Genomic DNA, 71493 nt, shown 5'->3' with positions numbered 1-71493 from the left:
AGTGAGTCCGCTCCAGAGCCCGCTCCAGTCAGGGAGTCCGCTCCAGAGCCCGCTCCAGTCAGGGAGTCCACTCCAGTCAGTGAGCCCACTCCAGCCAGTGAATCCGTCCCAGATCCCGCTCCAGCCAGTGAGTCCGCTCCAGCCAGTGAGTCCGCTCCAGCCAGTGAGTCCGCTCCAGCCAGTGAGTCCGCTCCAGCCAGTGAGTCCGCTCCAGCCAGTGAGCCCACTCCAGCCAGTGAATCCGTCCCAGATCCCGCTCCAGCCAGTGAGTCCGCTCCAGCCAGTGAGTCCGCTCCAGCCAGTGAGTCCGCTCCAGCCAGTGAGTCCGCTCCAGAGCCCGCTCCAGCCAGTGAGTCCGCTCCAGAGCCCGCTCCAGCCAGTGAGTCCGCTCCAGAGCCCGCTCCAGCCAGTGAGTCCGCTCCAGCCAGTGAGTCCGCTCCAGCCAGTGAGTCCGCTCCAGCCAGTGAGTCCGCTCCAGCCAGTGAGTCCGCTCCAGCCAGTGAGTCCGCTCCAGCCAGTGAGTCCGCTCCAGCCAGTGAGTCCGCTCCAGCCAGTGAGTCCGCTCCAGCCAGTGAGTCCGCTCCAGCCAGTGAGTCCGCTCCAGCCAGTGAGTCCGCTCCAGCCAGTGAGTCCGCTCCAGCCAGTGAGTCCGCTCCAGCCAGTGAGTCCGCTCCAGCCAGTGAGTCCGCTCCAGCCAGTGAGTCCGCTCCAGCCAGTGAGTCCGCTCCAGCCAGTGAGTCCGCTCCAGCCAGTGAGTCCGCTCCAGCCAGTGAGTCCGCTCCAGCCAGTGAGTCCGCTCCAGCCAGTGAGTCCGCTCCAGCCAGTGAGTCCGCTCCAGCCAGTGAGTCCGCTCCAGCCAGTGAGTCCGCTCCAGCCAGTGAGTCCGCTCCAGCCAGTGAGTCCGCTCCAGCCAGTGAGTCCGCTCCAGCCAGTGAGTCCGCTCCAGCCAGTGAGTCCGCTCCAGCCAGTGAGTCCGCTCCAGCCAGTGAGTCCGCTCCAGCCAGTGAGTCCGCTCCAGCCAGTGAGTCCGCTCCAGCCAGTGAGTCCGCTCCAGCCAGTGAGTCCGCTCCAGCCAGTGAGTCCGCTCCAGCCAGTGAGTCCGCTCCAGCCAGTGAGTCCGCTCCAGCCAGTGAGTCCGCTCCAGCCAGTGAGTCCGCTCCAGCCAGTGAGTCCGCTCCAGCCAGTGAGTCCGCTCCAGCCAGTGAGTCCGCTCCAGCCAGTGAGTCCGCTCCAGCCAGTGAGTCCGCTCCAGCCAGTGAGTCCGCTCCAGCCAGTGAGTCCGCTCCAGCCAGTGAGTCCGCTCCAGCCAGTGAGTCCGCTCCAGCCAGTGAGTCCGCTCCAGCCAGTGAGTCCGCTCCAGCCAGTGAGTCCGCTCCAGCCAGTGAGTCCGCTCCAGCCAGTGAGTCCGCTCCAGCCAGTGAGTCCGCTCCAGCCAGTGAGTCCGCTCCAGCCAGTGAGTCCGCTCCAGCCAGTGAGTCCGCTCCAGCCAGTGAGTCCGCTCCAGCCAGTGAGTCCGCTCCAGCCAGTGAGTCCGCTCCAGCCAGTGAGTCCGCTCCAGCCAGTGAGTCCGCTCCAGCCAGTGAGTCCGCTCCAGCCAGTGAGTCCGCTCCAGCCAGTGAGTCCGCTCCAGCCAGTGAGTCCGCTCCAGCCAGTGAGTCCGCTCCAGCCAGTGAGTCCGCTCCAGCCAGTGAGTCCGCTCCAGCCAGTGAGTCCCCTCCAGAGCCCGCTCCAGCCAGTGAGTCCGCTCCAGCCAGTGCGTCCGCGCCAGCCAGCCCGCTCCAGCCAGTGAGTCCGCTCCAGCCAGCCCGCTCCAGCCAGTGAGTCCACTCCAGAGCCCGCTCCAGCCAGTGAGTCCGCCCCAGCCAGAGAGGCATCCCCAGAGCCCGCTCCAGCCAGTGAGTCCACTCCAGAGCCCGCTCCAGCCAGTGAGTCCGCTCCAGCCAGTGAGTCCGCTCCAGAGCCCGCTCCAGCCAGTGAGTCCACTCCAGAGCCCGCTCCAGCCAGTGAGTCCACTCCAGAGCCCGCTCCAGCCAGTGAGTCCGCTCCAGCCAGTGAGTCCACTCCAGAGCCCGCTCCAGCCAGTGAGTCCACTCCAGAGCCCGCTCCAGCCAGTGAGTCCGCTCCAGCCAGTGAGTCCGCTCCAGCCAGTGAGTCCGCTCCAGCCAGTGAGTCCGCTCCAGCCAGTGAGTCCACTCCAGAGCCCGCTCCAGCCAGTGAGTCCGCTCCAGCCAGTGAGTCCGCTCCAGAGCCCGCTCCAGCCAGTGAGTCCACTCCAGAGCCCGCTCCAGCCAGTGAGTCCACTCCAGAGCCCGCTCCAGCCAGTGAGTCCGCTCCAGCCAGTGAGTCCACTCCAGAGCCCGCTCCAGCCAGTGAGTCCACTCCAGAGCCCGCTCCAGCCAGTGAGTCCGCTCCAGCCAGTGAGTCCGCTCCAGCCAGTGAGTCCACTCCAGAGCCCGCTCCAGCCAGTGAGTCCGCTCCAGCCAGTGAGTCCGCTCCAGCCAGTGAGTCCGCTCCAGCCAGTGAGTCCGCTCCAGCCAGTGAGTCCACTCCAGAGCCCGCTCCAGCCAGTGAGTCCGCTCCAGCCAGTGAGTCCGCTCCAGAGCCCGCTCCAGCCAGTGAGTCCACTCCAGAGCCCGCTCCAGCCAGTGAGTCCACTCCAGAGCCCGCTCCAGCCAGTGAGTCCGCTCCAGCCAGTGAGTCCACTCCAGAGCCCGCTCCAGCCAGTGAGTCCACTCCAGAGCCCGCTCCAGCCAGTGAGTCCGCTCCAGCCAGTGAGTCCGCTCCAGCCAGTGAGTCCGCTCCAGCCAGTGAGTCCGCTCCAGCCAGTGAGTCCACTCCAGAGCCCGCTCCAGCCAGTGAGTCCGCTCCAGCCAGTGAGTCCGCTCCAGAGCCCGCTCCAGCCAGTGAGTCCACTCCAGAGCCCGCTCCAGCCAGTGAGTCCACTCCAGAGCCCGCTCCAGCCAGTGAGTCCGCTCCAGCCAGTGAGTCCACTCCAGAGCCCGCTCCAGCCAGTGAGTCCACTCCAGAGCCCGCTCCAGCCAGTGAGTCCGCTCCAGCCAGTGAGTCCGCTCCAGCCAGTGAGTCCACTCCAGAGCCCGCTCCAGCCAGTGAGTCCGCTCCAGCCAGTGAGTCCGCTCCAGCCAGTGAGTCCGCTCCAGCCAGTGAGTCCGCTCCAGCCAGTGAGTCCGCTCCAGCCAGTGAGTCCGCTCCAGCCAGTGAGTCCGCTCCAGCCAGTGAGTCCGCTCCAGCCAGTGAGTCCGCTCCAGCCAGTGAGTCCGCTCCAGCCAGTGAGTCCGCTCCAGCCAGTGAGTCCGCTCCAGCCAGTGAGTCCGCTCCAGCCAGTGAGTCCGCTCCAGCCAGTGAGTCCGCTCCAGCCAGTGAGTCCGCTCCAGCCAGTGAGTCCGCTCCAGCCAGTGAGTCCGCTCCAGCCAGTGAGTCCGCTCCAGCCAGTGAGTCCACTCCAGAGCCCGCTCCAGCCAGTGAGTCCACTCCAGAGCCCGCTCCAGCCAGTGAGTCCGCTCCAGCCAGTGAGTCCGCTCCAGCCAGTGAGTCCCCTCCAGAGCCCGCTCCAGCCAGTGAGTCCGCTCCAGCCAGTGAGTCCGCTCCAGCCAGTGAGTCCACTCCAGAGCCCGCTCCAGCCAGTGAGTCCGCTCCAGCCAGTGAGTCCGCTCCAGCCAGTGAGTCCGCTCCAGCCAGTGAGTCCGCTCCAGCCAGTGAGTCCGCTCCAGCCAGTGAGTCCGCTCCAGCCAGTGAGTCCGCTCCAGCCAGTGAGCCCGCTCCAGCCAGTGAGCCCGCTCCAGCCAGTGAGTCCGCTCCAGCCAGTGAGTCCGCTCCAGCCAGTGAGTCCACTCCAGAGCCCGCTCCAGCCAGTGAGTCCTCTCCAGAGCCCGCTCCAGCCAGTGAGTCCGCTCCAGCCAGTGAGTCCGCTCCAGCCAGTGAGTCCACTCCAGAGCCCGCTCCAGCCAGTGAGTCCGCTCCAGCCAGTGAGTCCGCTCCAGCCAGTGAGTCCACTCCAGAGCCCGCTCCAGCCAGTGAGTCCGCTCCAGCCAGTGAGTCCGCTCCAGCCAGTGAGTCCGCTCCAGCCAGTGAGTCCGCTCCAGCCAGTGAGTCCGCTCCAGCCAGTGAGTCCGCTCCAGCCAGTGAGCCCGCTCCAGCCAGTGAGCCCGCTCCAGCCAGTGAGTCCGCTCCAGCCAGTGAGTCCGCTCCAGCCAGTGAGTCCGCTCCAGCCAGTGAGTCCACTCCAGAGCCCGCTCCAGCCAGTGAGTCCGCTCCAGCCAGTGAGTCCGCTCCAGCCAGTGAGTCCGCTCCAGCCAGTGAGTCCGCTCCAGCCAGTGAGTCCGCTCCAGCCAGTGAGCCCGCTCCAGCCAGTGAGCCCGCTCCAGCCAGTGAGCCCGCTCCAGCCAGTGAGTCCACTCCAGAGCCCGCTCCAGCCAGTGAGTCCACTCCAGAGCCCGCTCCAGCCAGTGAGTCCGCTCCAGCCAGTGAGTCCGCTCCAGCCAGTGAGTCCGCTCCAGCCAGTGAGTCCGCTCCAGCCAGTGAGTCCGCTCCAGCCAGTGAGTCCGCTCCAGCCAGTGAGTCCGCTCCAGCCAGTGAGTCCACTCCAGAGTCCGCTCCAGCCAGTGAGTCCACTCCAGAGCCCGCTCCAGCCAGTGAGTCCGCTCCAGCCAGTGAGTCCGCTCCAGCCAGTGAGTCCGCTCCAGCCAGTGAGTCCGCTCCAGCCAGTGAGTCCGCTCCAGCCAGTGAGTCCGCTCCAGAGCCCGCTCCAGCCAGTGAGTCCGCTCCAGCCAGTGAGTCCGCTCCAGCCAGTGAGTCCGCTCCAGCCAGTGAGTCCACTCCAGAGCCCGCTCCAGCCAGTGAGTCCACTCCAGAGCCCGCTCCAGCCAGTGAGTCCGCTCCAGCCAGTGAGTCTGGCCAGTGAGTCCACTCCAGAGCCCGCTCCAGCCAGTGAGTCCGCTCCAGCCAGTGAGTCCGCTCCAGCCAGTGAGTCCGCTCCAGCCAGTGAGTCCGCTCCAGCCAGTGAGTCCGCTCCAGAGCCCGCTCCAGCCAGTGAGTCCGCTCCAGAGCCCGCTCCAGCCAGTGAGTCCGCTCCAGAGCCCGCTCCAGCCAGTGAGTCCGCTCCAGAGCCCGCTCCAGCCAGTGAGTCCGCTCCAGAGCCCGCTCCAGCCAGTGAGTCCGCTCCAGAGCCCGCTCCAGCCAGTGAGTCCGCTCCAGAGCCCGCTCCAGCCAGTGAGTCCGCTCCAGAGCCCGCTCCAGCCAGTGAGTCCGCTCCAGAGCCCGCTCCAGCCAGTGAGTCCGCTCCAGAGCCCGCTCCAGCCAGTGAGTCCGCTCCAGAGCCCGCTCCAGCCAGTGAGTCCGCTCCAGAGCCCGCTCCAGCCAGTGAGTCCGCTCCAGAGCCCGCTCCAGCCAGTGAGTCCGCTCCAGAGCCCGCTCCAGCCAGTGAGTCCGCTCCAGAGCCCGCTCCAGCCAGTGAGTCCGCTCCAGAGCCCGCTCCAGCCAGTGAGTCCGCTCCAGAGCCCGCTCCAGCCAGTGAGTCCGCTACAGAGCCCGCTCCAGGCAGTGAGTCCGCTCCAGAGCCCGCTCCAGCCAGTGAGTCCGCTCCAGCCAGTGAGTCCGCTCCAGAGCCCGCTCCAGCCAGTGAGTCCGCTCCAGAGCCCGCTCCAGCCAGTGAGTCCGCTCCAGAGCCCGCTCCAGCCAGTGAGTCCGCTCCAGAGCCCGCTCCAGCCAGTGAGTCCGCTACAGAGCCCGCTCCAGGCAGTGAGTCCGCTCCAGAGCCCGCTCCAGCCAGTGAGTCCGCTCCAGCCAGTGAGTCCGCTCCAGAGCCCGCTCCAGCCAGTGAGTCCGCTCCAGAGCCCGCTCCAGCCAGTGAGTCCGCTCCAGAGCCCGCTCCAGCCAGTGAGTCCGCTCCAGAGCCCGCTCCAGCCAGTGAGTCCGCTCCAGAGCCCGCTCCAGCCAGTGAGTCCGCTCCAGAGCCCGCTCCAGCCAGTGAGTCCGCTCCAGAGCCCGCTCCAGCCAGTGAGTCCGCTCCAGAGCCCGCTCCAGCCAGTGAGTCCGCTCCAGAGCCCGCTCCAGCCAGTGAGTCCGCTCCAGAGCCCGCTCCAGCCAGTGAGTCCGCTTAGGTGCCTATAGATGAGGTAGGCACAGAGCCACCGCCTCACCCTCATAAGAGGAGGAAAGGGAGGAGAAGGGCTGCCTCCATCCTTCAAGGCCTGGAGACCACTCTAGAGGTGGTTCCTTGTTTTCCCAAGCGCCCTGCCCTGCCCTGCCGGCGCCGCCAGAGCAGCCCGAGCCCGCTGCCGTCCCAGAGCAGCCCGAGCCCGCTGCCGTCCCAGAGCAGCCCGAGCCCGCTGCCGTCCCAGAGCAGCCCGAGCCCGCTGCCGTCCCAGAGCAGCCCGAGCCCGCTGCCCTTGATACGACCACGGAGGCCGTCACCAAGCTGCCCGCTCTCCCTGATACGGCCACAGAGCACCATTGGTCTGTCCTGCCGCTGCCCAGGCCGTCTGCCCTTTCGCCGCCGCTCAGGCCGCCAGCCCTGCCACCGCCAGCCCTGCGGCCACCGCCATCCAAGCCTTCTGTCCTGCCGCTGCCATCCAAGCCTTCTACCCTGCTGCCACTACCCAGGCTGTTTGAACCGTTGAAACCCGCCTGGTCAGTTCCTCCAGCGCCGCCCTGGCATTCAGCCAGGACCCTGACCTTCAGGGAGCCCCCGTGGTCTGTTCCTCCGGCTCCCCCCTGGCCTTCAGTTGGGGACTCTGGACCTGGCCCGCCATCCCTCCCCCTGATCCTCCTCCTGTCCACCTCCCTCCTGAGCTTTTTGTGTTTTTTTTTTTTTTTTTTTTTGTCTGGTGGAGCGTCTGGTAGCTGCTCCTTTTGAGGGGGGGTAATGTCATGATCACTAGTGAGAGTGCCCTATCAGCCATTAGAGGGCACTCCATCCCAGACTCTTGTTTTCACCCCTTGGACTTCATTACCCATAACACACTTCCCAGACAATTATCCCATGTCATTACACCCAGCTGTTTTGTGTTTCCTCATCAGTGTCTGTCTATTTATACCCTGTTTGTTTCTGTTTTAGTCATGGAGTTTTCAGTTCAGATCACCGGTTTCATTGTGTGTTTTCTTGTTTTTCTTGTGCTTGTTTTGTATGGACTGCTTTACTGGATTTTGACCCTTGCCTGTTTTTGGACTCACGATTTTAGATTACCCATTTAAAAACAACCCCTTGCACTTGGATCTGTCTCTTGTCTCCGTGTCTGCAACGTGACACCAAGTGCAGTTTATTTATGGAAAACATGGCTTCAAAAACATGGACTTACCAAACAGTGGTTACACTGACAATACTTAAACAGGAACAAGGCAAACATGAGGGCTGAAATACACAAGAACTAATGACTAAACAAGACACACCTGTGGACAATCAAACCAAAGACAACATCACACATGAGACTAGAGAAGCACATGACATGATCACATCACTCTTACTTCAAAACTCCAAACTGATCACACCTGTAACACAGCTATTCATTCTTTCAGAACCTGCTTTCATTCTACATATTTTCATTCTTCATAATCACTGTTTCAAACACAAGATCATTGTGCAATGAGAACATTTGGTTTAACCACTGAAACACAACAGTGTGATCTTCTTTCAGTTTAGTACTTTTAACAATCAGTTCATTCAATAGCAAGATACATGTTTCAGATCAGCCTTGAAGCTGAAATAATTATCATGATCATAATTATCACAGGCTACAGATGCCACATTAGAAAATACACTTACATTACCTAAATTACTTAACTGACATAAAATCCATGTTTGTAATAGTATCTATTCAGTGTGTTATCAAATGTTATGTCATAACTGAATCTATACTGTAGTTGACCTTTACAGTAAGTGTAATTTACATGTGATTTACATGGACTTTGCTTCCTCATTTGGACTGGTGTGTGTGTGTGTGTGTGTGTGTGTGTGTGTGTGTGTGTGTGTGTGTGTGTGTGTGTGTGTGTGTGTGCTCCAGCAAACTTTAAGCCTGTAAAGCCTGACAAATGAAATTGTATTGTAATTATACTGTAGATAGGAAGAAAAAATATTTTCTATCTTTTTTTTAAAAATTTTTAACAGTTTAAGAAATTGTTTGCATGTGTATTTTTTGTTGATCAGACTTTTATGGCTCATATAATCTGATATAGTGAGAATATGCTTATTTAAATGCTTATATTTATGATCAAAGCTCTGTATTTTTTTAAAAAACATAATGCAATACAATGATGATTGAGAGCAAATGAACAAATAAACCTTCCTTAAAAGTCTGATGATCATATTTGAGACTCATGATTTTTCTAAAAACTGATGTCTGGATAATCAAGTAAACTTATGTTGCTAAAAGTTAGGTAATACTTTATTTTGATTGTTTACTTTAGACATTCTACTATAGGCCTATATACACCGATCAGGCATAACATTATGAGCACTGACAGGTGAAGTGAATAACACTGATCATCTCTTCATCACGGCACCTGTTAGTGGGTGGATATATTAGGCAGCAAGTGAACATTTTGTCCTCAAAGTTGATGTTAAAAGCAGGAAAAATGGGCAAGCGTAAGGATTTGAGCAAGTTTGACAAGGACCAAATTGTGATGGCTAGATGATTGGGTCAGAGCATCTCCAAAACTGCAGCTCTTGTGGGGTGTTCCCAGTCTGCAGTGGTCAGTATCTATCAAAAGTGTCCAAGGAAGGAACAGTGGTGAACAGGGTCAAGGGTGGACAAGACTCAGTGAAGGCTGGGCCGTGTGGTCCGATCCAACAGATGAGCTACTGTAGCTCAAACTGCTCAAGAAGTTAATGCTGGTTCTGATAGAAAGGTGTCAGAATACACAGTGCATCAGTTTGTTGTGTATGGAGCTGCATAGCTGCAGACCAATCAGGGTGCCCATGCTGACCCCTGTCCACCGCTGAAAGAGCCAACAGTGACACGTGAGCATCAGAACTGGAGATGAAAGCTCTAGCGTTCTAAGTTCTGTCGGGAAGACTCTAATGATACATCACTTATTAGTTTAGATCTAACCAAACATTATTTAACACTTGGGGTATAAAAGATCGGTACTTGCACATGTCTGAGTTCGCAGATGCTGACGCCAACCTCCACCTCCATCCTCCCCACCACCACCAGGATGTTTCCTGTCCATACCTCCCAGGGGGTCGGCTACGCCCCTGCCTTTTGTCTCCAGGCAGGATCTGCAGAGCCTACGACCCTCAGGATGTGTGCTACGGACGGGGCCTACGCCAAATAACTTTATCTCATATTTATCTTACTGATTGTTAATTAAATTGTTACGTTATCTTGCCTCCACAGTCTTTCTGGTAGAACTGGGCTTTATTCCTGCTTGACAAAACTAACTCCTAACAAAAGGGCCTGTCACACGTCTATTTATAGCCTCTGATGTGCACATTCCAATGACATAATCAGAGGTTATTTAGGCCAAAATCTTGGCGTGTTTGCCAAAGTTGTTTTCAAAGATGTTTTCCGATAGCTCTAAATCAGCACAGCACTTTTAAAGGGAACATATTTCCAGTCTTACAGTGGTCTGCAAAGGCTAAATGCAAATGTGGATGAAATGGCCTACTAAAGAATCAAAACTAAATTTTGTATCCTCGAGTTAAAATGTAAAGAATTACATTCTAAAACACACAACATTAAAACCACCTGCTTAGAAAACACATTGAGCTCTTTGTTGTGTTGCTCACACTATTCCTGAAACTTTTTTTCGAAGATTGTAAAGTATGTTTTATAGACAGCAAATAAAGTTTTTCTTCAAATGTGACACATGTGAATTTTTTTTTGTTTTTTTTGTTTTGTTATTTTCTCGGATTGAAATATATGGAGGGCAAGATATATTTTTAAATGAATATGTATATTATATATAGTTTAAAAAATATAAAATAAGTGGCCAAAATATATTTATATATTTATGTAAACACATAGTAAATATATTTTTTGGCCATTTTTGGTATATTTTGAAATAAATGTATAATAATATATATATAATATATGAATAATATGTTTAAAAATATATTTGCAAAATAAAAATTTAAATTTTCAAAAGCAGGTTTATTACAAAAAAATGTCTGTATTTCTGTTTTGTTTTTCCCCTTATTCCTTCTTCAATTTCTAAGTACACACACACACACACACACACACACACACACACACACGCTCACATTTTATGTAAGCAGAGCAATGTAAAGAGATGCTGACTAAAGACATTACAAAAGAGGCAGACTGTGCGATAATGAAGAACATTTTATTTGTATATTCAACAGAAACAGAATATTTCTGACTCAGCTCAGATAATAGTTAGCTCAAATAAGGATCCCCAAAACTGTGCCCACAGCGGCCCCTGCAGCACCCACCACTGCCTGACCCACAAATGGGATTCCAGCCGCACCTAAAGACAAAACACTTTCAGAGCCCAAAAGGAGTGTTTGTGCAAAGTTATGAAAATGAAATATCAACTGCATATTTCTTCCTATTGACTTTATTGTATGTCATATCTTCCACAATCGTGACATCTGCATTACCAGCGGCTTGAAGAACTGCAACCATTGATCCAGCTGCGACCCCCCCTCCATTCGCCACAGCGGCAGCTGACATCATTGATGCAGCGTAAGAACCTACGGCGATCCCGGCGCTGGTGAAACCCACAGTCGCCAGAACAACTGGAGCAGCAGCGACTGCACCGGCTGAAACGCAGTGTAAACTAACTGGTGAACATTGTTGTAAAGATCATTAAAGCTATCCATCTCATGAACACTTGACAAACACGGATCACACAACACTATAATACATTATTTACTTAAAACACTTATTTATATTTCTAATTTGCACACATCATAAATGTACATACAAATTGTCTGTATTATATATTGTTTTTTGCTTTTTTTGTCTATCTTGTATATTTGTATATTATTCTTTTATTCTTTTTATTATCTGTGTCTTGTCTTGTCGCTGTCACTCTGTTGCACTGTGGAGCTTCTGTCACTAAAACAAATTCCTAGTATGTGTAAACATACCTGGCAATAAAGCTCTTTCTTCCTGATAAATACCTCTAAAAATTATTTTGACAAGTATGACTTTGACTATTTCAGTATTTTTAATTTTAGATTATTAAATTACAGTTGTTTGTTTGGTGATTTTGTTAGATTTTACCTGCTCCAGCACCGGCTACGATCAGTGTCACTAATATAAAAGAGAAAATAATGGTAAGATTCCTGTTAATGCTGATAAACCAACATTAAGATCCTGCAGTTAAATGATAAGGTACTTACAGAGACCCATCTTCTCTTGAATTGAGCCCTTGTGTATGTGTGAGTCTGAGTTAAGCTCTGTGGGTGGAGGCTTTTTGAGAAATGAAACTTGGGAGATGTTACTCACTGCAGAGCCATGGGTGGAGTATAACCTCCAGCTCCCCCTCTCTGGAGCTGCATGCTCCAACCACACAATATCTCCACCCATTAAACAGGTTAAGCTCCACCCTTGAGCTCCAGAGAGGTGGAGCTGGAGGTCATTTGGCCCTGCAGCAAGATGGAAACTTAGTGGGTGTATTTGGCTTTAAAGAGATAGTTCACTCAAAAATAATAGTTCTTTCATCATTTACTCACCCTCATGCTATCACCGATGCATATGACTTTCTTTTGTTCAGATAACACAAAATGTTTTTTTTAGGAAAATAATCCATCGCTTTGAGTCCATATAATGGCACTGGATGGGTGCCGCACATTTGATTCTTAAAAAACAGCAATTGTGAGGGTAATGACATTTCAAATAAAGATTCTATAAAATACTCCATTGCACCAGTAGGGGGTGAGAAATGACTGTTAAAAATTTATTTGTCATTGAATTGTTAATTCAAAAGTTTCTTTCAAAAAAAAAAAAAAAAGTAAAATCTTTTAAATGTTTTAAATAGACTGCAGAAATTAACATTTTGTCAGAACCTCTAGTAAACTGCATGATGTTTTGTTTAGTTGTCTATACAGAATTGTGGGAGAATACTGATCTCTATTTTTTTCTCTGTAACTTAAAATACAGTATTAAAGTTTCTAGTTTATGTTTTAAATTTTAGAAATTACTGTATTTTATTTTAAATTTAAAACACTACTACTGTAAATAAAAATACACTATTTGGAATTTACTGTGTTTTATTTTACAGTGAGAACACTATTACCATAGGCCAATAGGCAGTACTTGCAAATTAGAGTTTTACTTTACCGTTTAATTGTTTGCTACTGTAAATGAAAATAAGGTTATTCATTCATACCAAGAACTTTCCGAGCATCTTAATGCATTGTGGTTACTACGAGAAACTAACATAAATTTGGCCTTTGAACCCTAGTAGGCTATGTGTCATTTATCATTATTATTGTGTGTAAGTGTTGGGGTGGGCTAGCAAAGCAATTCATTCTGGGGTAATCTTAATTTTTAAGTAGTTTATACTTACATTTTTTGAGTATAAAATCAACAGTCTTGTCCAAAGGCAAGATCCTAGCAGCTGTCCGACGTCTCCTCTGTGCAGACATTGCTAACACTGAGGAAAACTGTACTAGGTAGGGTTGTGGAGTTACTGGTGCTGTGAGGTGTTAGTGCACCTGTTGCTCAAATCTTTATTTTTATTGCAGGACCTATAATTACATACAATATCAGGGAAAATGCCATGGTTGTATTTTTAACAATGAACAATAATTATGACAAAAAAAATTTCATTGAGGGTACCATGAATGTATTCCAATATGATAACGACCCAAAACACACCTCAAAGATGACTGCTGCCTTGCTAAAGAAGCTGGGGGTAAAGGTAATGGACTGGCCAAGCATGTCTCCAGACCTAAACCCTATTGAGCATCTGTGGGGCATCCTCAAACGGAAGGTGGAGGAGCGCAAGGTCTCTAACATCCACCAGCTCCGTGATGTCGTCATGGAGGAGTGGAAGAGGACTCCAGTGGCAACCTGTGAAGCTCTGGTGAACTACATGGCCAAGAGGGTTAAGGCAGTGCTGGAAAATAATGGTAGCCACACAAAATATTGACACTTTGGGCCCAATTTGGACATTTTCACTTAGGGGTGTACTCACTTTTGTGGCCAGTGGTTTAGACATTAATGGCTGTGTGTTGAGTTATTTTGAAGGGACAGCAAATTTACACTGTTATACAAGCTGTACACTCACTACATTACATTGTAGCAAAGTGTCATTTCTTCAGTGTTGTCACATGAAAAGATAAAATAAAATATTTACAAAAATGTGAGGGATGTACTCACTTATGTGAGATACTGTATATAGTTTTGATAAAACTTAAAAACATGAGAAGACATCAAACAAGTGTCATTAGTCAAATGTATAAAGAAGAAATTCTTATGTTTCTTCTCTAGGCCAAAAAATATGCAAAATTCTCTCCAAACTCAAGCTATTTTGCTCTCAACCTGATAAAAGCAACCTTTTTTTCTAGATAAAAATCATTCAGTCTAAAGAGACTCCTTGTAGGGCTGTACGGTTAACCAAAATTAAAGCAAAATCGTTTGCGGATCTTGCGGAAGGTCTTGTGGAAGTATTTAAAATGTGTGTTACAAATAACCCTGTGTTGAGAGAGGTAATCTGATTATACATATACTATACATAGTTCACCCATATACATAATCTAAGAAAAACTATACAAGTACTTTACATAAATACTGTACACTCTCCTGTGTGTAACACACTCAGAATTGCATATAAAAAAATGTTTTCATGTGGTGTGGTGAGGTTGGTGAGATGTTCCTGGTTTCGGGAGGTAGGGTCATGGATGAGGTTTCAGAGAGGGGTGGGGTGACTGGAGTTGAGGGCTCTCACAGCCTCACAGCCTGGGGGGAAAAGCTGCTGAGCAGTCTGACAGAGCTGGCTTTGATACTCTGGTACCGTCTTCCTGATGGCAGGAGCTGGAAGAGACTGTGGGATGAATGAGTGGGGTCCTTCACGATACTGGTGGCTTTGCTGGAGCTTCGTGCAAGGAAAATGTCCAGGATAGAGGAGAGAGGGGCAACGATGATCTTTGCAGCTGTGTTCACTGACCACTTTAGGGTCTTGCGGTCTACGGCACTGCAGTTCCCATACCAGACAGTGATGCAGCTGGTCAGCACACTCTCACTCTGCCCCTGTAGAATTTCACGAGTTCACACTTACAAATAATCAGATAGAAAATAGTATGCGTAGTAGTATGCGTATTTGGCGTGCTGTCCGAGGAGAGGGCTCCGAGCTCGGTATTTTGGCCCGAACCCAGATTACTCCCCCCATTCTGGTTAGTATTCTGGAAAGTAACCAGTGCAGGTGTGAGGAGACGGGGTGGTGGAGGGATGCTGTCAAACTGTCGAGGAATATGGGTGAGTCGACCGTGTCTAATATATATGCTTTCACTCATGCTGATTGGGTAGATATGTTGATTACTGATTGCTGACAGCTGGCCGAGATGACGTGATGATTAGTCAGATTATTTGAACGTTGCTCCTCCCGAATTTTGTTAATAAAACATCATCATTTCACGAGTTCACACTTACAAATAATCAGATAGAAAATAGTATGCGTAGTAGTATGCGTATTTGGCGTGCTGTCCGAGGAGAGGGCTCCGAGCTCGGTATTTTGGCCCGAACCCAGATTACTCCCCCCAAAAATTGCAAACCAATGCAAAATTGCCTTGCTTAGGCTGAATGTGCTGCTAGGAGGGTTAGTAAAGGACCGGTAGAGTTATCGTCATATGGATGAAGACATTGGACAGCGTTGAGCTCCTGCGGGAGCCGAGGCGACATTACTGCTGCGGCAGTGGAGGAATTAGCCAGAACTGAGCTCCTGCGGGAGCCGAGGCGACATCACTGCTGCGGCAGTGGGGGAAATAGCCAGAAGAACTGAGCTCCTGCGGGAGCCGAGGCGACATCACTGCTGCGGCAGTGGAGGAATTAGCCAGAACTGAGCTCCTGCGGGAGCTGAGGCGACATCACTGCTGCGGCAGTGGAGAAATTGGCCTGAAGAACTGAGCTCCTGAGGGAGCCAAGGTGACAACAGCTTGAATTTCTAAGAGGATCTGATGTTGTTGGCAACATGGTTTGGTTCCAGGGCTGTAGCATTTGGTGGGATGGGCATCAGTGTAGTAGACAGGGTGAACTGCGTTTGCTTGTGGGACAGAGCGAGGAGGAAGAAAGGCCGGGACCGAGGCCGTTAGCGGAGGTAGCCTCACGCTCGGGGAGGGATGAGGAGGTTAGAAAAGAGGGAAACTGAGAAAGGGAAATTGCGGCATCTGGGCCTGCACCGTTAGCGGAGGCAGCTTCACGCTCGGGTTTGCCCCTGGAGCCTGGGAAGGAACAGGGTGGTTAGAAAAGGAAGGAAGGGAAAGTAGGACGTCTAGGCCTGTGCCGATAGCGGAGGCAGCCTCACGCTCGGTCGGCCCCTGGAGCCAGGGGAGGGATGAGGAGGTTAGAAAAGAGGGAAACTGAGAAAGGGAAATTGCGGCATCTGGGCCTGCACCGTTAGCGGAGGCAGCTTCACGCTCGGGTTTGCCCCTGGAGCCTGGGAAGGAACAGGGTGGTTAGAAAAGGAAGGAAGGGAAAGTAGGACGTCTAGGCCTGTGCCGATAGCGGAGGCAGCCTCACGCTAGGGTCCGTAGTTGAACTGTAGACCAAAGATAAAAGAGGTAGGGTGAAAGATGGCGGGATGAAATGGTTGAGACAGCTGAGCTTGCTTCACTAGTAGAGGCATCCTCATGTTTGGAGTGAAGGCGTTCACCAAGAGGGGCAGGCATCTTTGGATGGAGTGCGGCGCCGGTGAAAGCCGCAATGTGTGGCTAAGCAGAGGGAGGAAAGTAGGGAATCTGGGGCACGGTCCAGGCTTGCTGCTGCTGCGGCCTGACGCTTGTTTCTAGCACATGAATTGAAGATACAAGAGTGAGGAGATGTAAGATGAAAGAGTGGCCTTGTGGAATTACTCACATCATGAGGTTTAAGTAGCTGATCGAAGATAGTAATTCCTGTTTAGAACAGTTTGGACTGTTTAGGAAGGTGGAAGCGAACAAATATCCTATTGATTCCTTATGCCGTGAGGCCTGGATATTAGCTGTATTCTAGTTAAGGCCCAGAAATTCAATGGACGTGGCTGGACCCATCGTTTTATCTGGGGCGATTGGAAACCTGAGCTCAGTGAAACTGTGCAGGGAAGAGAGAGAAGTTATTAAATTTTGTACATATTCTTATTTTCTCGAAAAAGGCCTGAAATCCTTTAAACCTGCATATATTCACCTCTGACACAATGGTTTGATACTGTAAAAGACAGTACTGTTGAACTGTCATTGTTCGATGTTGAAAGATCATCAAACAGCAAAGTACAATATGATTTAGATGATCCTTTGTTCTTTAACTGTTGCTGGTCTGTCACAAGCACATTTATTTAGTAAAGATCAAAAGAGAATCATTTGTAAAAGACAGAGCTTTGCATAATAAGAATGTGCACCTTGAATTTATTTTAATTGTGTTCAACAATCACTAAAATTTTACCATGAACACACTGCTTGTATAACATTGTTCATTTATATTTATTTATGTTGGTTTCTTTTCTATCCAGACCTGGAAATTACTCAAATTCCATACTTCCAAACTGCAACGTAATAGTTTATTCATTGGTTATCTGTCTGGTTTGTTAAGTTACTTACAAATTATGCTCGTTATAAAACAGATACAGATGAAAAGGGAACGGTAAGATTTATTTAAATGCATCAAAATAATGATTTGAAAATAATTTTTCCTACCAGTCTCTGCGTCTCCAATATTGAAGCAGTGGTTATACTTAAACAGAAATACATATTATGACTAAGTTTCTAAGCGATTTTGTTGATAAATCGCTGGACAGCGAGGACAATAAGTTCAGAGTTTCAATGATTCTGTATGCATGTAATATTAACGTCATACGTGCATCAGCTGATTGCGTGTTTAAACCACAATCGTGCCGTAATTTAGAACGGCAAACTTTACAGAAAAGTTTAAAACGTGGATTCCCTCGATCAACATTGATACAGATGGCATAACTGTGGAAATTAATTCAGTGGCAGAAAACGAGAAGGATTTTAACTGTGCTTTTGCTGGGTTGAGCCGATGGGGTGGAAAGTGTCAGCTGGCTTGGACTGATATCTGTGCTGTGGCGCGGCTTTGCTGAAAGGCCTGCTGAGGCGGCCTGATGCTGGAGGAAGGCCCGTTTCTTCACGGGAAGAGGCGAAATTGCCCGAGACTCGAGCTTGGTGCTCGACTGCCTTGTTGTCCATTTCTTTATGGCAGGAAAGATAGACTGGGCAGAACTAGGAAAATACACGGAAGGAAATCACGGATGTTTCGACCGCAGTGACGAAAGTCGGCCTCGGCGTCTTGGCATGCGGGGACCGTTTTGTTTGGGCTGAAGTGCCCCCGAGATGAATCGGCGGCGGTGTAATTGCTCCTAGTAAGGCCAGAGGATTGTGGCAAAGATACCTTGTGGACGAAAGATTCTTCATCGGACACACAGAGATTAATTTCGGACACGGTGGGAACTTAGGGCGGGTCAGATGCTGTCAAACTGTCGAGGAATATGGGTGAGTCGACCGTGTCTAATATATATGCTTTCACTCATGCTGATTGGGTAGATATGTTGATTACTGATTGCTGACAGCTGGCCGAGATGACGTGATGATTAGTCAAGATTATTTGAACGTTGCTCCTCCCGAATTTTGTTAATAAAACATCATGTGGTGAGGATGGGTGGAAGAAATTGTAGGCGCTTTTGAGACTTCTTGGAGAGTGACGTGGTTTTGGTGGTCCAGGTGAGATTCTCTGTGATGTGCACTCCTAGAAATTTAGTGCTGCTGACTCTCTCCACTGTCGAGCTGCTGATCATCAGTGGAGGTGTTTCTCCTGAAGTCTATCACAACCTCCTTTGTCTTCCCCACATTGAGGGACAGGTTGTTTGAACCACTCCATTCAACCAGCTGTGCCACTACCTCACTGTAGTGTGATTTGTCATTGTTACTGATGAGGTCTACCACAGTTGTGTCATCCACAAACTTGATGTGGTTGGAGCTGAACTTGGAAGTACAGTCATGGGACAGCAAGTGTGAAGAGCAGCGGGGTGAGCACACAGCCCTGTAGGGCCCCTGTGCTCAGTGTTGTAGTGCTTGAGGTATTGCGACAGACATGGACTGCCTGAGGTCTTCTTGTTAAAAAGTCCAGGATTCAGTTACAGAGGGACGAGTTGAGGCCCAGCAAGTCAAAACTGTTGATAAGCTGCTGATGGATTATTGTGTTGAATGCTGAGCTGAAGTCGATGAACAGCATTCTTACATAAGTGTCTTTCTGTTCTAGGTGGGTGTTACGTGCTGTGTGTTTTTGGGAATGTTTTTTTTTTTTGTTTCTGCCCTCTGTTCTCTGGCTTGTGCTGTCTTGCTCGCAGGTCCACGCTGATTGGAGCAGGTGACTGTCACTCTTCATTACGGTGTCGTCTCTGCAGCCAATCAAGTGCCGCCCTGGAAGTTTAAAAGTCTCCCGGCGTGTCTTGTTCAGCAGTGCAGTTTGTGTGTGTGTCAGGCGTTTTAGTTAGAGCCCGTCATACTTTGTATGTCTTTGTTCCTTTGGCGTGTGAGTCCAACACTTGACTTTGTATAATGTTAAAATGTTAAGAGTAACTGATTACCTTCTGGGGAAACAGTGAACAGGTAAGCAGGTCGCGCAACATACATATTGCCCGCAGTTATCAAGTGTTAGAAACACCAGGTAAGAGGTGAGCGCCCTTCTTGTATTTTGGTTTTTATTAAAGGGTAGGTATAGTTATGGCGTCGGATGCGCCGAAGATCTCGTTTTTTTTTTTTCACATTTTTCTTTGGATAGCAAGTTTAGAGGGTTTGAGAATTTAGTTTATGAATTGTTTTGTTTTATTCTTTTCTTTAATTTGGCACCACCCTAGTTCCTTTTCCCCATTAGTTAATTGTAAATTTCTTTATCCATTCTTCTATACAAATGCATTGTATTATAGCGCACTCACACTGATTAGTGGCTTCGGCTTGATGTACCAACAATAAACAAATTGATTGTACTTGCTTTTGTGTGCCTGGTCTTTTCTGCTGCCCGCTCCATTACAGCAATGTTAAAAACTAAATGTTGCGTTCTACCCTAGACCTTTAAAAGTTCGTAACATTTAATGGGGGCTCGTCCGTGATAAATATTTCCCGTGATATTAAATATTGCTGGAGTGGGAAGTAGAATGGCCATGGCTCTTTTGTAATTTGTTTGTAGGGCGTGACTAGTTAACCGGGTTTGTTTCGGCGTGGCAATGGCCGATTTTGATTTAGATAATTTCGTTAAAATGCCGTCTGTTGAGCAGCTTAACAAGTGCCGAAAAGATGATTTGCTATGCATCGCTGCTCATTATAAAATTGCGGTTACGAAGCAACAGCTTAAGAGGGATATTAAGAGCATTATCATACAAAGGTTGGTGGAACTGGGTGTTTTGGTTTTGCCTGCTGGAGCAGACGAAGACTCTCTTGGCACCGACGTTTACTTAAGTGTGTCTGGTGATGAGGAGCAGGGTGGAACGGCTGATGTGGAGGGGTCTGAGACCAAGGCTGTTCTGCCGCCCTTTGAACCTTTTTCTCCGATATCTGTTGGGTCTGGAGGTGATGCCCAGTTGAAAGTTCGCTTGGCGCGTGTCCAAATGGAAGCGCAGGAACGGGCAGAGAGTCGTCGGGCTGAGATAAATTTACGTCTTGAAGTTCGCAGGTTAGAGATTGAGGCGGAAAAGCAGATTAAACTGCGTGAACTTGAGCTGAACGCAGCTAAAATTTCACCTGCCCCAGTTGTTCCACCGGTGCAGGCTGCTGGCGCTCCTTCAGGGGCTGGGTTAGCAGTAACCACCTTTGACGTGAGTAAGCATATCTCTCTCGTACCGCAATTTCGAGAAGCAGAAGTCGACTCATATTTTGGTGTGTTTGAGCGTATCGCGTCCACCGTCCGTTCTGATAAACCCACGTCCGTTCCTCTGATTAACCAGTCACGACCGAAAGCAGGTGCTCCGAAGTCAAAAGAAGATCGAGAATGTTTTTAATGTCATAAGTCTGGTCATTTAATTGCTGACTGTTCTGTGCTGAAACGGAAGCAGCAGGGCTCTGCGACCAAGAGCGTTGGTTTTGTAAAGGCTGTTGATGTTGCAAATGTTGAGCGTGATGGTAGGCCAGATTCTAGTTATGAACCGTTCTTGACGGAAGGGTTAATTTCTATTACGGGTAAGTCTACAGAACAGGTGAGTCGACCGTGTCTAATATATATGCTTTCACTCATGCTGATTGGGTAGATATGTTGATTACTGATTGCTGACAGCTGGCCGAGATGACGTGATGATTAGTCAGATTATTTGAACGTTGCTCCTCCCGAATTTTGTTAATAAAACATCATGTGGTGAGGATGGGTGGAAGAAATTGTAGGCGCTTTTGAGACTTCTTGGAGAGTGACGTGGTTTTGGTGGTCCAGGTGAGATTCTCTGTGATGTGCACTCCTAGAAATTTAGTGCTGCTGACTCTCTCCACTGTCGAGCTGCTGATCATCAGTGGAGGTGTTTCTCCTGAAGTCTATCACAACCTCCTTTGTCTTCCCCACATTGAGGGACAGGTTGTTTGAACCACTCCATTCAGCCAGCTGTGCCACTACCTCACTGTAGTGTGATTTGTCATTGTTACTGATGAGGTCTACCACAGTTGTGTCATCCACAAACTTGATGTGGTTGGAGCTGAACTTGGAAGTGCAGTCATAGGACAGCAAGTGTGAAGAGCAGCGGGGTGAGCACACAGCCCTGTAGGGCCCCTGTGCTCAGTGTTGTAGTGCTTGAGGTATTGCGACAGACATGGACTGCCTGAGGTCTTCTTGTTAAAAAGTCCAGGATTCAGTTACAGAGGGACGAGTTGAGGCCCAGCAAGTCAAAACTGTTGATAAGCTGCTGATGGATTATTGTGTTGAATGCTGAGCTGAAGTCGATGAACAGCATTCTTACATAAGTGTCTTTCTGTTCTAGGTGGGTGTTACGTGCTGTGTGTTTTTGGGAATGTTTTTTTTTTGTTTCTGCCCTCTGTTCTCTGGCTGGTGCTGTCTTGCTCGCAGGTCCACGCTGATTGGAGCAGGTGACTGTCACTCTTCATTACGGTGTCGTCTCTGCAGCCAATAAAGTGCCGCCCTGGAAGTTTAAAAGTCTCCCGGCGTGTCTTGTTCAGCAGTGCAGTTTGTGTGTGTGTCAGGCGTTTTAGTTAGAGCCCGTCATACTTTGTATGTCTTTGTTCCTTTGGCGTGTGAGTCCAACACTTGACTTTGTATAATGTTAAAATGTTAAGAGTAACTGATTACCTTCTGGGGAAACAGTGAACAGGTAAGCAGGTTGCGCAACATACATATTGCCCGCAGTTATCAAGTGTTAGAAACACCAGGTAAGAGGTGAGCGCCCTTCTTGTGTTTTGGTTTTTATTAAAGGATAGGTATAGTTATGGCGTCGGATGCGCCGAAGATCTCGTTTTTTTTTTTCACATTTTTCTTTGGATAGCAAGTTTAGAGGGTTTGAGAATTTAGTTTATGAATTGTTTTGTTTTATTCTTTTCTTTAATTTGGCGCCACCCTAGTTCCTTTTCCCCATTAGTTAATTGTAAATTTCTTTATCCATTCTTCTATACAAATGCATTGTATTATAGCGCACTCACACTGATTAGTGGCTTCGGCTTGATGTACCAACAATAAACAAATTGATTGTACTTGCTTTTGTGTGCCTGGTCTTTTCTGCTGCCCGCTCCATTACAGCAATGTTAAAAACTAAATGTTGCGTTCTACCCTAGACCTTTAAAAGTTCGTAACATTTAATGGGGGCTCGTCCGGGATAAATATTTCCCGTGATATTAAATATTGCTGGAGTGGGAAGTAGAATGGCCATGGCTCTTTTGTAATTTGTTTGTAGGGCATGACTAGTTAACCGGGTTTGTTTCGGCGTGGCAATGGCCGATTTTGGTTTAGATAATTTCGTTAAAATGCCGTCTGTTGAGCAGCTTAACAAGTGCCGAAAAGATGATTTGCTATGCATCGCTGCTCATTATAAAATTGCGGTTACGAAGCAACAGTGTGTCTGGTGATGAGGAGCAGGGTGGAATGGCTGAGGTGGAGGGGTCTGAGACCAAGGCTGTTCTGCCGCCCTTTGAACCTTTTTCTCCGATCTCTGTTGGGTCTGGAGGTGATGCCCAGTTGAAAGTTCGCTTGGCTCGTGTCCAAATGGAAGCGCAGGAACGGGCAGAGAGTCGTCGGGCTGAGATGAATTTACGTCTTGAAGTTCGCAGGTTAGAGATTGAGGCGGAAAAGCAGATTAAACTGCGTGAACTTGAGCTGAACGCAGCTAAAATTTCACCTGCCCCAGTTGTTCCACCGGTGCAGGCTGTTGGCGCTCCTTCAGGGGCTGGGTTAGCAGTAACCACCTTTGACGTGAGTAAGCATATCTCTCTCGTACCGCAATTTCGAGAAGCAGAAGTCGACTCATATTTTGGTGTGTTTGATTGTATCGCGTCCGCACAAAATTGGTCTAGGGAAGTGTGGCCTTTACTGTTGCAGTGCAAATTAACTGGTAAGGCACAGGAGGTATGTGCGACTCTATCTTTAGAAGATAGTTTAAATTACGACATGATGAAAGCTGCAATCTTGCGCACTTATGAGTTAGTACCAGAAGCATATAGGCAGCGGTTTAGAGGCCACAAGAAAAATTCCTGTCAATCGTTCGTTGAATTCGCCAGAGAGAAAGGTGTTTTATTTGACAAGTGGTGCGTGTCGAGTAAAGTTACAGATTTTAAGACGCTACGAGAACTTATTCTTTTAGAAGAATTTAAGAACTGTATTCCTGAACGGGTCGTTGTTTATTTAAATGAACAAAGGGTGACATCTTTATCTCAAGCGTCTGTTTTGGCAGATGAATTCGCACTGACACATAAGAACGTATTTACCACCGTCCGTTCCTCTGATTAACCAGTCACGACCGAAAGCAGGTGCTCCGAAGTCAAAAGAAGATCGAGAATGTTTTTATTGTCATAAGTCTGGTCATTTAATTGCTGACTGTTCTGTGCTGAAACGGAAGCAGCAGGGCTCTGCGACCAAGAGCGTTGGTTTTGTAAAGGCTGTTGATGTTGCAAATGTTGAGCGTGATGGTAGGCCAGATTCTAGTTATGAACCGTTCTTGACGGAAGGGTTAATTTCTATTACGGGTAAGTCTACAGAACAGGTAAGAATTAAAATGCTCCGTGACACTGGTACTACTCAATCCTTTGTGGTTGCAGGTGTGCTGCCGTTTTCTGAGCAGACTTTTTGTGGCAGTAATGTGTTGGTACAGGGCATAGAGATGGGTCTCCTTAAAGTGCCATTACATCAGGTGCATTTGCAGTCTGAGCTGTGTACAGGTTTTGTAAAAGTAGGAGTTCATGAATGTTTGCCTGTGAAAGGGGTACAATTTATCCTCGGCAATGATCTAGCTGGTGGGAAGGTTTTTCCCGTGTTGGAGGTTTTTGATAACCCTGTGTTAGATCAGGCCGATGAGGTGTCCGAGATGTATCCTGAAATTTTTCCGGCCTGCGCCGTTACGCGAGCCCAGGCTCGTAAGAAAGATGTTTTTGACTTGTCCTCCTCTTTTATTGCACCTATACTTGCCGATGACGTTTTACCGCCGGTGGAAGGTAAGACTGTCGAAGAATCCTCTATCAGTTCGCACTGTTTGAAGTTGCCCGTGACGCGTGAGAAAATTATTTCTGCACAAACAGCTGACTTGACTTTGCGAAAATGTTTCTCTGCGGTTGTTCCTTTGGAGGAAGCACAACAGAGAAAATCTGCTTATTTCGTTAAAAATGGCTTATTGATGCGTAAGTGGTGTTCTGATGTTAAGGATGATTCGGAATGGAATGTGGCGTATCAAATTGTGATTCCCTCATGTTATTGTCAGCAAGTTCTATTCTTGGCTCATGATCATGATTTATCAGGACATTCCTGAGGCGATTCCATTGAGAAAAATTACAGCACCGGTAATCACTAAAGCGCTTGTGAAATTCTTTTCTACGTTTGGCTTACCGAAGGTCGTGCAAACCGATCAAGGTACTAACTTTCTTTCTAAGCTATTTTCACAAGTTTTGACGACCCTGAATATTTCTCACAGAGTTGCGAGCGCCTATCACCCAGAAAGCCAGGGTGCTCTCGAACGCTTCCATCAAACGCTGAAAGCGATGCTCGGGAAGTACTGCATGGATACAGGTAAGGATTGGGACGAGGGGGTACCGTTGGTTTTGTTTGCGGCTAGAGAGGCTGTGCAGGAAAGCCTTGGTTTTAGTCCCGCTGAGCTCGTGTTCGGACATACTGTCCGAGGTCCTTTAAAAATGCTCAAAGAAAATATTCTGTCTCTTGATTCCAGCCCAAAAACGAATGTTCTGGATTATGTCAGTAAATTCCGTGAGCGGTTACATAAAGCTTGTTCTATGGCGAGAGATTCATTGACTGTTGCTCAGGAAAATATGAAACGTCAGTTTGATCATAAATCTGTTCAGCGCTGTTTTCAAGAAGGAGATCAGGTATTGGTGTTACTCCCTGTTGTTGGCTCTGCTTTATCTGCATGTTTCTCAGGTCCTTACCAAGTGTCAAAGAAGTTGGTAAGAGCCAGGTAGAGGGTGGAGGAAATTGCATTGTCCATAGAACGGTTTGGAAGGTATGCAGTCTGGAATGGGTCCAGTGTGTTTGGGAGACTGGACTTGATGTGATACATGACTAACCTCTCAAAGCATTTGGGGTCATTGATTGGGGTCAGTGCTATGGTACGACAGTCATTCAGGCATGACACAGGTGACTTCTTTATTACTGGAATTATGGTGGTGGATTTAATACACATGGGGATGATTGCCTGGTTCAGTGAGGTGTTAAAGATATCTGTTAAGATACATCTGTCAGCTGTGCAGCACAGTCTCTCAATATATGGCCGGGTATGTTGTCAGGGCCCTCAGCCTTTCTTGGGTTAATCCTGGACAGGGTCTTCTTTACGTTTTACCTTTAGAGCACCTGGTCGTTGGGAGATGTGGGTAGTTTCTGGGATATGGGAGGGATGTGTCATCATCACAGGCCTGTGGTGATGTCTGAATGGCTTTCCACAGGGTCAGAGTGTCTTTACTGTCACTGAAGTGTTTGTTGATTTATTTGAGCATACTGTTGTTTTTCCTTCTTGATGCCATGGTACAGATCTTGCTGTTTTTAGAGCTGCATTATCTCCTGAATGCCTCATCTCAGATTTTTAGCAGTCCACGAACCTCTGCTGTCATCCATGGCTTCTGGTTGGCACATGTGGGAATGTACACAGCGATGATATACACACACAAGCCACCTCTGCGAGTCTTACCAGACAGTGGTGAATCTCTATCCACTCAGTAGCAGGATAGCCTTTGCAGCTGAATGGCGGAGTCCAGAATGTTGTCTGTTAGCTAGTCTCAGCCTCAGATGTCACGCCCACAGACTGTTGGCTGAATGTCTGATGCATATGGCACACTTAACTGGAAACACTTCAGGAGTTTCGAAGTCATTATCTGGTTGGTTGAATTCTACAGGATGTCTGGGAGACGCGTGTGATGCATTCTTTAATGGTCTGCCTGGAAAAAAATGGCATGATGCTAAACCCCCTTGTGGAAGAAGAACACCGTCGTGTTTACATATGCTTACCAGGATCGACAAAACTCTGGATTTTCAAAAGTATGTGAAGATTGAGGCTCCATTGTTGCAGTAAACTTGCACAATGCTCTTAAATTTATAATTTATAGATGCACGCCAGTCTGTTGTAGCATTGACTTTACATTTTCATGCCCCTAAACATGACGTGGAACAAAACAAACTGATTGGTTGCGTTACATGTCAGTCAAACGTCCTCTTGGGCGGTCCTTGGCCAATGAAAGCTGCGATAGAGTCCAGACATTCTGCCGTCAGTCTGAAGGTCTGGCTAGGTGAGACTATGTTTTAGCCATGTTTCAGTGAAAATAAACACACAGCAATCCCTTGTCCTATGCTGTGTAGACTGATTGCCATCACATACAGCACAGATGATAGTGGTAGTAACTCTGGAACCACCAGACTTGGCGGCACTGAGACCACGACATGACATGACGAGACACTGCCGTAAAGAGACTGTGGCATGGCATCTCAACAGGAGGCCAAAATTTTGGCAAACAGTTTCACATACTATTTAAAAGAGACATTTAATTCCCACACTAAGTCAAATCTTTTTTAGGCTTAGGTAACAGAGTCATAATGGCCATGTTTACACTATTACTGAAAGAACCCACTCGAATAGAGTGATGAATCAATTGTAAACAAAATTATGGTGGGCAGTCTGCAAGTGTCCCTTTCCTTTGTTTGCCTCCCTCCCCAACTTTTTGTTGGGTTTTGAAGTAGGGATATATGCTCCCCTTTAAATGGATGCTTTAATTGGCCTCTTCTAGTATGATCCACGTTTCAAGAACTGGAGTTTGCTAGCTATAGTGGGTCTCTGGAGAGTGCCTTTACTCAGGTTAGGGTAAAGAAGAGTTATGGGCAGATCACATAAGCATCCTATTCTTTTATTTGCCACTCTTCCCAACTATTTACTGGGGTTTTAAGTAGGGACTAAGCTCCCCTGCAACTTCCTGGAGGTATAGAGCCTGGTTAATGAGAGTTATTTTGGGCAAACTGCAATACATCCCTTTCTCCCATTTGCCTCCCTCACTGATGATTTTCTGCGGCAGGGACATATGCTTCCCCTTGAATGGGTGGCAATAATGAAGGTTGTAGCTGGGGCAGGGTAGAGATGGTGTCCACTTCTCCTGATGTTAAGGACTCAGTGAAGGGTTAACTAATTCACGCCCATCTATTAGCAGACAACAGTCAATGACGTCACACACAGAGCTCCTGTACACATTAAAGGCCATCTAAGTTACACGTCATCAACTCTTTAGTCTGAAGAAAACATGCAGACGTCCTGAAGTATGTTGTTCTTCTTGTTTCCCCTCTCAGGCAACCGAGTTGCATATGCAATCTCAGACTTTCCTTTTCAAAGTGAAAGTTTGATGCTGAGTCATGGCGTTGACGCTATGGGGAAAACAATACCCATACACCATGCTGAAGAAATGTCTGCCCACTAGGTTGTGGATGTGCACAAACAGAGTGAGCAAAACATTAAGAGACTTTGAAGAACTAGCCAAAGTCAAAAAGCGTGTTGACACCTAAATGCATCCTAGGTGATTTGAGCAGAAGTGGCACAGTGGCTCTGTTCCCTAAAGCCAGTGCCTCAAGCAAAACATATTCTGGCCTGAGAGGCTCATTGGGAACAGCCAACCAAAGGGAGAATGCCAAACTTTTCTGACTTCAGTAGTTAGTAAGAAGGGCAGGTGCCTGTGCTCTCACCACTCTGAATCTCCCCACCACTGCCTTAACAGAGATGCCAAAGTGTCCAGATGTCGAGATCAGGGCTTTCTCCTTTTTGTTCTCCTTCTTCTTGATTCCTGACAGATTAAGCCACATGCGCCTGAGCACAAACATCTAGCCAGCTCATCTAAACCTGCTCCTGGATGGTCACTGTTCACAGTTTAGCTCCAGACCTAATTAAACACACCTGAACCAGCTAATCTACATCTGCAGGATTATTAGAAACTCGCACACCCACCCTTTGTTTATTGGTGGATCCCTAGAGTATACCATTATATGAATAAACAAAACAATCTCAATTCATGAAAAAAAAAAAAAAACCTTTACATATGAGATTTATTTCCCATTATTTTTAACTGTTTTGGTTTAAGAGAACAAAAAGTCATATGGACAACAATTTAAAATAATGTTTAATAAAATAATAAGTTCTACTATTAAAGGGATAGTTCACCCAAAAATTAAAATTTGTTTATCTGCTTACCCCCAGGGCATCCAAGATGTAGGTGACTTTGTTTCTTCAGTAGAGCACAAATGATGATTTTTAACTCCAACCGTTGCCGTCTGTCAGTCGTATAATGCATGTCAATGGGAACTCCATCCATAAGAGTCAAAAAAACATGCACAGACAAATCCAAATTAAACCCTGCGGCTCGTGACGACACATTGATGTCCTAAGACATGAAATGATCGGTTTGTGTGAGAAACTGAACAGTATTTATATCATTTTTTTACCTCTAATACACCAGCAAACGATACCTATACTGAGGAGTGGCAAACGTTTAATATGTGGGAGGAACATAATGTTTACTGATAAAATACAGATCAATCAAAAGATCTAAAACTTTCAAACCTTTTTTTTTTTTACGCTAGTGTTTTGGTAGATGTAACATTGTTAAACAATGGATAAACAATATTGAACAAATGAAAGCAAAAGAAAGAGTCTTTCAGTCACGTAAACCTTCACATAAATGAATTATAAGTGCAACCATGTTCAGGAATATTTAATAAAGACACAATACTGTAAAAATGTGTGTGCTGTTTCTTAAATTAGCAGGGCTCCAGACTTTTTTCAGAAATGATTATGAATAAAAACCTTTCAGAGTTTGTCAAAAACAAAGGGAATATTAATAAACTAAGACTTGACAGCCTCCGCATTATAAAGTAAGTGGTAAGACATTTTGTTAAAGACTGTGCTAGAAGAATAGTGTGAGAAATTTCTTACGTCTGGTTTCTCAGCTTTTATTGTTTCACGCATGCGCAGTAAGATGATTTAAGTGTTTTCGGTGTGGATGAGAAACTTCTGGGAAACACTAGTGTGGATGAAGAGTGTTTGGGGAAAAAAAAGGCATTTTCAAATGTATCTAGTTTAATACAGACACAGCCTTAGATGATGCCTTTGGTAAATGTGCTGTAGAGTGTGTGTGTGTGTGTGTGTGTGTGTGTGTGTGTGTGTGTGTGTGTGTGTGTGTGTGTGTGTGTGTGTGTGTGTGTGTGTGTGTGTGTTTCATCAACACTTGACCCAGAAATAGTAGCACTTACTTTTAGCACTTACTTATATTTTACCTTTCTTTTTTTCGATTTCTATTTCTCCATCTATTTGTGTATTAAGAAAAACAAACAAACAAACAAAAAACCTTGCTACGAGCACTTCACTGATGAAACTGACTTGACACAGCACTTACATACTGTTGTACTCATATTGATTTGATTGCTTCTACTATTCTCATTTGTAAGTCGCTTTGGAGAAAAGCGTCTGCTAACTGACTAAATGTAAATGTATATTTCCCCACAATGTCAAATGTCCTGCTCTGCTCTTGGGGAAACGATCGGGACAGAGCCCACCTCTTTCTGTTTTGTTTCATGATACTCCAAAACACAAGTTGAACACGATGAAGACATTTATATTTGATGTTGTGCTACCAGGGAAATCAAAACTGATTCATGTGAGGGAAATGCACTACACAAATAAACCTGGTGGGCATTACCTTGCCTAACTGTTCAAATGAGAGAAGAGGGAAAGACTGAATGCACAGTGTGATCAGTAATACTGAATTTGCCCATAAACAGCTTGTTGCTAATACAGCTGGCTTACAGCGCCACTCAGTGGTCAAACCACAATAGTTCAACAAACCACTGAACTGACTTCAGCTGATCAAGGACACTACTGTCTTTTAGAGCTGCTGTACAGAAATGAACTGAGCGCTGGGGAAGATGTTTGTGGCTTGAATCTGAAAGATATCTGCCGGTACGCTGCGCTCTGAATGAAGACTCATGTATTTGTAAACGATAGACTGCGGCAGGCCTCGACACGCACCCGCAGACTGGCACGAACACCGGCTAGGAATGAAAGCAAAAAGATAACTCTTTTTTCTCATGCTTAAATGCGTTCAATCACAACTTGAAAGTGTCTCTGGTGGGTGTCTGTGCTCTTCATTTCTAGTCCTGACTTACTTTTCTGCTGTCAGCACGTACGGCTCCTGACACGGGTTCTGAGGGTAACAGCGATGGCCTCCATAATAGTTCATCTTCCCTACACTCATGGCCCGTTTCACACTCGTTGATGTCTTCCAGACCAGAGAACAGATTGCGATTAGAAATATGTCATATCTATAATATATGAGAATGCAGAACTTACAACTTACAAACTCGCTCCTTGTTGCTCCTTCATCTCTCAAGACTGATGTAATACTGCAAAGCTTAAGAAATCTAGTGCTGACCCTAATAATTTTGCCAACTTTCATCTAATTTGTAATTGACCATTTCTTTCAAAAACATTGGAAAGATTGTTGCAGATTAGGTCCGTGCTCACCTTTTGAAAAACAATCTGTTTGAACAATTTCAGTCTGGTTTCCATCCATTACATGGTACAGAGACAGCCATGTTAGCAGTGATCTGTTGATGGCGGATGATTCTGGACTCTTAGCTATATTCATCTTGCTTGATCAAAGTACAGTCTTCAATACCAATTCTCATGAAGTTATTTTAGATAGATTAATCTCTATTGGTATTACTGGTGTCCCTCTCACTTCACAAGCAAAATAATCTGCCAATGGGGTAAGCAAAATAATGTTATTTCAAACCAAAAAATAAGCAAAATAATCTTGTTTTCAGTTTGGACTAAGATTATTTTGCTTACCCCATTGGCAGATTATTTTGCTTGTTTTAAGGAAAAAAGTACTTAATTTTGATTTATTTTTCCTGAAAACAAGAAAATAATTTGTACTTGTCAAGAAAATGCTTCTTGATTTAAGAACTTTAAGATATTTTGACTAAAAACAAGACAAAAATTCTAAGTAAGAACAGCATTTTTTGCAGTGTTGGTTTAGATCCCATTTCTTTGGTCGCACTCAGTTTGTCCAAATTTCAGATCATATTCCTCATCTGTTACCACTGGTGTTCCTCAAGGCTCTGTCTTGGGCCCTCTTTTATTTATTATCTACCTATTTCCTAACATGTTATAGTCCTTCATGTGTATTGCGATCTCAGCATTCAGGCCAGTTGATAATACCTAGAATATCAAAATCAACTGCAGGCGGTAGATCCTTCTCCTATTTGGCACCTAAACTTTGGAACAGTCTTCCTATCACTGTTCAGGGAAGCAGACACACTCTGTCAGTTTAAATCTAGACCAAAAACACATCTGTTTAAACTTGTGTACACAATAACCATTATCTACTTCTATAATTTAAATCATGTAAATTGTTAGGCTGCATAGATTAGGTCAGCCGGAACCGGGAACACTTCCCATAACACCTGATGTACTCGTTACATCATAAAAAGAATGGGGTCTACGCTAATATTAGCGTCTCTCTCTGTTTATCCCGAGTTTTACCATAGTCTGCCAGATCCAGGCTGTATCCAAATGAGATGAAGGACCTGCATGTAGACATGCTAACGCATGTTATCATGTGAAGCTGCTTTGAAACAATCTGTATTGTAAAAAGCGCTATATAAATGAAGATTACTTGACTTGACCATTACCTCTCGGTCATATTTTTAGGAAATTTGGTATTAATTTCCACTGCTATGGGGATGACTCCTCCAAGCCTAATTCTACTCGTCTTTCAAGCTAAATACTGAATACTGGTTCTTCTTGTTGGCACTAAATCCAATTTGGCAAAATTCAAGTTTTTCATGTCTTAAAACGTGTCTTTTTCCTGATGAATGTTATCTTAATGTTGAACAGATGTTGCTTTGACTATATTGCTGTCTTGCACAAAAAAAACACATTTTTCATGTTGAATATTCTGTTTCAGTGAGAAATACGTCAAATTACAGAAGTACACTCTTAGAATAAAAGTTTCTATATGGAACCTTAAAGTGTTCCGTCAGGGGCTTCATATATAGAGCCCTTTAGGAGTTCCCATCATGAGGTCATTTTTTGGATTTAGCTACAAGTAATATTTTTTTTTAATTTAGATTAATTCAACAGCTCATAAACATACCTTATCGCTATAAAAAATGAAATAGTCTGTTAAATATGAAAGTATTATGCAGTCATTTAAAACATCTCTCCTTATATAGAACTTTTTTGCCATAAAGAGTTCTTTAGAGTCCAGAACCCCATTCAAATTTTTTTTTTCCAAGAGTGTAAGATTGCCAATAGAAATTCCATTCACATGAACACACCTATTGTTACCCTTACAAAAAAAAAAAAAAAAAAATGATACTAAAAGGCCTTTTACTTGATAAAAAAGTGTAAACTATCAGTCAGACGACAGAAGGCCTGTATAGATTGTGACATGTTTTTCAGCAAACTTGATCATGTTGATCATTTAGAGGCTTTAGAAGTTCATGAATCAAATATGATTCATTAGGTTTTATAGTCAAGTCAAGTCACCTTTATTTATATAGCACTTTTTACAATGCAGATTGTGTCAAAGCAGCTTTACATTGATAACTGGTACTACATAATTTTGGCCGCACAGCAGCTCTTAAAGAATAGTGTCAATGCAGGCAGATCAAAGCACTGTTGAATATCAAATGTCAAGTCAAATGTCAAGTGTCCCCAACTAAGCAAGCCAAAGGCGACAGCGGCAAGGAACCCAAACTCCAACAGGTGACATCAGGTGGCAAATAGGTGTTAAAATGGAGAAAAAAACCTTGGGAGAAACCAGACTTAGTCAGGGGGCCAGTTCTTTGAATCGTAACAGTGCTTTGTTACGATTCAGGTTGCTATCATAAGTCTGATAGGATTGCAACATTCAAAGTATTTCAGTTCCATCCAATTCAATAGGGTATCTGGTCTTGGCTTTTACTTTTATATTCCAGTATACTTGAACCTCTCCATTTCCCTTGCCATGACTGCCTGAGAAGAACTTTCTTCCTTGCACTAATTTCCTTAATTTCTTCCAGTTTTGTTGTCCTTCCTCCATGTCAAAATACATGTTAGCCATATACCAGCAAGTAAATTCCCTGTGATGGTTAAAGTCATTAAACTAACTTACCTCTCACACTTTTTATTAGAAAAATTATCACAAGGTGGTTGGCGGATGATTTTTTACAATGCAGATTGTTTCAAAGATTTACAGTGATAGAGGGAACATAATTTTGGCTGTAAAGCAGCTCTAAAAGAAAATAGTGTCAATGTCCAGCTTAAGTAAGTTTAGTTTCGATTCATTCTGTTTTAAAAATCATTAGTTTTTAGGCCTAATTTAGTTTATTTATCTATACAGCAGCTCTGTCATCATCCAGCTCAGTTCAGTTCACATACAATGGTGTAAATGCAGTCAGATCAGTAATATTGTTGAATATCAAAGTGAAAAACAGTCACTGTGCAGCACTTGCATGTTAGTTACACTTTACAGTAGAGGGCAGTTTTTGTAGCTTCAGTTGGTGTATTATTGTAAGATTATCTAAATAATATATGTGGATACGAACTGTAAAATATTAAGTCACACAGTGTTATGAATCTGTCTTGTTTCATTGTGTTTGAGGGAACATTTACACGACACCATTTTCAACTGAAAACAATAGGTTACTGTCGTAACCCTGGAGAGATCCACCTATAAGGGCATCCATACCTGACCTCTGCAGAAGCATCCAATTGCACCAAGACTGGCTAGACACTAGAGAGACAGAAGCACACAGCTAATGCCAGGTAAGGCCCCACACCCTTACCCGAGAGTATATAAGGCCTATATGCGCTGCTGTTCTCCAGTAAGTATATTCGCTTCTCGTGTGGCAAGCGGGGCAAAGCTGGTGGATCTCTCCACCCGATGTTTCAGAGAACTGGGGTGTAACGCAGTTCATATATATGGGAAGAAGGAGGAGGGAACTGGCGAACGTTCAACACACTTTAATACAAAATAAACAAATAAAAAATGAAAGTAAAATGGCGGCAGTCCCTCATGGACGACTGCCACATACACAAATTATGCTTTAACAAAGTTTGGGAGGAGCATCTCTGCAACGAGCAGAGTTTTTCAACATAAGGCAATGGCTACAAATCCTCATCAGCGTGCTTGAGGCTCAAGCAGACCACGCAGAATGGGTGCAGGTTTTTCGCGGCAATCAGTGCACCACACGTGGCCGGGCAGATGTAAAACTGAGTAAAATCCATGGCGAGCATGTGGAAAGGGGGAGCAGGTGGGCTGAATAAAAGACTGTCATGTCTGACAGAGGCTGATCTGACTATATGTCCTCCTGAAGACACGCAAAATGAGCAGTGATAAATCCAGCCCGAGCTGTGTAGCGCAGAGATCACAAGAAGCAAATGTCAACAGGAGAATAGCAGTGTGTGCAGGCTTTATATGCTCTCACGTAAGGGGGTGGGGCCTTTCCTGGCATTGGCTGTGTTCTTCTGTCTGTCTAGCCAGACTTGGTGCAATTGGATGCTTCTGCAGAGGTCAGGTACGGATGGCCTTCCCATAGGTGGATCTCGAACATGAGATGATGAGAGAGAACTAAAAACTTTTTTTTTTTCATTTTGGCCGTTAATTTAAACAACAACAGCGTTTTGGGGGCCTGAAAATGCAAACATTTTAAAACAGGTTTCAAAGTGCAAGATTATAAAAACGATTCACTTATCGTCTCTGTGTACAACAATGTAAATATGTGAAAACGGTGATGGCGCATGCATATTACATTCAGTCTATAGGTGTGTACAAAGTGACATTGCCAATTACTGGCCTGGCAGCAGAACACAGTGTTTTTAGTCATTTTCTCTGATCCCTGTGAACGGGATCATTTTTAATGTTGCTGTCTGTATGTGGAAAAAATGCAAAGGAGAAACTTTTGGTACACTGCTGTCATGTAAATGTACCCTGAGTTTGATTCTATTCTGTTCCTGTTTTCATCCGTTCACTTTGCTTGATTGTTTCCATGTTTTTTCTGTTCCAGTTAATTATCTTATCCTGTGTATTTAAGGGTTTAGTTATTTTCCCTTGGACATATGTTTATGTTTGATGTGGTTGGTTCTTCAATTTTGTTTACTCCTGCTTGTTATTGTTAAATAAAGTGTTTGTTCATTCTCCGCACAGAGTGTCAGGACTTTGAAGGGTGGTGCCTGTTGTTTTTTACAGCAGTCTCCCCATCTCTACACTCGGCTGTTAACTGATATTGTACTTGTTCTTTGTAATGTCAGTGAAGCAGTTTTGCTTTAGACAAAATCTGGCCAAAATATATTTTATATATATGTTGTACTGTTACACACAGAAGGGGATGGAGACACAGGTAAAACGTATATGATGTTTATTGAACAACCAGAGAGTTATAGCAGAGTGCAGGTAAGTGAATGCAGATAAAGTTCTTAGCAGATGGTTATCAAGGCAGTGATACTTGTCTTGATCTTCTCTCCAGGACTCAAGGACGCGGGCAGACGTGGAACAGATGACACACAGAGAACACGAGGGATCTTGGAAGACAATGGAGACAGGTAGGTAGTCCTTACAGTAAGCATAACAGGAAGTATGTCTTAACGAGACCGGACAGTGACTGAGTGCTCTGAAGTGTCTGTTATGCTGCGGTGGTGATGAGTGCTGATGAGTGTCAGGTGTTGCTGGTTAATACTCAGGAGAGGGAGTGCGATGTGATTGGTTGAGTGAAGAGCCTGGTGTGTCTGTGACATGTACACAGTGAAGTTCAATTAAATATATTTTTGAAATATAACTTTTATATTAATTTTTGCAAGAAAACATATTTCCAGTCTTACAGTGGCCTGCATAGTCTAAAAGCAAATGTGGATGGAATAGCCCACTAGAGATCAAAACTATATTTATATCCACCATTTAAAATGTGTTTTTTTTTTTTTTTTGTTTTTTAACATTATACAGTATGTTTATTGCTGGTTATTATTCAATTATGTTATATGTTCATGTATAATAGACAACAAATATTTTTTCTCTAATGTGACATGTTAATGTTTTTTTCTCAGATTGAAATACATGGAGGGCAAGATATATTTTTAAATTTGTTAAAAACTATTTATATTTTTAAAATATATTTTAAAATTATATAATAGATATATATATAGAGATAGATAGATATATTTTCAAAAATATACAATAAGAAGTCAAAAATATACTGGTAGAGCATATATTTAAATAAATATATTTGCAAAAAGAAAAAATTAAATAGTCAAATACAGACAATTGGTGTAATATCCTCCTGGGACCCGGGAATAGACTTCTGTCTTCTGTAGTGGACATTATGTTTTAGTGATTTTCTCTGACAGAATACATGTCACACATGTTTTAAGTCTGGATGTCCTGTAAAGAGCACATTCAGGGCTTTGCAGAGATACCAACATCTTTACATATGACTGAAAATGAAAATGAGCACTTTTATGGAAATATGATACTATTTTGTAATTATCATTTAAATCGGATTCATTTTCAAATCGATTGTCATAAATCACATCTCAGGAAAATGTTATGGGGTTTCAAATCAAAATATGTCTTTCTGTTATGAAACAGGGCATTGATTTCATACATGACCTCTGTAAATTACACCAGGACTGAAATCATGTTTATCAGGCATTTTAGGAGACACAACAAGTGAATAGGGGAAGAAATTATATATCAATATTCCTATTAATTATTAGATATATTTTTATGAAAATGAAGCCCAAAAATTAATTGGTGATTTAAAAAAAATCCCATTGTTTTTGCCTATACATGTCATTTCAACATTTCAGTCCTAGTGTCCACTACAGAGCGCATAGCATATGAATAAAATATTTTTCTAAAATGTTATTTTTTAATTTGTGACATATGCTCTAAACAATATAATGACGTGAAAAAAACCTTTTTGGGTCTCAGGAGGATATTACAATGTGGCAAGATTCAGAATAAGGAAGGAAGAGGATAGGGTCGGCTTAATCTAGCAACAAAATTGCTGACTACCCAAGCAACTTTTCTCTTTTTTTTTTCAAAAAGTGCCAAGCAAACAATTTTTTTTTTTTTTTTTTTTTTAATTTGGCAACTTTTGAAAAGTGATTCAAATGATAAAAAAGGCACATATCATCTAAATTACACAAAAAGAGGAAACCAGAGCCAGCCAAGCAGCACATCAACCTGAAGAGAACTAGAGAAAGGTGAATATAATACACACATCAAATGTGAATTAAGTTACTAGTTGCAATTGCTCAATAATAAGTGTTCATTTATGATACAGCATGTTATTAGCTTCCTACCTAGTACCTATAATTGTTTTTCAGTTAGGAAGACTGTAAGAAAATGTATGTAGAAAAACAGAAAAGGTACTGGTCATTTTTTGTCAGGACATTATCCGTTAAGCTGTAACCCTGTAACCCTAAAACACAAAATGCAATGCATAATTTAAAACAGAGGTGTCACTTGACACAGTACATTGTGCCTTATTGTTGCAAACTTTTCTTAGTGTGGCACACTGACTAACTGCCAATACACTCCTTGAAAATATAATTGTTCAAAAAGTGTAGTTAGTTAATTAGAAAATACATAAAATGTAATTGTTCAATAATTCAATGTTGTATTTAAAAATAAAAATATCCGATCATAAAGATGTGTTGTTTATATTACTTTTACAAATAATTATTTTTCTATTATTTTTTTTACAAACAAATCTAAATTAATCTTGCTGAACCACGCCCCTCGCCACATACAACACTTGACTTTATTTCTGTACTGTTTTTCCCTTATTCCTTCTATTTCTAAGTATACACACACACACACACACACACACACACACACTTTATGTAATCAGAGCGAAGTAAAGAGACACTGACTAAAGTCATTATTACCAGACATGGGGACTTGTCACTTGGTGACTTGGACTCGAGTCGACTCGAGTCGCTATTTTTATGACTTGTGACTTGACTTGACAAAAAAGAAAATACTTGAGACTTAACTCGGACTTGGAAGTTAAAGACTCGGGACTTGACTTGACTTGAGACACGATGACTTGAATGACTTGAGTGTTTATCACATCATGTTTTCAGTTTGAATGTAAAACATATATATACTGCATACAGGCATCCATACACCGGCAGCGCTTTCTCTCTCTTCTCTCCAACAGCGCGTTCACGCACACCGCAGCTGAACACAGACACGCCTCCTGTCACTCACTCAGCGCAGCGGCAGGCCTCGAGACTCTCGTTCAGTCCGGTTGAAGGGTTTTTGTTATGATATGAAATGTTAATATCAATATTATAACACGCAGTGACGCAGCGACATCTCTGCATCGGGACCCCTCTCTCGTTATGCTGTTTATGCTTTTGCCGCCGCATTCAAACTGGCGCAGCGCTTACTTACATTAAAATGCCTAATTCAATTTATTAACATGAAGAGGACATATACGTCTAGCAGGCAAAAGCGAAAAAGAAAGCATGAAGAAGCATGAAGATTAAACAAAGAGCGCCGTTTTTCTCCAAATATTATCATGATTACAAAAGTGATATTGATTTTATTCAGCGTACAGTTTAATGAACAAGAACTTAATCAAGTGACTTACATTTTAGACACCAAATCGCTTGTTTCGCTCTATTTCACCAACGAAAATAGTTCCAAAGTCCACAGAATTGTTTTGCGTCTCTGAGCAACACTTCCTGAATGAATCAGCCGTTTGAATGAATCGGTTGAATCTCAATGATTCACTCATTAACAGTGATTCACTGCCACCTACTGGCGGGTTTAATTTCACATTTGAAGTGTCTTAATTTTTTTGTAATAATTTCAAATAACAGTAGGCTATTTAACATTTTATATTTTCAACATTAAAACATTTTTATGCATCTGTAACTGCTCTTGACCGATTAACTTTAATAAATCTTAATCTATTCTATAATTCTATAGTTATACATTAGATTACAATTTCTGTACCTGAAAATCTCATGTTTAAACCTACATGAAAAACTTGAAAAGCACCATTTATTTAATTTATATGTTTGTTCTGTTGTATTTATTTGTGCTATTACTCGTAATTTGATTATTTGTTACTCTTTTATTACTTACTGTTTATTTGTCTAACAATATTTATAATATAAATTAATCTAGTAGCTTTTGGTGTCATAACCCTGTTTATTTAGGTTAAATGTAACAAAGACAACGGAAACAATAAAAATGCTTATTTTATAGGCCCATTTTCTTGTCTTTTACTTTTATTAATTTTTTTGTTGTGGGGCCAGTAAAAATTTGAACCACTGGCCCGACCGAGCCAGTAGAAAAAAAATCCTTAGCGTTGAGCTAAGGATTGAGCCCTGCCTAGTTTATCCAGCTCGCATTAATATAAATAAATATCAATACATTTATTTAGTTCACATTACTTAATTAGTAAGATTTGTTGACGAATTTTGTAAATTAAAAACAATTTGTTCTGTTATGTGTTTTGACTGTGTTATATGTTATATAATTACGTCACTAGGTAACAAAGATATTTTAACTATAAAATCTTTTAGAAGGGCCTCATTTATGAATTTTGCCTGGGGCCCCCACTTAGTGTCGGTGCGCCTCTGCAGCTGATATTACAACTTTAGCACATTTGTCAGCTAAACATTCATTCAGTGTTTCCCAATGACCCTGTGCCGCCACCACCGTTTCATCATAAACCGAAAATTTAAAACATAGGCCTACAAAGCTTAAATGGTCTCTAAGTTGTATTTTAACAACGAACCAAAATCGAAACCGTGATATGCCAAATACAGTGCCAAATAATGTACATTTTCTGAACAACAATACTATAACAAAAGCTCCTTTCATGTCAGTAAAACTGTTGTGAGAGAGAGAGAGGAGAAATGTAACAAAGTTTAATGTTGTATGTAAACTGTGTTTGAGAGAGAGAGAGAGAGGGAGGTGTTCAGAGAGGAGTCTGTTGGATGTTAAGCTGTTATTTGTTTTATGGACTCAATGTTGAAAATTAAAAACATTTCAAACACTGTTGGCAGAAGTGAAAAATAAATAATTTTATGAAGTTACAATTTTGTTTGATTCCATGATGTATTTTACTGAACATGAGTATTTACAATGCAAATCCAAATTATTTTAATTTACTGACAGTTACTTATATCTTGTCTTTTCACTTTATTAAGATCAGATTCTGCAAGTAAAATTATAATAATAAGGTGACTTGACTTGGACTTGACTTGACCTACTACAGGACTTGACTTGACATAGCTTGTGACTTGACTTGACTTGACTTGCCCAAGAAAAAAATACTTGGGACTTACTTGAGACTTGAAGGTTAAGACTTGAGACTTACTTGAGACTTGCACATGTGTGACTTGGTCCCATCTCTGATTATTACACATGCACAAGAGGCACAGACTGTGCGATAATGAAGAAAATTTTATTTGTATATTCAACAGAAACAGAATATTTCTGACTCATGGTCAGCTCAAAAAAAGAACCGCAAAACTGTGCCCACAGCGGCCCCTATAGCGCCCACGACTGCCTGACCCACAAATGGGATTCCAGCCGCACCTAAAGACAAAACACTTTCAGAGCCCAAAAGGAGTGTTTGTGCAGAATAGATTATGATAATGAAATATCAAATGCATATTTATTTCTATTGACTTTATTGTACGTCATCTTCCACAATCGTGACATCTGCATTACCAGCGGCTTGAAGAACTGGAACCATTGATCCAGCTGCGACCCCCCCTCCATTCGCCACAGCGGCAGCTGACATCATTGATGCGGCGTAAGAACCTGCGGCAATCCCGGCGCTGGTGAAACCCACAGTCCCCAGAACAACTGGAGCAGCAACGACTGCACCGGCTGAAACGCAGTGTAAACTAACAGATGAACATCATCTATGCGACTATTTTAGAATTTTTAATATTAGATTATTAAATTACAGTTAGTTTGTTTTGTTAGATTTTACCTGCTCCAGCACCAGCTGCGGCGAAAAACGTCACTAATATAGAACATAAAATGTGGGTAAGATTCCTGGTAATGCTGCTAAATGCTGCAGTTAAATGATAAGGTACTTACAGAGACCCATCTTCTCTTGAATTGAGCCCTTGTGAGTGTGTGAGTCAGAGCTAAAGCTCTGTGGGTGGAGGCTTTTTGAGAAATGAAACTTGCCAGGCGAATTTGAGAAGGTGCTCACTGCAGAGCAAATGGGTGGAGCTTACATTAGCTCCCCATCACTAGACATCCAGTGAGGAGGAGCGAATGTACAACCACACATTAATCCTACCCTAACCCTACCCAAAACTCTATCTATCCACCCCACTGGACGTCTAGAGAGGTGGAGCTGGCCCTCATAGTCTCTGCAGTGAGTACCACTTGGAGAATTTAGCTTTAAAGGGATATTTCTCTCATCATTTACTCACTCTCATGCCATCACTGATGCATATGACTATCTTTCTTCGGATAAACACAAAATGTAGGCTACATAAATATAAAAATGTAATGATGAATAGTCATTGTGTGTATTAGAATTAGGCTACCTATTTTCAATTCAGCCTATTACTACTTATAATGATGAACGAAATTGGCTAATTAATTGAACAATCGTGCCAATACACACACATATATATTAACTGACTCATTCCGCGGAGCTATTTGAAAGCCTGCATTTGCAAGCCCGCTTTAACTTCGCACACGAGCAGATCGGTTTCTTCGCTTGAAAAGCGTTCAGCTTTTCCGCCAACAAATTCCGCCATGTAAATAGCAATCCGCCATGGCGCGAGCGCATCTCGCTCTTAAAGGGAATGGGAGATGACACTCTGATTGGTTTATTGAACGTTACGCCCATTACTCATTAAGAGAATAGGGACAACCCATTTCAAAAATGCGCCCCGGCGCATGGACCGTTTTTCCGTCGTTTAAATAGCAAAAGTGGATTTGGACACGCCCTGAGTGCACCTGCGCCGTGCGCTTTACACTTTGCGTTTAGATCGTTAAAATAGGACCCTATGAGTCCATATAATGGCACTGGATGTGTGCCACACCTTTGATGCTTAAAAAAAAAACAGCAAATGTGACGGTAATTTGACGCTTTAAATAAAGATTGTATCAAATACACTGTTACGCCAGTAGGGGACGAGAAAGAACTGTTAAAAATTCACCCAGTAATGAAACAAATGAAGTCATTGAATCATTCATTCAAACCAGTTTTTTTAAATAATTAATTCAAATAATTTAAACATTTTAAATAGACTGCGGAAATTAAAAATTTAAAACATTTTGTCAGAACCTCTAGTAAACTGCATGATATTTTGTTTAGTTGTCTATACAGAATTGTGGGAGAATGCTGATCTCTATTTTTTTATCTGTAAATTAAAATATGGTATTAAAGTTTCTAGTTTACAGTAAAAATTTGGAAATTACTGTATTTTATTTTGAAGTTAAAACACTACTACTGTAAACAAAAATAAGGTTATTTATTCATACCAAGATCTTTCTGAGCACCCTAATGCAATGTAGTTACTACGAGAAACCAACACAAATTTGGCCTTTGAACCCTACTAGGCAATGGATATTCAGACCCAGCAGGGGTTTTAGATTCATGGCTTATTATCCATTCATTCCCATAAAACAGAATGTTCCCCTTCAAGGGACCTCAACGCTGCATCATGGTTGTTGACGCTATGGGAATGCCTTCAGTGTGCATCGGTGCTAGAAGCATGCATGAAATCACACCAATTTTATTGGCCGACGAAGGTCAGGTGACAAAGCATAGCGTGTCATCAAGACCATAAAAGTGTAACACTCCGAATGGAGAGTACACCACAAAATTGAGGGTAACACTTCCACAAAGAAGAAAAGAAAAAAAAAGACTGACACTCAAATTGTTTTAAACACCCAAGTGTATTATACAATTATAAAAAATATTAAAGCACAACACAGACAGTAAGAATGCAAACGAGACCGGACAAGAAGTGTGTGTGAGTGTTAGTCTTTTATGGAGCGGGTGATTATGGTGCTGATGATGAACAGGTGGCGGTTATTAGTATTCCGGGGATTGAGTGTGTTGTGATTGGTGCTCTGGAGATTGAGTGCGCTGGGAATGGTGGATGGTGGAACCTGACGTGTCTGTGACAGCATCTTTCCTCCGGTAGTTATAATACCTCGCTTGTCTGGCTTTTTGTACTTCCACTTCCAACATCAATTCAGCCGGAGTTTTGCCAGTAGTTAGTTGATAGCAAAGCAGAACTCAGGTAACAGGTGATCCCACAACTGATGGTTTTGCCCCACATATGATGCTATCATTGTTTTTAATGTCCTGTTTATTCTCTCTGACAGATTTGTTTGTGGATGATAACTCATGGTGAGTTTCTGGATGCTTCCCCAGGTGTTACATAATTCAGACAGCATGTTGGAAGTAAATTGAGACCCCGGTCAGGGACAAGATACTTCGGGACCCCCCATCTAGTGAAAATTTCCTCTCTAAGCATTCTCACAATTTTTTGTGTTTTAATATCATGTAGGGGGAACAATTATACCCATTTAGAGTAGTAATCCACCATTACTAGCAGGTAGGTGTTTCGCTGCATGGGAAAGGTCCCATAAGGTCCACCCCCATGATTTGACCAGGCTCTGTGACTTGTGTTGACTGTAGCAGACCATTGGGTTTAAAATTATCGTGTTTATATCTTTGACAGATTTCATAATCCTTGACTTAATTCCAGATGTCAGCCTGCACCGACGGCCACCAAGCCACTTCTAACAACCTCAGCAAGGCTTATAGTCTGCCCAGATGTCCACCCAATGGATTGTCATGGGAGTAATGCAGAAATCCATGTATGAGGGACAACCATCTGAAATTTGTTCCTATTCCTCATTGGAACTTGTCGATATAACACCCCCTGATGTTCTTCAGAGGTAATTTGCTGATCTTTTACTCTCCTGGCTTTAGACGACTCACAGCACAAGCTCTCCTGGGCTTGTGCTATTTCAGCCAGTGAGTGGGGAATGTCTGAAGAATATTTAGTTGTTGCTACTGCCAAACAAGGTGCTTCTTCTACCTTTACAGGCCCAGGGGCTCTAGACAACACGTTAGGTCCCTAGTTCAGGCAGCACTTCCGATGGTGGACTTGAAAGTCAAACTGCTGCAATCGAAGGGTCCAACGGGTCAGAGGGGAACTGGTCTTGGAGCTGTTAAATACCCAGGCCAAGGCGGCATGATCAGTATACACATCAAATTATCTTCCCTCCAGATAATGTTTCCATCTTTCCACTGCCCATACCACTGCCAAACATTCTTTTTCGGATGTCAAGTAATTAAGCTCCGCTCCGTGTAGAGTTCATGATGCATAAGCTATTACTGGGGACCCAGTCCCACATTGCTGGCATCGGTATGGACCTGGAATGGCTGGTTGAGGTCTGGTTGGATTAAGATGGGTGGACTTTAAAGTAAGAACTTGATGTTGTTGAAGCTGGCCTGACATTAAGGGGTCCATTGCCACATGACATCTTTCTTTTTCAGATTGTTGAGGGGAGCTGTGATGTCTGCGAAATGAGGTATGAATTTGTGATACCAGCCAGTTAAAGCAAGGAAACACTGAAGTGCCTTTAGGTCTCTGGGTGGAGGATACTGAACGACTGCTTTGGTTTTTTCAGCATCGACCTCAGCTCCTTTCTCGGAGACAATATGGCCCAGGAATTTCAGCTGTCTTTTAAAGAAATGACACTTTTTTTTTTACTATTGAGGGCAAGATTGGCTCGGGTGTGTCTTTGTAATATCATGTTTAGATGTGATGTGTGTTCTGACAATGATCTGGAGAAGACAATTATATCGTCAATGTTGACAGCTCTGCCAAAACCTTCTCCATCAGTCTTTGAAAGGTGGCAGCTGAATTTCTGAGCCCAGATGGCATAGACCAGAATTGGTATAGCCCCTTGGTGGTAATGAAGGCTGTCTTGTCTTTGCTGCTCTCCTCCATCTCCACCTGCCAATAGCCGGACTGGAGATCCAGGGTGCTGAACCACACAGCTCCTTCCATGGACTCCAGCATATCATGTACAAGACGCATGGAATAAGCATCTGGGACTGTCTTGCTGTAAAGTTTTCTGTAGTAGTATACACAAAATCTATATGTTCCATCCGGTTTAGGGACCAGGATGACCGGTGACGTCCAAGGGGAAAAAAGGGCTTGATGATGTAGTCTTTGAGCATCAGAGGTCCACATGTTCCTCAATAATCTTCTTCTTGAAGGGGGAAACTTGGTAAGCTCAAGATTTAATGGGCACTTCATCTGACAAAATTATTTTGTGTTTTCTAAATCTGTCTTCCCCAGGATCTTGGAGGTAGCATGCAGCCAGGCAGCCATCAGATTTAGCAGCTCCTCTTGATTGACTGGAGCATCTAGAGGTTGAGGGGGAATGAGTGGTATTTCCCAGGTTGGAGGTAAGGCATAGTATAGACTTACAGTGGTAGTGAGCAGCCTAGTTCCACCAGAAGACATGGTAGCTATCTCCGGAGGCATCCGAGTGTCGTAGAAAGGATAATACATATAACCTTCTTCTGTCTCCAGGCCATATCTATTCTGAGTGAACTCCAAAATGGCACCAGCAGCCCTCAAAAACTCCAGTCCAGCCAAAAGAGGAAATGCTAAGTGAGCATCTTTCATTATAAAGGTATTTAATTTGCATACCTTATTGTGCCACTTATAGGTGATGTTCCTCTGGTCTATAGCTTGGTGAACCTTGCCATCTGCCATGATGAACTTTTGGAGAGGGTCTGATGTTCTTGTTGTTGCCTCACCTCCTAACTGTCTCCACAGTTTTCAGAATCCTGCTGAAGATACAACCAAGTCTCCTGGGGCCTTATTTATAAAGCATGCGGATGCACAGATTTGGTCTTAGAGTGTGCATACGCTTAAATCCACGGCAACGCCCATATTTATAAAAATGTTTTTTGACGTGGAAAAGTGCTTAGAGCCACGTCAGGGTCTGAGCAGATGTACACACTTTTCCTGGTCAGATTACTGCATGCTTTTGGAAACTTAAGCTATTCTTGCAGCTCGTCAAGGATTTGGACGATGACAGGTGATCTTTTATATGTAAATTACATTAATTAGGTGTCGTTTAAAACGCGGAGAACTGAAACCACTCAACTGCGCGAGTTCAAGATCATTTGCGATTTATAGATTTCACATCTGAAAGAGAGGCGTACGCACATCGGAGAAATGATCGTAAGATCAAATTTAGGACGGTTTCTGCTCGTTTTATAAATATCTTTGCTTTTGAATTTCCAACAACAGGCATATTTATTTATATAGCATGCTTTATAACTTTAACATATGCTTAAATTTTATGTATGATCAGTTCCTCTTTCAGTAAGCAACTGTTTAATTTGTTTATTTTCAACAACATTTGGCGGAAGTTAAAGTCTTTGTGTGTGAAGACTCCACCCCTTTTGGAGTTCTTTCAGCTTTATCTACTTGGATTCGTAGGGTCAAATAGAATCTAGTTTTAACATCTCTATTTTTTAAATTGTGTTAAAGTCAGCATGAAATCAAAATTGACCCTATTTACTTTGTTAGTGCATATTACTAGTCTTGTGGTGAACAATTAATCCGTGCAAGTTAAAACACCGAAAAAATTGTTTGTCGCAGTAATCTTTAATTAAAATCAGAAAAGTTACTTCCGGTCTGGAATGGCGTTCCTTCTCTGATAACGTCAGTTTGACGACTTCGGTTGAAAACGCATAAACCACTCTTCTGCAACCGTTCGTCTGCTATGAGTGAGAGATGGAGAGGAGGAGCGCTAAAGTAAAACTCTGCCCTCTATTCAATATGTTTCGCTTGGAAATACGTCACAACACTGGAGAAAAGACATTACCAACTGCCGGTTCACGGGGACTTTAAAGTGAGCTTGTGTTAATGCGTTATGGTCACGTTAAATTGGCCTAAATTCAACACAACAGAAATTTTCTTCACACAGTATGAGTTGAAGTCTGACACCTTTTTTCCACCCTCTTTTGACTGACAGGATATAATCCGCCCAGATCATCAGCTGTTTTTAAACAATGGCTGATAGCGCACATAATTGCTTTTATCGGCCGATTTATTGGTGCATCCCAAAACTGTACCATTGTATGAATAAAACAAATCTCAATAAATGAAAAAACCTTTACATATGAGATTTATTTCCTTTTATTTTTAACATAGTTTTGGTTCAAGAGTACAAATATTCATGGTCAACAATTAAAAATACATTTTAATAAAATAATAAGTTCTATTATTAACAGATTATTGATGTTGTATTTTTTTTTATCCTTGTTAAAGGCTGTGAGATGTGGATATGGACATCTGTGTTTCAGCTAGAGAATTATTTCAGTCTAAAATGTTTATTTAAAAGCAGAGCAGATGAATTATGAGTAAATGCGAAGCCAGAATCAGGATATTGTCATGTCATCAGTGCAAATCATACTGTATGTTAACTAAACCAGCAAATGATACCTATACTGAGGAGTGGCAAACGTTTAATATGTGGGAGTATCAGTAAACATAATGTTTACTGATAAAATACAATACAATCAATCAAAAGATCTAAAACTTCTGCTTTAACATATGACCATAATTTTACCATTTATATCTATTAAAAAAGTTGTGGAGGGGGGGGTTGAAGAAAGAGTCTTTCAGTCACGTAAACCTTCACATCAATGAATTATAAGTGCAACCATGTGCAGGAATATTTAATAAAGACACGATACTGTAAAAATGTGTGTGCTGTTTCTTAAATTAGCAGGGCTCCAGACCTAAAAAATGATTATGAATAAATTGACCTTTCAGAGTTTTTCAAAAAGAAAGGGAAGACTTGACAGCCTCCGCATTATAAAGTAAGTGGTAAGACATTTTGTTAATGATTGTGCCAGAAGAATAGTGTGAGAAATTTCTTACGTCTGCTTTTTCAGTATCATCTCAGTCAGCTTTTATTGTTTCACGCATGCGCAGTAAGATGATTTAAGTGTTTTCAGTGTGGATGAGGAGTGTTTTGAAACAAAATTGCCATTTTCAAATGTATCCAGATTAATATAGACAGCCTTAGATGATGCCTTTGGTAAACGTGCTGTAGAGAGTGTGTGTGTGTGTGTTTGTGTGAGACTAACAATCACTCATCCTTCATTTATTTGTATGTGTTTGTTCAAAGCTCTGTTGACTGTGGTTGATCAAGGAGATGCAGTGAACTAAATATTAGCCTCAATCTCTCCTGATCACGACCCCTCTTCGACTCGGCCCCAGATAACGATGATATAATGTGAGTTAACCAATATTATTTTAACCAGTTATATTTTAAATGATGGGCACATCAGCAGCCATTTTAGTGATAGTCTGGAGCCCTGAATAAGAGTCTGTTTATTTTATGATGACTGCGAGATAAAAGTGCATAACATCTTGCTGTCTGACTTTAATGCAAGCGGTCCGGATATGTATAAAAGTGTGAAGCAGCGGAAGTGTTAGAAAGCGTAGGGTCCCACGACGATGGTGAGCCGTAGTAAAGAGCTGGAGCGATAGTTCATCAGCGTGTGTTGAGTGATCATCTCCAGATCCACGATCAGCTCCAGCGGACCCTCCAGGGACTTGGTCAAGACCAGCATCGCACCGACGCTGCTGAAGCGCTAATGCAATGAAGGACAAACATACGCAAATCAGATACAAAGAGAGCAATATTCCCAAATCTATCATCAAATTTAATCAATTATGGTGGCAGAATATAATAAGATAATAAGAAGATTATTTCTCAAGATAGCGGAAGACTCCAAGCACATGTAGAGAAAATATAAAATGTGCAACATTTTCTATGGATTTTATTTGTTCTTTAATTTGCCATGTATAATATATGCAGAAATAAATAGTGCAGACAAAACAAACAAACAAAAAATAAAACAGGTTATCAAACAAGGGATTGTAACCCACAACAATGTGCACAGTGGTGTCAAGAAGTCATTCATAATAGATAATGTGAGACTAGGCTACTAATTACAGTTTGTTAAGGGTGGATTCTGGAAATACTGTGCTGCACTGATGCTGTTAGATCTTAATGCCACTTTTGATACTATTGATCACAGTATTTATATAAACTTAGATGAAGCACATGAAAAGATGAATAAATACTGCAACAAATGTATTGCTCTTTGTTAGTTCATTCATTAATAAACATTAACTAATCTGACCTATTGTAAAGCATCTTAGTACATTTATTTTTGAAGATGGGTTATGAAAATCAACAAGTCAAACTTAAAACAGCATGATTTCCCTAGTGAAAAATAAATATACTAAAATCTATTTTAATACATTTATTTTATGCTAAGTGTACTATAATTGCATTTACATTTGCATGTACTTAATATAAATACCCTGCAATTGTACTTTTAGTATACTAAATTGGTATACTTAAAGTCTGCTAAACTGGAACATGAATTTTTGTGTTGAGGTCCATCTAAAGATATACTTAAGTATATTTGATTGTGCTAAAGTGGAACTATTGCAAGTATACTTTAGTACAAGTATATATATCTTGCATTCAAATTATACAGTGATCATACTATCCTTATTAATAGTGATATTAAACACATTTTAGGCTTCATTTTTATAAATATGCATTGTGCAATAAAGAAGAACTGCAAATAAAGTTTAATTAAAATATTTATGTCAGTATGTCTGTAAATAGTCAACATTTGGAGCGGATCAAAACCCTTCATCAAAGTTTCCTACAACCTTCTTCTAAGGACAACTTTTTTGATCCACTTCAAATGCTGACTACTGTATATTAATGGGTTTTTAGTTAGTGTGAAATGAATGTAGGCCTATTTTAAATACATTTTGGTAGGGTTTTTTCACTGGGGCAGACTCTGCATCCATTGCCTCTGACATGTTTTCTCACCGTCACGTACTTAACTCTGAAACTCTTAAGGAAATCCAGAGTTACATAAACTCATAATTATGAGTTGTGCTGATGTTCATGGGCATTTTAAATACATTCTTTCTGACATGACTTGAAAACCCTGTAACTGCTGAAGCTAAACCTTGACCCCCATTGGCCTGCCCCAATGTCCTACTATTGGTTGAACCTCAATGATTGATATGTTTTGAACACGCCGTAAAGCCAATGCCATCACACTCACCAACAATCAGTTTTGCTGTACTTTTGCTAAACAACCGAACTCACTGGAGTGCACACTATTGTGTTGCAGATGACAAGGAGTTTAATGCTTATGTTGCATTCTGTTCATTTTTATATGTTTATTATATGTTTGAGTTAAATATGCGAAGAAGCTCCACCCCTGGTGTGTGTGTGTGAGGGAAAGTGGGGAGAAGGGAGCAGAAGGTTGCCTCGCTGTTTCAAGTGCGGTTCTCTGTTCAAGTCGGGGTGTGTACGGCGTGGGTTGTGGCCTACAACAGCCCAAATAAACACCCCTTTCCAATAGCACGTCTCATTGTTGTTTGAAAATGCTACAATATTTAACAGATTAACAGAACAATTAACAGAACTGTCTGTGTTTTAGTGCGCGCACAAGAATAAAACTAATGTGCCGTTTATGCAATTGCTTCATGTTGCGTTAATGACAGATCATGTCAGGTAAAAGGGAAGCAAAACATTCTTGATATTTAATGTTGTGTCTAATGGTTTTATTTCTTCAACAGCTTAAAGTTTAATGCATGTTCGTGTTGTATAGCAACCAGCTGTTTCACGTTTATTTTCACGCACCGCTGTGTCTATATTAATAATTTTGTCGGCAATTCACAGTCTTTTAATCCATAACTTGTGCTGTCATTAATAGTTGTCATTTATAAAGTCTGTGCGCTTATAGCTGTAGTTGTAACAGTATAGAGAGAACACAAAGCAACACCAGTTTAACGTAGTTTATATCTGTGTGGTGGCGCAACAGGTAAGCCGGGTGCTCTTGTGCAACAGCGGCCCGCGTGACCCGGGTTTGATTCCAGCGTATCCACGTACTGGATCCTGTTTTCAATATACTTATAAATCTGTTCGTATTGTCTCACTGATGTTCACTGGGTAAGTAAGTTACTGGTATACTGGTGCTGTCTGTAAAAGGCATATTCTAAAGCTGTAACTTATTTAAAGCACACTATAATGATGCCATTAGCACACTACATGTTAACTTGGAATGCCATTGCAATGTGTTTTAACATCACTAAAACTTTGTTATCAGTATAATATTAATGTATGTTCAACACTCTTACAGTATAATTGAATTGCAATTCTAATGTCACCAAAATACATTTGAAGTTTATGCTGAGTGAATTCTGCATTTCAAAACTTAAATACAAGAGTATATTTAAAGTGTACTTAAGTATACTTGGAATAGTTCCACTTTAGCACAAACAAGTATATTTAATACAGCTTTAGTTGAACTTCAGCACTGCTTTTGGACAACTAAAATGCATTTAGTACAAAATTAGTTGTTCCGATTTAGCAGACTTTAAGTATCCCAATTTATAGCGTGCCACAAGTACATTTAGTTATACTAAAGTACATACAAATAAATTGTGCTTAAGTATACTATTTTTTCACAAGGGTTGTCTTTCCCATCTTCTTTTTTAACTGAAGTGACTCGTAATCTTTTTAAAAAAGCTTCAAGGAAAACTGTATTTATTTTTCTGAACCTTGTGGCAGATATTTTTCTTTTGTCATTGAGGAGCTCGGAAGCATAAAAGGAGGAGCGACGACAGTGAAGGATGAGAGAGGACCAGGCCTGGACTATTTATGTTGTTTATGTGCGTGCGGCACTCGTCCGTGAGGGGCTTTTACATTCATTTTGTTGTTTGTTTATTTTATGAATAAAGTTATGTGTGAAATGTTTGCTGGTTCCTACCTTTTTCTTCATACCTCGCTACAAAGACATTTAAGCATCACACCTCTCTCACACACACCTAAATTAAAGGAGCATTTTAAAAGGTGGCAGTGACAGAGAGAGTATTAAACTCACAGTGCTCACCAAATGCTGAATTAAACCCATAACATGTGATGCAGCAAGCACTGCTCTTAGGGAAACAGTCAGGACAGAGCCCATCTCATTCTGTTTTCTCATGATGTTGTGCTACCAGGGAAATCAAAACTAATTCATGTGAGGGAAATGCACTACACAAATAAACCTGGTGGGCATTACCTTGCCTAACTGTTCAAATGAGAGAAGAGGGAAAGACTGATGATCAGTAATACTGAATTTGCCCATAAACAGCTTGTTGCTAATACAGCTGGCTTACAGCGCCACTCAGTGGTCAAACCACAATAGTTCAACAAACCACTGAACTGACTTCAGCTGATCAAGGACACTACTGTCTTTTAGAGCTGCTGTACAGAAATGAACTCTGTTTGCATCATTCAATCATTTGAATCAAATTGACAATGATAAAATTAAGCCACCACTTTAAACATGTTTAAAACGGCCAAGAATATATTTTGACAGAAAGAATCATCAAATTAAATGGCTATAGGTGCTGTAGTGAAACCGTGGTTCATTTTGTAAGGGTGTGACACTTGAGTGTTGGTTACTCACCCTAAGGAAGAACTCTCCTCCATCATTTCCAGCTTTAATCCTGAAGGTGTAGTGAGCGCTGGGGAAGATGTTTGTGGCTTGAATCTGAAAGATATCTGCCGGTACGCTGCGCTCCGAATGAAGACTCATGTATTTGTAAACGATAGACTGCGGCAGGCCTCGACACGCAGCCGCAGACTGGCACGAACACCGGCTAGGAATGAAAGCAAGAAGATAACTCTTTTTTTTTTTCATGCTTAAATGCGTTCAGTCACAACTTGAAAGTGTCTCTGGTGGGTGTCTGTGCTCTTCATTTCTTACTTTTCTGCTGTCAGCACGTACGGCTCCTGACACGGGTTCTGAGGGTAACAGCGATGGCCTCCATAATAGTTCCAGCACATCTCATCTTCCCTACACTCATGGCCCGTTTCACACTCGTTGATGTCTTCCAGACCAGAGAACAGATTGCGATTAGAAATATGTCATATCTATAATATATGAGAATGCAGAACTTACAACTTCCAATCTCGCTCCTTGGTGCTCCTTCATCTCTCAAGACTGATGTAATACTGCAAGGCTTAAGAAATCTAGTGCTGACCCTAATAATTTTGCCAACTTTCATCTAATTTGTAATTGACCATTTCTTTCAAAAACATTAGAAAGATTGTTGCAGATTAGGTCCGTGCTCACCTTTTGAAAAACAATCTGTTTGAACAATTTCAGTCTGGTTTCCATCCATTACATGGTACAGAGACAGCCATGTTAGCAGTGATCTGTTGATGGCGGATGATTCTGGACTCTTAGCTATACTCATCTTGCTTGATCAAAGTAATATATATATATATATATATATATATATATATATATATATATATATATATATATATATATATATATATATATAGTCTTCAATACCAATTCTCATGAAGTTATTTTAGATAGATTAATCTCTATTGGTATTACTGGTGTCCCTCTCACTTGGTTTAGATCCCATTTCTTTGGTCGCACTCAATCATATTCCTCATCTGTTACCACTGGTGTTCCTCAAGGCTCTGTCTTGGGCCCTCTTTTATTTATTATCTACCTATTACCTCTGGGTCATATTTTTAGGAAATTTGGTATTAATTTCCACTGCTATGGGGATGACACTTAGCTCTCTTTGTCGTCCAAGTCTAATTCTACTCTTCTTTCTTCTTCCCTCTGGGACTGTTTAGATGAGATCAAATCCTGGTTCTTGTGCAATTTTCTCAAGCTAAATACAAGACGTTCTTCTTGTTGGCACTAAATCCAATTTGGCAAAATTTAACAGTTTTTCATGTCTTAAAACTTGTCTTTTTCCTGATTGATTTTAATTTATGGATTATCTTAATGCTGAACAGATGTTGCTTTGACTATATTGCTGTCTTGCACAAAAAAACACATTTTTCATGTTGAATGTACTGTTTCAGTGAGAAATACGTCAAATTACAGAAGTACACTCTTAGAATAAAAGGTTCTATATGGAACCTTAAAGTGTTCCGTCAGGGGCTTCATATATATATATAGAGAGAGAGAGAGAGAGAGAGAGAGAGAGAGAGAGAGAGCCCTTTAGGAGTTCCCATCATGAGGTCATTTTGTGGATTCAGCTACAAGTAATAAATCTTTTTTTTTTTTTAATTTAGATTAATTCAACAGCTCATAAACATACCTTATCACTATATATATATAAAAAATGAAATAGTCTGTTAAACATGAAAGTATTATGCAGTCATTTAAGACATCTCTCCTTATATAGACCCTTTTTGGCATACAGAGTTCTTTAAACTGAGTCCAGAACCCCATTCAAATTTTTTTCTAAGAGTGTAACATTGCCAATAGAAATTCCATTCACATGATGAACACACCTACTGTTACCCTCACAAAAAAAAAGAAAAAAAAGAAAAAGAAGTTCATTCAAGTGTGCTATTGGCATACTTATTTTAAACTAAAACTATACTTTCAATCTAGTTTTTATGTACTTTTCAGAAATATACTTAAAATGATACTTAAATAAAATGCATAAAACAAAAAATTACACAAAAGATAGGTATGTGAATCTTTGTATAGTGCACTGGTTGTGTAGATAAAATCTACTTAAAGTACAGTTAAAGGTACATTTCAAGTATAAAAATTAATACCTAAATAGGAAAATATAAGTATACTTAAAGTGCCAAAATAAAGTATAAATAGTAAACTATAAGTATGACGTTAAGTTCACCTAAAGAAAACTTTCAGTATAGAACTACTAAACTAGTAGTTTACTGAGAGTATACTTCAAAGTGTACTTTCATAAACTAAAAAATGTGTATTTAAGTATTTAACTAGTAAGCTATTAGTATACCTATAAGTACAAATGAAAAGCATAGTTGTAAACTAGGTGTACTCAGTTTACAACTGTTACACATAAAGTATACTTTTATACACTAAAGTGGGCCAATTTAGTCCCAAGTAGTATTGAAACAGTACACTTACAAGTATACTACTAGTATACTTACTACATAAAGCATACTTAAAAACATACTTGAACTTTATTTAAGTATACTTCATAAAATGAACTTGAAGTATACTTATTTTTGTAAGGGTATAGGTATAGGGTATAAGGATATAACGTCTGCTCTTCCGTTTTTAATTCACTTGCACTTTGCACTTTTTTGCACAATGCAATTTATATAATAAATTTTGTATTTTTCTAGACTTCAGTCTTTTTTTGGATTCAGTGTGCGACCAGCCACTTTTTTCTGTTTTGCTCAAGTTTATTTCTTTTGGTTCTACGCACCTGAAGGAAACAAGATTTTTGCAACTGTGAGCGCAACAACTTTCTTTCATGTAAGGGTATAGGCACCATGACAAAGACTATAGCAAGATATGCAAAACAAAGTTCATCTAACATCTTTCTGTCAGTTTAGAACAAATAAACAGCCTTTCTGTTTCATACTTATCGATTAAAGAAATAAAAAAGAAAAAAAAAAAGTAACAGAGGGGGTGAAGCAACATTTGGGCCCTGCATTGTTTCCATGAGCATGTGTTTGAGAATTCCTGGCCCATCTTGCTCTGATGTGAAATATCTGGGTGTGGATGGATAGAGATGAGGCCAGGCAAAGATGAGCGCTATATTTTATGAAGGAGGAGGTCGATACCTTGACACATTCTTGTTCTCTGCAGTTGATATCCCTCTGGGCAGGTGCAGGAATATCCGCCCGGGCTGTTCATACACACGTACTGGCACATGTAGCTGGAGAAGGCGCACTCATCGATGTCTAGACACACACCAGAACAACATTGTTCAACCAGGCTGAATTGAACTTGTTTCATAATTGATGAACTTTACTCACTTATTGAACTGAACTGAACCAACAATGAACTGATTTGATCTGAATAATGACAATATTGTCTTTTTAGAGCTGAATTTGAATTTGCCTCATATTTGATGACGTTTTCGTCATCAGTTCTGTTACTTTCTGTTTATTATTGAGAAGCTGCTTTGAAACAATTTCTATTGCATGAAGTGCTATAAAAATAAAGGTGACTTGACTTGACTCAAGCATAATGATCTTTGTCTAGAACAATCTAGCTGATGATAAAGAATGAAATAATAAACAATTAAAATTTGGAAATCGAACATTTGCTGAATTTTAGATGAAAATGCACATATACAAATGCATTTCAGTTTTGCTGAGTAAATAAACAAGGTAAACTGAAGCACTTTGCAAGCAGATTAATTAACTCAACCCAAACATATGAAATTAATCATAAATATGCAAAGCAAATATGTAATATGCACGATATGTGCGATATTTCCCTTACAACGCAGTGGATCAAAGACCAACAACTGGCCTATAAAGAATTCAAAATACTTTATTACAATAGTGTAATCACAAAAATTACTACACTATTGTGTTTTTTTAATATTGATGCATATTTAAATTCATATATATAATATGTTTGAATAGCTGTTTTAATTCAGCACTTTCTTGTCAACAGCCAGACTTGTTCCTTGCAATAAACGATATAGCAGTTGTTTGATTTGTATTTATTCATTGCGCCCTCTTGTGGACTGTTGATTTACAAATCTGGTGTTCATTTATCTTTACCTCTAACTGAAACCATTTCTTTAGAATCTTTGAAGTAAAAAATTATTTAAATTCCCTTTGGGCAGCTCTCATTACTATATAAGCACTGAGCATTTTTCAGCGCTCACAGCGTGTTCAAAATAATGCACTCGAGTAAGTAGAGAGTGTACTCAAATCAAGCACAGGAACATGCAGCATCAGCACTGACCCACACAAGAGACTGAATCCGGGGCGAGTTCATAACCCTGATCACACTGGCAGATGTACGAGCCCAGCAGGTTGAAACACTGATGCTGGCACGGCTGAGCCAGATCACACTCATTCACATCTGAAACACAAGCCAAATCCATTCAGTTACTAACATGAGTACAATTATACTGTACGTGCACTCTGTCTACATTTAATCTACTCATGGTGACATTCAGCATAATATTTTATATATCTTCTCCCACAATAAAAAACAGTTCCAAAACAAGCCAAAGTGTGTGATATGTATTGTAATTGTTGTTTTAATGATGTGTGAGCTGACATTATTAATTCTGTTTTACCCAAACAAAAACAGGCCTTAATAGTGCTCACTTTCACTTCATAATGAAACTTATTAGAATGACACTGAAAATCAAGACATGAGGGCAAAAATGCCTTATATTCTTATAATGTCTTATATTTATATCATACGATATAGATGTGCAATATCATACGAGCAAGAGTGCTGTTTTTCCAGAATAAAGGCACAATTGCAAATGTACTATTTTATACAACAGTTTAATGATCAAAAAGTTAATAGTGATTATGTTCACCTGTGTCTAGTTTAGTTAATCATTATCCTGTGTATGATATAGCCCTTTGTTTCAAATGTCCTTTGTTGGTTCTTGTTTTGCTATGTCAATGTTTTAGTTCAAACAATTAAAGTGTGACATGTTTTTCCTTCTGTATTATATGTTCTTTGGTGTTTCAGAGGTTTTTTTTGTTTTGTTTTTTTTTCATAAAACAGCCTGTAATTAGATCCTCACATCTACTACTCATTCCACTCCACATTCCACTCTCACTCCACAACCACAACGTTACAGAAGAACCTAGTTAAAAATGGACATAACGGCTGTTTAAATCCTCCTCCTCACCCATGAGTTTTTGGACCTTTCATGCCAAGAAACTCAGTATCCCATCAGTGACAGACCTCTTTTTATTGAGCCGGACTTAATGAACCCATAAAATCAAGGTTGGCCATCAATTGTCCTCAAGAGAAAGGCTGTGAATTTGTAGAACTGGCATCAATTTATCCTAGAGTCAACGCACTCTTGAAATGCCCATCAGATGAAAGCAGTGGTTCTCAAACCTATCAGAACATCCAAGTACCACCTAGTCACTAGTGTGTTCACTTTGAATGTTGTTTCACATTGGGCAAATAGAAATATTGTTGAGATCAGACAAAATGCCATATTTTGATTAATATAAATATTCCTGTAGATCAGTTAAAACATGCTGCTGCTTGAGTGTCATCAGTCCCTAGCAGAGCAGCAACTAAACAACACACATAGGGGCAGTTGTGGCCTAATGGTTAGAGAGTCTGACTTGTAGCCCTAAGGTCATGGGTTCAAGTCTCAGTAGGCAGGAAATGTAAGAGGGGGGAGTGAATGAACAGCGCCCTCTTCTACTCTCATTACCCACAACTGAGGTGCCCTTGAACAAGACACCTAACCCCCAATCGCTTCCCGGGCGCCGCAGCAAATATGGCTGCCCACTGCTCTGGGTGTGTGTTCAGTGTGTGTTCAATAATCACTGCTGTGTGTGTGCACTTGGATGGTTGAAATGCAGAGCACAAATTCCAAGTATGGGAAACCATACTTGGCTACATGTCACATCACTTCATATCCTGCAGTAGTAACATTAAGTTAAGTTTTGCACTAATAAACATATGATAAAAATGTGAAAAATTTGTGCAGTTTATTGCTTCTCCCAACTCTTCTCCCATCTCGTTTAACCTAGTTCTGCTCTCGTGTTCCTACACCTTCCTCCTCCACCGACTCTGCCAGGGTCTTCATTGGCTCCTCTGACTTCTCATCATCCTCCTGCTCTGCCAGCTCTCCCCAATTCTCTGGTTTCACCGGTGCGACCACGGTCTCCTGGCTTGCTAGATCCACTGAGGTCTTCAGAGTCATGGCCTAAGCCTAGGACCTTTGACCTTTAAGCTCCACTTCGGCCCTCCGAGCCCCTGATTCCGCCTTGGCCCTACAAACCCTCGGCTCCACCAAGGCTCTTCATCCTTCTGGCTCCACAGCAATCCCTCATCCTTCAGGCCTCACCGTGGCCTTTTGATCTTCTGGCTCATCCGGACCTTCACACCTTTAGCTCTACCATGTTCTTCCATCCGGCTCCACCTCTTTCTTCCGATGCCCTGGATCCACCCTGGTCCTCTGATCCTCTGGTTCCACCTTGGGTCTCCAATTCTGCAGCATGGCCCTGCTCCTCCAGTCCTACAGCTCCACCCTTGTCTCCCCACCTTCTCAACCTCGGCCTTCTAAATCCCTGGCTCTGCTGTGGTCAATTGTTCCTCCTGCTCTGCCAGCTCTCCCTAATTCTCTGGTTTCACCGGTGTGACCACGGTCTCCTGGCTTGCTAGATCCACTGAGGTCTTCAGAGTCATGGCCTAAGCCTAGGACCTTTGACCTTTAAGCTCCACTTCGGCCCTCCGAACCCCTGATTCCACCTTGGCCCTACAAACCCTCGGCTCCACCAAGGCACCGTAGCCTTTTGATTTTCTGGCTCTTCCGGACCTTCACACCTTTTGCTCTACCATGTTCTTCCATTCGGCTCCACCTCTTTCTTCCGATGCCCTGGATCCACCCTGGTCCTCTGATCCTCCTGCTCTGCCAGCTCTCCCTAATTCATGCAACCATGGTCTCATGGCTTGCCAGATCCACTGTGGTCTTCCGAGACGTGGCCTAAGCCTGGGACATTTAGGCTCCACTTCTTCCCTCTATGCCCCTGATTCCACCTTGGCCCTACAAACCTTCGTCTCCACTGCAGTTCTTCATCCTTCTGACTCCACAGCAGTCCCTAATCCTTCTGGCCTTACCATTGTCTTTTGATTTTCTGGCTGCACCTTGGACTTCCGGACCTTCACCCCTTTTGCTCTAGCAGCATGGCCCTGCTCCTGCTGTCCTCCAGCTGCGCCCTGGTATTCCACTTTCTCTACCTCAGTATTCCAAATCCCTGGTCCACTGTGGTCCCCTGTTCATGCTCTCCACAATTCTCTGGCTTCACCGGTGCAACCACAGTCTCCTGGCTTGCCAGATCCACTGTGGTCTTCCGAGACGTGGCCTAAACCTAGGACATTTAGGCTCAACTTCGACCCTCCATGCCCCTGATTCCACCTTGGCCCTACAAACCTTCGGCTCCACTGCGGCTCTTCATCCTTCTGGCCTCGCTGTGCCCTTTTGATCTTCTGGCTCCACCTTGGTCTTCTGGACCTTCACACCTTTTGCTCTGCCGGGTTCCTACATCACTTTGACTCTATTGTTGTCCTCATTCCTACTGGCTCCACCTTTTTCTTCCGATCTCCCGGATCCACCTTGACCCTCCAATCCTCTGTTTCCACCTTGGGTCTCCTGCAGCATGGCCCTGCTCCTCCGGTCCTCCAACTCCGCCCTGGTCTTCCCCTACCTTCTCCACCTTTGTCTTCCAAATCCCTAGTCCACTGTAGTACACTGTTCCCTGGGCTCTGCCATTATTCTCCATCCCTCTAACTCTGCTGTGGTCTCCTATGCTGGTTCTGCCATTGTTTTCTTTCATAAAACACCCTGTGACTAGATCCTTGTCTCTGCTACTACTTCCAATCCACAACCACAATGTTACAGCTACATTTAAGATACAATATTGTCTCATTTTGACAATAATATTTTTTTTAAACAAAGCCACAACAGAACAATTGCATATCTCTGAGCAACACACAGTGGAGTTTCAATCCTAAATGAATCTGCATTCTTGAGCAAATTATTTTTTTAATTAGTAGGGCGTGTCCACATGGTGGAAATATATAATGCCATTTTCTCTCAAGTTGTTTAGTGTATTTCTTCACCGAGTCTTAAAAGCAAGTTATAGTTATAGTTGGTCACCACATGCATCTTAAGAACTGATCATAAAAGAAACATTCTTCTGTTCTTCACGAGGCTTGACAAAATCTTTCCCTGCAGATAGACCTACAGGACCTTGGATGCTTTTTCGGTGTGTTTGTACTGGTCCTAAGAGCCGCTCTTATCAGTGTGTTCTTGAGTGCATGATTTCCAAATAAAAATGCTTTTGCAGGAAACCTTTCCTCACTGAGGAATTCCTTATCATGTTGTTGATCAAAGAACATAATTCATTGGCAAAGATCTTCAAGCTTTGATTCAGAAGTTAGGCAAAGTTTCACATTCCTTACTGTTCTCAGAACAACTTACCAATGTTGATTTGCAAATGACAGCTTTGAAACCTTGGGATTGATCCCAACTGCTTTCTCTCCTTTTAAAACATGTTGTGCTAACAGATTTCACCTTTAATGTGAAGCTCCTCTTGATCCTGTCTATCCCACGAGACCTTTTAAATTCCTTTGTGAAAGATCTGAAATCAAATTCTTGGCAGAACTTTGAAGCATGCTAATCTGAGAGACTTCTTGCCCATTTATTGTGTTGACATCTCACTTAATGGTATTGAACGTGATCATAAGAGTAACCGACTATGTCTATTATTTAATCTATTACTCTAATATATAAGAAACGTCCTGTATGTTGCCCAATATTGATTCTTCTACAGTGAATATAACACTTAAAAACACTGATTGCTATCTTAACTCCCTTTAACCCCATGCAATTTTAATTCATTGGCTTAATGAAATGTACTGCTTATAAAGAGAAGGATGAGCGGTAGATCAGAAGTGTGTGTTGTTAAGGACAGGATTTGTCCACCAGAGGGTGAAAGCAAAGGCAAAACAGGATACTGAAGGATATCTTGAATTCCATTGAACACACTCACTCTCACACACACACACACACACACACACACACACACACACATGTGAGCAGAGCTGTGCAGATTAAAAAGGCAGGTCTGGTCTTTAACTCACCTATACAGCTGTGGTTGTTGCTGGCGAGCTGGTAGCCATCATTACACTCGCAGTAGTAAGAGCCAGCAGTGTTCACACATCTGTGCATGCAGTAGTGTGACAGCAGACACTCATTTCTATCTGCAAAGAGGTTAACACAAGCAGTGCTCATATAACCTATGGGATTCTTGACAGATTTGCAGGGCGATAGCAACGTCTCCTTCTTTTTTCTGTGATGATGGTTATTTTTTGATAGACCAAATCTGATGTGGAAGGACAAGTATTGACAATGCATTTTAGATTAATTAATGAAACATTCACAGGGATTTCAGGGAAATTTGAGGGGGGACCTTAGACTGAGAACTTTACTTCAGTAACTTAACTGAGTCTTAGGAATGTATTGACTAAATATATTGACTAAACCTTCCACACATGCATGCAACAGGTCCACAAATGCACAGGAATGCACACACCGGAAGAATGCACAAAACCACTTTTCTTTGCAATACAATTCACAAATATGTGTACTGTAATTTAATGCACAAATAGATGCTAAGCTGACTGTACTTGTATTCTTCCTCGAAACAAGTGTACACTCCCACCCACCAGCAGTCACTGAACACCTTCACAACGAGGCACAAAGTCAACTTTCCAGAACCTTCACCCTCTCTGCTCCTCTCTGGTGGAATGAGCTGCTGACCTTCATCTGAACTGCTAAGAACATCACAACTCTCAAAAAGCAGCTAAAATACACATCTTCTGCAAAAACAAAAGACAAAAAACTTTTTCTTCTCTGCGTTTCTCCTCCTCTCGAGCTTGCTTCCCTATCTAGCTGTCTAATAGAACTGGCAAAGTGTTTTACGAATATTGCAGGCTCTGTGACGAATTGCTTTTGTAATTCGCTTTGGATAAAAGCATCTGCTAAATGGATAAATGTAAATGAGATTGTTTGTTTTGAACACAATGGCCTGGTTTCATAGACAGGGCATAGACTAAGCCAGGATTAGGCTTTAGTTCAATTAGAACATTTAAGTAGCTTTTAAAAAACTTACCCTAGAAAAAAGCATTACTGGTGTGCATCTTGAGACAAAACAATGGCTCTGACATATTTTAAGATATGTCAGTGCTTGTTTCTTTCAGTTAAAAACAGCTCAAACATGCATTTTAGTCTGGGACTAGATTAAAGGGATAGTTCACCCAAAAATGAAAATTCTGTCATCATTTACTCACCCTCAAGTTGTTCCAAACCTGTGTGAATTTATTTATTTATTAACCTGTACGAATCTATATTTAAGCCTCGTCTATGAAACTGGGGGTCAGAGTGCTATGGGCGTGCATTAGCATGCATGAAAGAAAATGCTGGCAACTATTGTTGCCAACCAACCAAGAAATGTAAGTAGAACGATTTTTCTTTTTTTTAGCCAATTTTTATTTCGGTGCATCACTGAGACCCTTTTGAAAGACCATATTCGTTTTTATTTATTTTACTAGTATAAAATTATCATTTAGAGGACACTTGAAATATAAATAAGTGTATTATTGTTTCACCAAAGTATTTATTTGACGTTGAAAACATTAGAGAAGATCACTGAAAGTCGGAAACATTTTAAATGCAATATCTGCAGTCAATCTCCACCATTTCTCCCACAGATTAAAATACTACTAGAAAGTAGGTCAATGAGGGAAAATAAAGCTTCCCAGGCTAGTATACCTTCTCTTTTACAGTTTTCCCCATATGGACAAGTAAACCACTGTAAGACCACATTAGTTCATCCAGCAAAAACCTGCTGACCCTGTACCTTATCCAGTGTCTGCCTCTTCTATCAGTAAGTGGCTCTGCTGACTGGATTGCAGTGTGAACTCACCCACACACTGTTCTCCGTGTTTCTGGTATCCAGGATGACACTGGCAGGTGTAGGAGCCTCTGGTGTTGTAGCAGGTCTGCTCTGCACTGCAGGTGTGTGTGCCGTGAGTGCATTCGTCTACGTCTGTCCAAACACACACACTGATCAATGCATACCATGGTAAATGCAAATCTAGTAAATCACTCATTTATCACATAAAATATGTTCTTTAATGTTGTTACTGAGTGTTCTCTCGACTTTCAAAATGTCTGTTTTTTTAATGTTTTAAAAATGTTTATTTACTTTTCTTGGCTATGAAAACGTTAAGGAAACATTCCATTGTATCCTTTATGGGAATGTAACTTTTGAATGTTCTCTGAACGTTCTGAAACAAGTAGTAACATTTAAAAAATGTTAGAAGAATTTCAATAAAACGTTCCATGAACAATGTTTTTGTATTAAAAATGGAAAACATTATTAGAGACCAAAAGAACATATTTCATATTTTCATGTTTGTTTTTCAATGGAATATCAGTCTGTTTATATGTAATATCAGTTTGCTTATAGAATAAAATAAATTTGTCTAAAATGTTGCCTTTACTGAAATTATAATGTGAATTTAAATGGATTTTCTGGGAAAATTACATTTTCCAAAATGTATGTTTTCCGTTTAATGACTCAAAAGCAACTTTTTAGTTCAGAACCTTTTGGAATAGAATTCTGAAATGTAACTTTTCTGGGAATCAATGATGGGGAAAAGCAGCAACCAGCTCATGAACGTCATGAACATTCAACTTGAACTTTGAACTCCACTATTTAACTATGAAGCTACACTGAGAATTCAAATCAGCAGATCTCAGCCATTACACTGTCGTTGTGTAGCAACAAGGAATCTGTCTTGACCCACTGAATCAGTGCTTTCCTCAAATCCTGCTGTCGTACCTTGACAGAAGTTCTGCTCATCCCGTGTGAATCCAGGCGAACACTGCGTGTCTGCAGCTCTGTGGTTTGAGCGGGTCTGTGGGTTAGTGGGGTTCAGCGGGCTCTGGGGAACAGGGTCAGTGGACTGTGATGATTCGTCCCCATTACTGATGAAAATCTGGGCGTTCTGAGGGAGGCAGAGGTAACCGCCATAGTGGTTTATGCACTTCATGCCCCCTTTGCAGGCGTCAGAGACAAGGGCACACTCGTCAATGTCTGTTCACATGGAGAGAAAACTGGGGTTAGGCTTTGGAATCATGTTCTCAAAGACAAAAAGACAACAGCTGAGAGAGAGAATATTATATCAACAATATTATTTTATTACCTTTGCATACCTCTTTAATGGGATCATATTCATAGCCTTCTGTGCACTGCTGTGAATAATAAAAAAAAATCACTGTAAGAGAATCTTTTGCCTGTCAATTTAACATAATTATGGGCTGTAATAACAAAATAATCATATCTATTATTTAGCTGTATGTATGTAGGTCTGTTATGATCATTTCATATGAAGGAAGACCTTTGAGTATTTTACAAAAGTGTTTTTCTGCCCTGCCACATTTTATGCCAGTTCTTTAATCGATGGCAGCATTTTATTTTAAATTAAACTGCAATATATCTAAAAAAAAAATTCCGATTAGATCACCGTGATTTTGCCAAGTGAGACATTCCTGTCTGAAAATTTAGTCTTAAAGGATTAGTTCACTTTCAAATTAAAATTTCGTGGTAATTTACTCTCCCCCATGTCATCCAAGATGTTCATGTCTTTCTTTCTTCAGTCGAAAAGAAATTAAGGTTTTTGAGGAAATCATTCCAGGATTATTCTCCTTATAGTGGACTTCAATGGGCACCAAACGGTTGAAGGTCAAAATTACAGTTTCAGTGCAGCTTCAAAGATCTCTACATGATCCCAGATGAGAAGTTAGGGTCTTATCTAGAGAAAAAATCACTCATTTTCAAAAAAAAAAAATATATATATATATATATACATTTTAACCATAAATGCTCATCTTGAACTAGCTCTCTTCTTCGTCTCTATTTGAATTTCAGCAGTGCAGACGCTGCTAAGTGTATTACTGCCCTCCACAGGTCAGAGTTTGAACTATTTGTTATACAGTATACTTGCACAAGCATATTGTATATGACATTTTAGTTCAATTTAGTCATAGAAAATGAACAATGGTTTCTCTAGATAAGACTCTTATTCATCATCTGGGATCATGTAGGGCTCTTTGAAGCTGCACTGAAACTAACATTTGGACCATTTGGAGTCCATTGAAGTCCACTATATGGAGAATAATCCTGGAATGTTTTCCTCAAAAACCTTAATGTCTTCTTGACTGAAGAAAGAAAGACATGAACATCTTGGATGACATGGGGGTGAGTAAATTATCAGGAAAATTTAATTTGAAAGTGAACTAATCCTTTAACCCTCTCCCTACCCCTAAACCAACCCTACCGTAAAATCAGAGGGACTTGATGGTGAATCGCACTGATGTAGAAGCACCTAACCCTTGTTAAGACCACACTTGACATAAACTGTAAACTTGCCCCACAAATCTGATTGGTTGATTGGAATGTTGCTCCAGGATCACCAAGATGTTGATACTTTTTGTCTGATTAATCAATAATTGTGACAGCTCTATATGTAAATAATGCACTTGCCGTATATGACACAGGCTCTTCTGCCTCTTGAGAAACAACACAGGCAACTACTGTCATTAGCAGGTAGATTCCCAACATCATGCTGGTTCTACATGGGTTAAAGAAATCAAAAGAACACTTAACACCTGTAGATGCATCACTGCTGAACATGTGAGAACACTTCATTCTGCTGTCATTGGCTCAGCTCCAGTCACTTCGCATACTTCTCTAGAAATGCCTTTTAAAGTGCTACTGATAATGCAGCCATAAAACACTTAGAACAACGTTTCATATAAATACTGTGCGATAACACGAGCACTTAAATATGATCTGCTTCTGCACAGGCTCTGTTCACTTCACTTCGAACCCAAAACGCAAAGTCATCATTTTTAACCCTAGTCACTTTTATTAAATGAGGTTCTTATAAATCATAATGTTTGTGCAAAACAAACTGAACTTTATCACAGCTCATATAACGCTTCATATTCATGAACTGCACCAGACAACATGCGCTAACACTCACCTGAGCCGCTGTGAGACGCGTCGGGAGTCTGGAGCTCAGTCCGGAGGATGATGAGGGTCTGATGTCGGATTCGGAATGTCAGGGATGTTTGAGGAAGGCTTCGTGACGTCATGGCCGCTGCAGGAATGTGGGAGCGGTGAACAGGTTGTTTCCCGCTGCAGGAGTTGGATGTGTTTGTTTCTTGGGCTCGAGGAAGGGCAGGATGTGTCTCCCTCCACAGGCTGTTTAATAAACTCACTGATGCCAGGCATTGTGCGGAGACTTTGTAATGGCATTGTCAAGTGTATTCGAGTCCATATTGTTTCTCATTTCAATGCATTAATCATAAATGTCCTCTAGAATCTGAGAAGTATATGAAATGAAAATAACTCACTGGAACTGCTCTTCATAGCATCTCAGTTTTTTGTGCTTTCTTCATCTTAAAGGATTTCGTTACTGCATGTTGTCTTAATTCTATTGTAAAGTGACCTTGAGCTTCGAGAAAGGCTTTTTATAAATAATAATAATAATATTATTTATGCACTTGATCACTTTATGCAAGCATCTCTGTGTAAGTGCCTCTCCAGATTCAATTGGAAATTGTCCACTTTGCATTGGATTATATATATAAACATGCTAAACATAATGAGGTTTTGTGATGCATGAGCATTCTTGCTCATTTATGTTGCACTATTACTTTTAAAAGCTGTTAAAAGCATATTTTACTATATTCATTCACGTGTTTATTACATGTACATAGATGTTGCAATATTAATGATTCAGGTACTAAATATGGAGTTTAAGTTTGGTCAAAACACAACAATCCACAAAACAAAAAACTGAATCCAAAATGCAATCATTTAAACACAAGAGCTGCAAATTAGAGCCGTAATCAGACCTACAATAGCAGGAAACACTGGAAACGGAGCTCGGCTAATGAGACCTCGCTGAACAGTCAGGTTATTTGAACATACAAACAGGACATGAAGCACAGGTGATGGAAATGAGGACGTGAGAACCATTCAGTGATCGGCTCGTACGGAAGGCTCACGGGTCTCAGTGAGTCCAAACAAACACATACTGTTCTCTGCTGACTCGGACAACCGGAATCTATTCACAACATCCTCCTCTCTACTCTGCCCAGGGCTGTAGGGTATCCAGGGCCCGGTGTAGGTTGTTGCTGTGTGAACTGATGTCATGTTCCTTGGGGAGGTGGATGAGGCCCTCGATTCAGGTGAGATCATGCAAATCACAGGGGCACCTAGAATTGTCACCACCTTTATCCTCTCTACCCCTGCCCGCTTCTTCTCTGACTGCTGATGACTTCAGGTGCTTTCGCACCAGAGGAACCTTTATATAGTTCCTAGAACTCTTAGCGGAAGTACCTTGATTTTGCTGTGTTCGCACCGCAGGAACTAGGAACGATTTTAGTTCTTGGAACTCCATTTGGGGGAACTCCTACTTCAGAGTAGCACTATAGGAGATACCATTGAGGTAGGTATATGTTGATTGGCTAAACGCATGTCAAACTCCGGCACCTGCCATTTTTAAAAAGCTGTGTAAACATATACACAAACATGGAAAACAGTGATAATAGCATTTACCTGTCTTTTCTCTGCATTGATGATATGTAACACTGCAAGTTGTCATAGGAGATTTCATCTCTTTAGGCCCTGTTTACACCTGGTATTAAGATGCGTTTTGGTTGATTGGATCACAAGTGAACGAGGGAGACATACCCGTTTACACCTGGTATTTTAATCAGTCTCTTTTGTCCACTTTAAACCACTTCTGTCCTGATTTCTTTGAGGGGAGAGTCTATGGGCGGGTACACGTATGGGCTTTTTCAGATCTTTCAATCTAATGGATGAAGAAAGCTCATGCAATTTACATATGAATGTGACCGGAGAAGACAGAAAAACACAGAGAGCAGCAGCTTTGATTCCTGCTCTGACAGGTGCAAGACTGGCTGAATGCTGTAGTCAAGTTAAGTCACCTTTATTTATATAGCGCTTTTTACAATGCAGTCAAAGCAGCTTTACAGTGATAACTGGCATATAATTTTGGCTGCACAGCAGCTTTTAATGTCAATGCAGGCAGATCAAAGCACTGTTGAATATCAAATGTCAAGTCAAATGTCAAGTGTCTCCAACTAAGCAAGCCAAAGGCGTAGTGCATGTTAGAAATCAGGAATGGTGAGAGAACATTGTGCTTGGTACATTTTTCATCTTCAAACCAAAATTGGGACTTCAGCTGAAAAAAATTTTCTAGCGTGCTTCCCCTAATGTTTACGCATTAGGTCAGTAGGTGGAGAGTAGGCGGCCTTTTGCAGCTATTTGACCACGTGATTGTCTAAACTACGAAAGCAATCCGGACTAATGCGTTTTCTACTACCTGGTCCAAAGTGGACCCTGAAAGCGTAAAACTTTTTACACCCCATTCACACCTGTATTTAGCATCGTCCACTTGTGACCCGATTGACCAAAACACATCTTAATACCAGCTGTAAACACGGACTTAGTCCCATTTTGCTCTTTCAATCGCATAAATTATGTGTTTACAGTCCATCTCATTAATACGAAACCCACGACACACAACAAACACCGCTCCGATCACGGCGTCCTCCATCTACCGGTTTTTGACGTTTGTTAACGCTGCACTTAAGGACGCTGCTGTCAGCCGCTTCAGAGTTCCTAATGCCAGTGCGAATGCAACCAGGAACATGGCCCGGGGGAGAAATTAATCCTCAGGGAACTATCCTAGTGGCTAGTTCCTATAACTATTTGGTGCGAAAGGTCCTTTTGCCACCTATATAGCTGATAATGTGGCAACCATCAGCAACGGGTCCTCTACCACACTTAGGGTGCTTTCACACTGACAGTTTAATTCAAATCAGAGCATGGTTTGGTAATATGAAAGCTGTCATGCAGACATGGTACTGAACCTCAGACTACCTGTAAGCAGCTGTCCAATTTAGGTTGCAATGGAACTGTGGCGTGAATATGATAGCAACTCAAAACTCAGGTCCGCACTTGTTTAGGAAGTAAAACTGCATGATCACTCTTCTAAAACACATGCACATGCTGTATAATCATGCAGAGTGCCAAAAAAATATAGGTGGCAAAAGGGGCTTTCGCACCAAATAGTTGGCTCAGCTGTATCCTCAAAAGAGTCTGTTTGCAAGTAGCAGAAACAGCTAGACTCTAGTGTCATTCCCTCTGTTGTGCATAATGAACCAAATTAACAATATATTGACCACGTTGTTTTCTATCATGTGTTGTGCGTGGGTTAGATGATGTAAGATGAATTCAAATGCATCGGGGTTCGAAGACATCAAGTGAATGTGAAACCGGCACTCCCGTGGCTTCAAGCTCAGCCTTGGTAGTCATCAGCTCCAGCGGCTCTGTCTTGATTCCCTGCTCTGCTAGACCCGGCTTGGTCTCTGACTCAACATAAATGTAATTTATAAATGACTGCCAAGGCTTTGATTGATTGGTTGCAGAACCACAGTGGCCTCTAAATGGAAGAAGCTTGGCATGACCCAGAACCTCCCTAGAATTGGCCGTCCATCCAGACATATTGAGCATCTGGGCAAGAAGGAATTTGGGTTTAGAGGTGAGGAAGAACCCAGTGGTCACTCTGAGATAGCTCCAAAAGTCCCATGCAGAGATGGAAGAACCTGTTGTACAGAAAACCATCTTTGCAGGAACATCCTTGAAGAAGACCTGATGCTGAAAAAGACTGAGTTTGTAAGAGATGGGAAAATCACAGTTCACTCTGAGAAGCGAGTTGACTTGTAGGCGGCTGCATATATGGAAAAGAAAACACCTAACCCTAAAAAAATCCTAACAAAAGGTTTCTCAGCTGTTTTTTGTAGTATTAGATGTCCTTAATAACATACTAAAAGTTTACCAAAGTTTGACCACTAGAAAGGTGTAATTTTCAAGATGGCGTCCAAGATGGGCAGGAAGCCCTTAAAATATCCTATCTCCTTCATTATTTGACCTAGCCAAGTCATCTTGGTGTCTAACCCCATCTATTGGACTTCTAAATTGCACTGACATGATTAAATACTTATGGAATACATGATTTTGTGAGATTACTGTAAGGTTTTATCTTTGTTTGGGGTGAACCAGAGATGTAAACGATTTAGCCTATGTCATGTAACTCCTACTCAGTACATGTTTTTGGACACATACCCTTTTTTTTTTTTTTGCTAAAAACACAGACTTGACCGACTTGACCGTACAGGTTCTTGGAAGATGCACTTGTGTGCAATTTTGGACTGTCTGCCAATATTTGCCGCCGCTAGGCACTACAACAACCTGAAATCTGCATATTTCTACCTCCAAGAAATGTGCCAACTCGAGACCAGACATCCTGATGTACATGAGTTTTCCAGGGGTTTCTATGTGATCCGCCACAGCAACCAGCAGACATTGATGCAATCCTTGAAAAGTAGTGGAGGCTTGACCCATGGAAGTGGACCATCATTGTGGACCATGTCTACACCCATTATCAATCATGCAAATATGGTAATTGGAATATTACATGGTCAAAACATTTATCAGGCACCAGTATTCCTGGTCAAGGAGGAATACAAAGGAGTAATGGTCATTTTAAGGACCTGATGGCCGCCATTTTGAAAATGGGGCCTTTCTTGGAGTCAAACTTTGGAAAAATTTTAGTATGTTTTTAAGTACATCTAAATACAACAACGCCAAGCAGGAATTCAATGACCTCACCTACACGACCAACAATGAGAATCCTCAGAAGCAAGGATGAAGAGAGATCACTCTGATATAGAAAACCAATCAAGGAAAAGCTTAGCATTTGCACACCATTCTCTCCAGACGCATATCACAGAAACATTGGTGTTGTTGCCAAAAAGGAGGTGAATGTGCATGAGTTTGAAACTGTTGGCAATGAGATCATTGAAAAGATGATTGGAAAACCCGTTTTTATAATATCCTTCAAA

The 71493-nt window shown here is 42.4% G+C and overlaps 3 protein-coding genes across 4 annotated transcripts; all 3 read right to left on the bottom strand.

Annotated features, from left to right (window-relative positions):
• Window positions 1–10283: 10283 nt before the first annotated feature.
• LOC137019882 (interferon alpha-inducible protein 27-like protein 2A) lies at window positions 10284–11510 on the bottom strand. The gene is made up of 4 exons (XM_067385028.1): window positions 11324–11510; window positions 11205–11234; window positions 10577–10738; window positions 10284–10443 (listed from the first exon to the last, which is right to left on the bottom strand). The coding sequence occupies exons 1-4, from the start codon at window positions 11508–11510 to the stop codon at window positions 10358–10360; spliced, it is 465 nt and encodes a 154-aa protein (XP_067241129.1). The 3' UTR covers window positions 10284–10357.
• A 28806-nt stretch (window positions 11511–40316) lies between these two features.
• LOC137019881 (interferon alpha-inducible protein 27-like protein 2A) lies at window positions 40317–40925 on the bottom strand. The gene is made up of 4 exons (XM_067385027.1): window positions 40916–40925; window positions 40806–40820; window positions 40538–40699; window positions 40317–40402 (listed from the first exon to the last, which is right to left on the bottom strand). Exons 1-4 carry the CDS (start codon window positions 40923–40925, stop codon window positions 40317–40319), a joined length of 273 nt encoding a protein of 90 aa, XP_067241128.1.
• A 6087-nt stretch (window positions 40926–47012) lies between these two features.
• Window positions 47013–66597, bottom strand: efemp1 (EGF containing fibulin extracellular matrix protein 1). Of its 2 annotated transcripts, XM_067385481.1 has the most exons (11): window positions 66537–66597; window positions 66035–66122; window positions 64695–64743; window positions 64331–64585; window positions 63410–63532; window positions 61566–61685; window positions 56673–56792; window positions 55532–55651; window positions 52698–52821; window positions 52398–52590; window positions 47013–48494 (listed from the first exon to the last, which is right to left on the bottom strand). In XM_067385481.1, the coding sequence occupies exons 2-11, from the start codon at window positions 66113–66115 to the stop codon at window positions 48333–48335; spliced, it is 1347 nt and encodes a 448-aa protein (XP_067241582.1). In that variant the 5' UTR covers window positions 66116–66122; window positions 66537–66597; the 3' UTR covers window positions 47013–48332. The 2 variants fall into 2 exon arrangements, with proteins under 2 accessions (XP_067241582.1, XP_067241583.1); XM_067385482.1 differs by lacking the exon at window positions 61566–61685.
• Between the last annotated feature and the right edge of the window lie 4896 nt (window positions 66598–71493).

The sequence above is a fragment of the Chanodichthys erythropterus genome, chromosome 5 (assembly GCF_024489055.1).
Source record: "Chanodichthys erythropterus isolate Z2021 chromosome 5, ASM2448905v1, whole genome shotgun sequence".
NCBI lineage: Eukaryota > Metazoa > Chordata > Actinopteri > Cypriniformes > Xenocyprididae > Chanodichthys > Chanodichthys erythropterus.
This window is presented reverse-complemented; position numbering and strand designations above follow the sequence as displayed.

Excerpts from the sequence above, each read along its gene's own strand:
- LOC137019882 (XM_067385028.1), bottom strand. The coding sequence starts at position 11,510 with ATGGGTGGAGATATTGTGTGGTTGGAGCATGCAGCTCCAGAGAGGGGG. Across the intron at positions 11,235-11,323 it reads TCAAGAGAAGATGGGTCTCT|TGACACTGATCGTAGCCGGT; the intron begins GTAAGTACCTTA and ends CTTTTATATTAG. Across the intron at positions 10,444-10,576 it reads TGCAGTTCTTCAAGCCGCTG|GTGCGGCTGGAATCCCATTT; the intron begins GTAATGCAGATG and ends TTTTGTCTTTAG.
- LOC137019881 (XM_067385027.1), bottom strand. Across the intron at positions 40,403-40,537 it reads TCCAGTTCTTCAAGCCGCTG|GTGCGGCTGGAATCCCATTT; the intron begins GTAATGCAGATG and ends TTTTGTCTTTAG.
- efemp1 (XM_067385481.1), bottom strand. The coding sequence starts at position 66,115 with ATGATGTTGGGAATCTACCTGCTAATGACAGTAGTTGCCTGTGTTGTT. Across the intron at positions 63,533-64,330 it reads TGAGCAGAACTTCTGTCAAG|ACGTAGACGAATGCACTCAC; the intron begins GTACGACAGCAG and ends GTGTTTGGACAG. Across the intron at positions 52,591-52,697 it reads TACGTGCTGACAGCAGAAAA|CCGGTGTTCGTGCCAGTCTG; the intron begins GTAAGAAATGAA and ends TTTCATTCCTAG.